Here is a 69,018-nt window from a genome sequence, read left to right on the forward strand (position 1 = left end):
AAGCTTTTTGAACGTGGTCAAGAAGGATAATGAATCAATTAGAAGCTACATTGCGTGTTTCAATGACGAGTGTCTACAGATACCCAACCTTGACCCAGCCGTACGCCTCACCACAGCTCAAAAAGGAGTGAAGCATGTTGAGTTCACACGGAACCTCTGAGTACACCCACTGAAGACGATCAAGAAATTCCTTTTCGACGCCGAAAAGTTCATGAAGACGGAAGAGGCCCTAGGCTCCAAGGCCCTAGGACACCCCCCCCCAGTAGAAAGGACCACCTACACCCCCCTCAACGCATAACGGGGTGAGATTTTGATGGCAATCAAGGATGCTACTACATCAAGTGACCACCCAGGATGCGGGGAGATCCAACAACCAAAAACCTGGATGTCTATTTCCACTTTCATCGTGACATTGGGCACAACACTGAGAATTGTTGAAACCTTCACGATGAGATCGAAGAACTAATTTGTCATGGGTATCTGAAGAAATTCGTCCAGCATAAGGATAGGGAGACGATGGACCAGTAAGCCAACTAGAGAAGAGAAGCCCCAAAGTCAAGTAGAAGAAACGATCAACCACCTAGGCAACATCCACCACCGAAAGACAGGCCAATCCACGGGGTGATCAATATGATCACTGGCGGATCCATCATTACGGGGTGCAACACAGTAGCAGGGAAGACCTCGATCCGAGAATTGGAACACGAAGCAGAGAATATGCCCAAGTGACCTCGAGTAGAAGAGCCTATCTACTTTACCGAGGACGATGCGTGTGGAGTATAGTATCCGCACAATGATGCCCTTGTCATCAAGCTCGTAATCAACGACTTCGAGGTAAAGTGGGTACTGGTGGATTCTGGGAGTTCGGCATATATCTTGTTCCTGGAAGCATTTGACAAACTGCAGTTAAGTCGGAAGGACTTGAAGCCAGTATACACACCCTTAGTCGAGTTCAATGGCGAAGTGGTAAGGCCCCTCGATAGAATCACAGTTCTAGTTTCAATAGGAGCTTGGCCCAATTTGGTCACCTCGAGCACACGTTCCTGGTGGTCGCAACCCCATCCCCCTACAATGCGATTTTAGGACGGTCCATCCTGCACGCCCTCCACGAGGTGGTGTCGGCTTATTATCTATCCATGAAGTTTTCTATGGACTACAGAGTAGGGATAGTACGAGGTGACTAGCTCGAATCACGTAAGTGCTACATGGCCGCGTTGAAAGGCAAGGCAAAGTTGGTAGAGGATGTTGAGCTAGAGCTCCCTCTCAAACATACAGAAGAGCGAGCTGCACCAATGAAGGAAATTGTACAGGTTCCAATCTCCAACGCTGAACGAAGAAGATGCTCCAGATCGGCACATTGCTAAGCGAACCACTTCGGTCACAACTAGTAAGTTTCTTACTCAATAACTTAGATGTGTTTTCCTGGTCTGCGGCAGAAATGCCCGATATTAGACTCCAATATCATAACTCGCAAACTTAATGTGGACCGAACTATCTGGCTAGTTAGACAAAGAAAACAAAACCTCACCCCAAAAACAGTGGAGGGTAGTAGATGAAAAGGTCCGGAAGCTCCTCGCAGCAGACTTCGTTAAGGAGGTACAATACCCGAGCTGCGTGGCCAACCCCATCCTGGTGAAGAAAGGCAACGGAAAGTGCTGCATGTGCATTGACTACACAGACCTCAATAGAGCATGCCCGTATGATAGACGTAACGGGCAAAGACAAAACCACTTTTGTAACTGAACTAGGGCTATACTGTTATAAAGTAATGCCCTTCGGAAAAAAAATGCTAGAGCGACCTTCCAGCGCCTTGTAAATAAAGTCTTCAAACCATTAATTGGCAACAAAGTTGAGTCTTCCAACCTAGACAAAATAAAGGCCATACTAGATATGAAACCGCCTCAGAAAGTAAAGGAAGTTCAAAAACTAACTAGCCGGGTAGCCGCCTTGAAACGATTCATGTCTAAATCGGCAGGTCGATGCTTACCCTTTTTTAAAGCCATAAAAAAGAATAAAAACTTTGAATGGACCAAAGAATGTCAGCTCGCATTCAATGAGATAAAAAGGTACCTAAGCACCCCACCGATTCTAACCCGACCCAAAGGAGACAAATTGAGGCTATACCTCTCAGCAAGTGATGAGGTGGTAAGCTTGGTACTAATCAGAGAGGTAGATCGGCTCTAACGACCCATCTACTATGTAAGCAAAGTGTTGCAAGCAGCTGAGGCTAGATATCCTGATATTGAAAAGTTGGCATACGCATTAGTAATAGTAGCTTAGAAATTGTGCTCATACTATCAAGCTCACACGATCGTCGTCCTCACCAATAAACCCTTAAGGCATGTTCTACTAAAGCCCGAGGTATCAGGAAGGTTAACGAAGTGGGCTATCGAGTTGAGCGAATATGACATCCAGTTCGAGCAGCGTCCAACGATCAGAGCTCAAGCCTTGGCGGATTTCAATGTGGAATGCACATTCAACACATTGGCCCCTGAGGTGGCTGAAACTGTGGGCACGTCGGTAGCATCAACCAATGTGGCACCAATCCCGATTGATGAACGATTATCTTCTCCATGGGACCCTACCAATAGACCGTAATGCAGCTCAGAGGGTAGATCGACAGTCAGCTTAATACGTCATTATCAACGGTTGACTGTATGAAAGATCCTTTACGCTCCCCTACCTACGTTGCTTGCAGCCTTCAGAAAAAGACTAGGTACTCCACGAGATCCACGAAGGCCTTTGTGGAGGACACCTGGGGGCGGGGCGCTCGCTCAAAAGGCGCTAAGGCAAGGATATCATTGGCCTACCATGAAAACGGATGCACTTGAGCTCATTAAGAAATGTGACAAATGCTAGAAACATGCTAACATCCTTCATCAACCTGCTACCAACCTAAAATACTTGACTAGCCCATGGCCCTTTGCTCAATGGGGGATAGACATCCTTCGACCATTCCCACCGACAACTAGGTAGAGGAGATTTTTAGTCATGACAGTTGACTACTTCACGAAGTGGGTGCAAGCTGAGCCACTAGTAACAATCACAACCAGGAACATGTTGAACTCCTTCTGGAAGAGCATAGTTTGTAGTTCAGACTACCCATAGTGCTGATATTGGACAAAGGAAAACTGTTTAAAGATATTAAGTTCCAGAACTGGTGTGCCAGGATCCAACAAAATTTCACTTTGATTGCACACCCTTAAGCGAATGGACAAGCTGAGGCGACGAACAGGGCAATCCTCCATGGATTAAAAGCTCATTTGGTATGAGCTAAGGGGTTGTGGGTGGACAAGCTGCCCAACGTCCTTTGGGCCTACCGAACAACTATCAAGACCGTGACCAAAAAATTCCATTCAATTTGACATATGGAACAGAGGTCGTGATTCTAGTTGAGATCGAAGTACCCACCCTGCAGCTCTAAGTGTACAACGAAGACGCCAACAATGACGAACTATGAACCAACCTTGACTTAATCGAGGAGGTATGCGACCTGGCCTTTATTCGAACTACGGCCTACCAGGAGCGAGTAGCTCGGTACTACAATGCCTGGGTCAAGAAACGCCAATTTTGAGTTGGCGACCTAGTGCTCCGGAAGGTGATGGTACCTGAGCCCGGTGTCGGTAAGCTTGGTCCAAACTAGGAAGGTCCGTATAGGGTAAAGCGATGAAGGGGAAGCAAGTACCCCATGCTTGGAATGCTGACAACTTAAGAAGATACTATGTATGAGCATATAGATCGGACATACTCAGGAGAGCGGACTACGAGTCACTCCAAAAGCCTAAGGGCAAAGTCAAGAAGAACACCAAGCTTGTCAGTTCGTATGCAGGAGAGTAGACTATGAGTCGCTCCCACAGCCGAAGGGCTAATAGGCCGAGCTGGGAAAAGACCTCGGCCCTATAAGACCTGGTCGCCTCGTTGGCATAGGCAAAACAAAAATAGTTTGCGATCAACCTCATTGGTGCACAAGAAGGTCGAGCATACGCCTTACAGTACCCACACATCGTGACTTATATTGACTTTGGATCTATTCATACTTAGAAAATTCTTTGCACAACAGAGAAAAAATTGGAGAACAAAATGCACTTCATTACTTCAAAAGGGGGATGGTCCCAGTACATTCAAAAAAAAGGGAGAGAGAATCTGATAAGCCAAGCTCGGAGGCTCAACATAAGAATATATACATGAAGGTCCAAGAAAAGAGGCAATGGATCAATCAACTCGAGGCTCCTCGCCCCCGCCTTCGACATGCTCACCGAATCTAGGTGGTTCGATCTCCATGGCTTCTTCGACAACAGTAACCTCATCAGTCCCAATGACCTCGTCGACTACTGTCATCCCCTCTCCCTTATCAAGCTCGTCATCACTCGCCTCATCCGAGTCTAGGTCCTGCTCGGCTTCTGTATTCACAGCCTTAGTGACTCACTTGGTAATGATGGCATGAAGGCCAAGCTTGGGGAACTCGTGCCTAGTCAGCCACCAATACAACTTGAAGCCTTTCCTATAAGCAATGGTACTGATCTCTATTTTCAGCTAGCGGAATTCCTCTGAACTCTAATAATTCGCAATAGTGGCCTTCCTGGCCTTCTCAATTTCCTCACCAAAGGTGGCCTCACTCTCTTCCATAGTCTTCTTCAGCTCCTTGACTTCCTTCATCATGTGCTCGAGCCTTCTGAGCCCGTGCATCATTCTCAAGCTTATAGATTTGGCCATGGGTATTCAACAATTCGACCTGGGCGGAGACAGCCCTTTCATCTGCTTCCTCATCCTTTGCCTTAGTGGCTCAGGCTTCCTGTTGACGCAACTAGAATTGTTGGGTGAGGGAGTGTAGTATGGAATTCACCTACGAGACGAGAAAAATTGGGCCAAGAGTTGGAAACCAAAGCAGTTAAAGGAATCTAGGCCGGAGATGTACCACCATGCAGGTACTCGCACCCCAGGACAGCAATTGCTTGGCAGACAACCCGACAAACTTCTGGATCTCAGAGGGGAAGACTACATCCCTTCTCTTTAGAAGGTTGGTTTTGATGTTTAGGATGCTCGGGACCACCTCGGGGCCCTGCTGGAGGAGTCAACCCTAGGGGTGGTAACCTGGCGTGATGGAGATCGAACTGCTTTGGGTGGAGGAGGTGGAATCTGTTCACGGTCTTCCTTGACTAGATTGATGACCAGAGGTACCCGAGCACTAATAGTTGCGAGCTCGGTGGTGTGAGTGTCGGCGGCCTGAAGAGGGGTGTTTTGACAACGTTCTCTTCTTCCTCTTCTTCATATTTCCAAAAAGCTTAGCATCGGGAATGTCAGCCATAGTTCCTGCAGAAATCACAGTGGATTAGCCTAATAATCAGAAAGACAAGCAAGAGAGAGAGCTTATATGCCGAGGTGTCGACCTACCCAGAGGACTCGATTTGGCCTCCACAAGCATCTTTTCAGACAAATATTCCTCTACAAACAAGTGGAAATCGATGAAGAAATATATCTCCTCTCGCTACTCTGAGCTCAGCTTGTCCGCAGGGTCCTTAATACATGTCCTCCAATGAGTAGGAAAAAGCCACCCCTCTTCGGAAGAGATAGTAAAATACCTCATTTTCTAGGTCGAGACCTTGTTTGGGTATTCGTGGAGGATTTTGTACCCAGGATGGAAGGAGATATAATAACTCCACTTGTCCTCTTGGACGAGGCCAACAGAATTCTTCTTGACCCCGTGAAGCGAACTGAAGACATCTAAGTCTAAAGGCATGTCGAAGTCGTGGAAGACCGAGATGGTTCCTATGATGGCCCGAATCGAGTTCGGGTGCAACTGATTTATGGTGATGTTAAAGTACTTAATGACCTTGACGAAGAAATGATGAAGTGGGAGAAGAAGCCCAGCCACAAGCTGCTCCTCAAAGATAGTGATCTCATCGTAGTTGAGCTGTCGAGGATATTGCCCCAAGGTAATAAAGTAACTGAGGTTCTCGGGAAGCTTCGAGGACCAAGGCCTAAAGTCTTTCGAGAGATAAAGTTAAAGGGCCGAACTTGTCTGGACCCCGGGATTTCTTGGTACTTTTCACCGGCCTAGACGATTTTTTGGGCGGCCTGGAAGAAGACACCTTCCCACTGGATGATTTGCATTCTCGAAGGGTCACCTCGGCCGGACTCGGATCAGTAGGACACACTGAGGAAGTCACCTCGGTGGTGCCGACCACATGTTCCTAGGTCGAGGTGGTCACCTCGGTCGGACCAGACTCATTCTCACTAGTCGAGGAGGTTTCCTTGGTTTATGTAGACTCACAATCACTAAGGGAGAAACTAAAACACTTGTGCTGAAACAAAGGAGCGGACTAAAGCAAGGAGAACTTACGCAGAGAGAAAGCAACCCCGAGGAGAAAAGAAAGTGACTTCGGACACAAGAGCGGACACCACCAAACTAGACACCAATGAGCAAACTCCAGACATGACAACTCCGAGTACAAGCGACAAAATGGGACCCCCAAGGCCCCTATTTATAACTGGAATAACCGATCTTGGACGGTCTAGATCTAAAGCATCCAACGGTTCTTGTTCAAAATTGGTTACGCGCACCTCGAGATAAAACAGCTGAAAACAATCTTGACACATGATCTGGGCTTATAGTCGAACCAGGTGGGTTGCTGACAATGGACCACCAAGCCGAGTGATAACCCAAAAGAAGACGAGCCAAACCGACCTAGCCTCATCGTGACCTCCATGCACCAGGTCAGGACCCCTGGCACGGGGATTGGGGGCAACTGATGAGGGGTGATTTGGCCTGACCTAGTAAGCAGCGGAAACATGGATTTGTTCAGGTGATTGGGCACATGACTCAACATCCTCAGTTATCTGGCAAACTAACTTAACATACCTGATCACCTAGACAGGTCAGGTCATACCCTGACCACCTCGGCCAATCGCTTCACCTCGGGCACGTTGGCCACCTCGGTTGGTACCAAAGCACATGTATCCCAGAAGACCGAGCTTATCAGGGTGACACATGGCGGATATCTAGAAGGCTAACGGTTGTCTTCGAGCCTCTCGAGGGCACATCGTGTAACAGTAGGCATTAATTGTATCTCGTCCGAATCGGAAGGAAGTAGTAGCTCCCTTTAGTTAGCGGAATCCCCGCCTTTCAGAAATGGATCCCAACGGCTCAAAGTGAAGAACCCGACAACATTTTGCGAGACATACAATCATCCACGTATATATGGGCCTCAACCACCCGAAATCAAGGTACGCACGTCTATCTGCTCTCTAGCTCTCTAGCTCGCACATCCTAATACTACTTAAGCATCATAGCGCCCTCCCCGGGCTACCCATCCTAGGTTCTCTGATCTGTTCGTCTTGCTGATTGATCGTCCTACTAAGTAAGGGACATCAACAGTACTCTCCAACTAGGAGCATCCAGGTCATGCACTATCATAAGAATTTAAATAACAATATTATTTCAATAACTAAATAATATTGTAAATAACTAATTTCACTTATATAATTTTATAATTATAGAAAATAACTATCAACAAAATTATATTTATTAGTAATAATTTTACAATAATAGTGTATATTAATTATATATTTATGTGTACTATAATTAATATTTAATTTGTTTTTTAGTAATTATTTATTTTTTTTGTAAATATGATTTTAATAATTATTTATAAATCTATTTTTATTTTTTTATTTAATATAAAATTATCAATAATTATTGGAGATTAAATAACTATAATTTAACTTTTGAAATTAATTTATTATATTTTTGTTTAAATTTTATTTTTAGTAATTATATATTTTTTATAATTTATATAATAATACTTATTAGAGATTAAACTATTATTTGAGATTACACTATTTATTGACTAATTTAGTATATTTTCAGTATTTATTTTATTTTTGTAATTATTGTATTTTTATTAAATATTATATTTTCATTATAAACTTATTTTCAAGGATTGTGTACGTTTGCTATAAATTTTTAATAATTATTGGGGATTAAACTATTGCTACTTATTAGAGATTAGACTATAAATTTAGTTGAAATTAGGAGTGTTCAATGATTGGTTCAGTTCATTTGTAGGTTGTTTCACCAACCAAATCGATCTGGTCTAGTCCATAATTTGTCACTTGAAACCGCTTGACCATTAGTGAAAACCTTCCAACTCGGGTTGTATCGATTTGGGTCTATTTTCGGTTTTGTTTGTTTGTTCAAAAGATATAAACTTTAAAATTAACTTTAAATTTCATAAATTACAATGATATTATTAAAAAATAATTACAAAAATTAAATCTATGATATAAAATATTTTAGACTAACAAACATGGGAATTTTCCTAACTTCCCGTATTAACAAAAATAAATTTAAAATATAAAATATTAATATATTTACTAAACCAAAGCCGATATGAAAAACTAGAAAACTGACCAACTCGGGTTGAGTTTGATCGGATTGTTTATTAAAAAGTTAGAGTATAAAAAAATTATATACTTATGTATTTCTATTGTTTAACTTTCGCTTAACAAAGCATGTGCATCGCACGAATCCCCATCACCATTCCTCTCCTTGCTCCATTATCCCCACCCTGCATTCTCTTTGACTTTCTCTCCTCTCCCCTTCCCACCACTCCCATTATAAGCCATGTCACCAACAACCTAAAAATATTCATATAATCTCTCCCTAAGGTACTTCATTTAAACCAATAGGAAAGTATCATGTTGTCCCACTCCCTAATCAATTCCTATAATGCATCCCCTCAATCTATATCTACTCTCCCTCATTTAAAATATTAATATTAATTAATAAATAGTTAATTATGGTTAAAATTTAATCCCACCCATGTTCAATGAGTATTAAATAGTGTTATTACCAAAATTAAATAGTGTTATTACCAAAATTATATTTAACAATTACCAAAAAGTATAAAACTTTAGTTATTGTTATTATTATAATTAATAACCAAATACAAATGGAGGAACAAAATATTATAATGTTAAAAATGAAATTATTAATTAATTTATTTTGAAAATAAAAGATAAATTAGTGTAATCTTGTTAGTAAACTACCAAATAAAAATATATATTTAATAACACATTAAAAAAATATAAATAAATCCCCATAGTTACACAAATGTAATAAATTTTTCAAAAATTTTCATAAAACTACATTTTTGTAAAATAACATTTTTTAAATTAAAAGATATAAAAGTATTTGAAAGTTTATTTAAAATGCATTAAATAATTATTGAAAAATATTAGAATATTTTTGGAAATTTTAGGAAACTTTTTTACATTTGATAGATTTTGGAAAATCATTGGAAAATTATGTAATTTTTATTGCAAACTTTGAAAATTATTAAAGATAAATGACCATGGGAAATAGAAAACTATCATTTGAACAAATAATTACACAAATTATTAAGATAAATTAGTATAATATTGGAAAAAGGAAATTATTGACTAGTTTATACTATAAATTATAAGATAAATTAGTAAAATTTTGTAAGTAAACCATTTAAAAAGAAAATAAATTATTTAGTAAAAATTTAAATAAATTTTAATAAATTTTAATTAAATTGAATAAAATTTCAAAATTACACAAGTACAATAAATTTTCCAAATTTTTCATAAAATTACATTTTTGAATATTAAAGACAATTTAGTGTACTTTTACAAATTGAATATTGGGTTGACGGGGACAATGTTTTCAAAACCGAATCAAACCAGATGGTTAGATCGGAAAAATTGGGAACTGGACATCACTTCACCTTGAAACCGCTTTTTGTCCAAAAATCATTTATTTGGTTAGCGAACCGCTGACTTGGGCGGCTGAACCGTCAACCCAGACAACAGTTTTTGGCATTTTTTTGTTTTTCTAATTTTTTATTTTTTTGTTAGAACGGGTCATCTGTTCGGACCAAACAATCGAACCGTTCGACCCCAAAACAGTTCCCTATCTGGTCTAATTTTAAAAACCTTAGATGGGGAGTGGGTGCCTTGCCTTGAGCTTGGCTTGGTGTGCGGCATGGCCCAAGGCCCGACCCATGAACCAGCCCACCCACGGCATGGCACGGGCTTGTGCGGGCTTAGGCTGTGGGCTGTGCCAAACCAACCCCTCCAAATTATCCTAGAGGAGGAAGGCACTGCTCAGGATGCCTCATGGGCTAGCACGACATGACTTGCACTTTTTGCAGGCACATGCGGGCTGTGTCGTGCTAACCCAGCACGACCCAATTTATACCTCTACTTGAACCCGCCCAATACTAGGGATGAGGAAGGGAAGTTCAAGGATTCTCTATCCCTCATGAGGAGTGAGGTGCCTTGCCCCTAAACTCACCCGACATCGAGGAGTGGTTACATTGCCTTAAACCCGCATGACATTGGCAACGGAGCGGGGATGGGGTAGAGTGTCTTAACTATGGGGCAGGGAAAGGGATGGGGTGCCCTGCCCTGAACCCACCCCATTGTCATTCCTATATAAATTTTAATTATTAGTGGAATTAATAAAAATGTTAGCTTTTATAATTATTTTTATTTATTTAAAGTCTATCAAAAGTTCATTTAAAAATAATAAAATAGAACAAAAATTATTAAAGTTACTACAAATTATAAATAAAACTAAATTTATTAAAAAATATTTATTCATATTCAATTAACAAAAAATACTTTTTATAAATCAACATTAAATGAAAAATAAAATTATTAATCTTTCAGATTTTCCCATGCATTGCACGGCCCCTGGTAGTATACAATAAAGTAGAAACATGCCACATCATGGCCTTAGCTTTCTCCCTTATCCCAACCGAGAACTCTTAGACCCTCTTCATTTTAGCCTTCTTTGCTCCCTCATGAAGTCACCTCATCACTCCCTTCTCCCTCTCTCATTCTGACATCTCAGCATGCCTAGCCCATTCCTCTTTCCTCTATGTTTATCCCTTTGGATATTCCTTCCTAAAACTATTCCTAAAATCTCTCTCACTCCTAAATTATCTCTAATTCCTAATTATCCTATCCCCGACTTTTGATCTATATCTATCAAAAGGAAGTTTGAATTACAAAAATTAAGAATTATTTAAATATTATAATAAAATTATGTAATAACTTTAAAATATTTATTAAAAACATAAAAAAATTACCATATATTTAATGATATTCATATTATTAATAATTTTATACTTTTACGAAACTCATAATGAAATTATGTATTAACAATATAAATTATAATTTTATGAATTATTTGATTTAAATATTACTCAAATAATAAGAATTTAAAATTAAAAAATATTATTATAAATTTTCAATAATTAAATATTACAAATAAAAAAAAATATTAAAAATAGAATATATATATATATATTATAAGAAAATATTTAATATTATTTAATAACTTTTAAAACAAATAAAATTTAAATAATGAAAATTTTTAAATATTTTACATTTTACTTAAATAACTAAATTTTAAATAGTTAAAATAACAAAATTATATAATAAACTTAAAGATTTTATTAAAAGTACAAAATCGTTATAATATATTTCATAATATTTGAATTAATAATAATTTTATATTTTACAAAATTAATAATGAAATTATGTAATAATTTTATGCATTATGAAATTCAATAAATAAGTAAAATTGAAATAACTAAATAATGATATTATTTAAATTGATAAATAATATTCTAAATAACTATTTTTGAATATTTTAAATATTGAAAAATTCATAACTAAATCATATTTTAAATATTATTTAAAACAAATAAAATAGATTAAATAAAGAAAGTATGTAATAACATTAAAAATTTTATCAAAAACACAAGATAATTATAATAGATTTAATAATATTTGATAATAATAATATAAAATATAAATACTTTAAAAAATAACTAAGTAATATTATAAATAAATAATTTTTAATTGTTTTAAAATAAAAAATTTAATACTGAATCATATATTAAACATTATTTTAAAATAAAAAATAGATTAAATAATGAAATTATGTACTAGCTTTAAAAATTATCAAAGACAAAATTAATTATAATAGATTTAATAATTTTCGATAATAAGAATATAAATTATAAATCATTGAAAAAATATTAAATATTATTGAAATAGTGAAAGTAGATTGAATAATTTAGAGGTATTGAAACTTCACTAATTATTTATTGTATTTTCACTATTTTCAATAATTATTGGAGATTAAACTATTGCTATTTGTTTGAGATTAGACTATCAATTTAGCTAAAATTAGGAGTGTTCACTAGGCGGTTTAATTTAGTTGCAGACTACTTGGCCAGTTAAACTGATATAGTCAAGTTAGGGAGTTGGTCACTTGAAACTAACCAACCATTAGTGAAAACTGATTCAGCCATCTTGGTTGAACAAGTTAGACCATTCAGCGTCTTCACTATATATATTTAAATAAATATATATTTATAATCATATATAAATGTGCATATGTGTGTGTGTGTGCAAATACATATTTTATCAATAAATAGTGTATTTATGTTTTACATATAATATATGTATTATTTTATATTATATATATTTTTTAATTCAATTTTTGTTTATAAAAAATATTAAAAATTTGCGATTTTAGGACAAAAAAATGGTTTTTTCGCAAAAATAGCAGGGTAAGGCACCCATGACACCTTAGGACGCCTAGATCTTGAAAACTTACCCAAAATAAAAAAAGGGATCACCTTAAGTGAACATCAAAGTGCAAAAGTTATAGCTTTTGAAAGTTTGCACATGCATTAAGTATGCAACTTGTAACCCAGTAACTAGGTCGAATGGGTCAATAGTTGAACCCTCTAAGTGGTTTTTTACCAAGTCAATGGTTTTTTACTGAAGAGCGGGTTTTAATTGAACTATACCCAAAATCAAGGTTGGGTGACGGTTTAAACGGTTTAACCAATCAGGTTAATGGCGGGTTGAAAATAATGGTATCAATTTGGGCCAGTTTTCAGTTTAGTTGGTCGGTTCAAAAGATTTAAACTTAAAAAATTAAATTACATTTAAAAAATACAATGACATTATTAAAAGTACAAATTTAAAAATTTAAGTTTACAATATAAAATATTTTAGAATAAGAAATATGGGAATTTACCCACTTTCATGTATTAAAAAATATATTTGAAATATAAAATATTAATATAAATTTATAATCGGGTCGGTTTACAAATGGCCAAACCGAAACTAGCCTGATTTCGTTAGGTTGGGAAATTGCTGAATTGAAACCGACTAGAAATACTAGAAAGTGACCAACTCAGGGCAAGTTGGGTGATCAGTTTGGTCAGTGTCATCAGTTTGATAAACATCCTTAGATGAAATTAATTATTGTTATTTTTGTATTGCAAAAAATTATTAACAATAGTATATAAAATATAAATAAATATTAATTATTTAAAAATTAAATTATAAAACAATTGCATACTCTTATATATTTCTATTATTTAACTTTCGCTTAACAAAATTCCGTACATTGGGCGGGTCTCTGCTAGTAAAATATAAATTTATAAAGTTGTCAAGTCAAATTAAGTATCTGATTTACACCCTTGTGCCCTACCAGACACAGACAGGGCAACAAGTCATTCTGATTAGCCACTTCGGCTGTGATCAAACAACTCCTATCAAACAGCTCCTAGGGCTCAGTTTGAAAAGAGCACAAATGCAAAAATGTACATTGTAAATACATATATCTATCTATCTATCTATATATCTATATATACATTGGTCCTGCCATGTAAGCAACCCTCTCCTTGCTTCAAACACCCTTCCTAATTTTCTGTTTTTTTTTTGAATTTTTTATTGTTTTAATTCCACATAATTACCCATTAAACCAATAAGGAAATCACATATGCTTAACTATTTCTAACAACAATAAAGAAAGAGGGATTTGCTATTCTAATGTTTAGCCAAGTGGCACCACTTTCCCCCACTTCCTCCTAAATTGTCTCTAATTCCTATTTATCTCCTAAATTTTCTCTAACTCCTATTTATCTCTTAAATTATATCAAATTTAGTAGAGATAATCTCTCCTAAACTATTTATAATTCCTATTTATCCTCTCCCCCACTTTTTATCCATATCTATCTAAACAAAGTTTCAATTAAAAAAATTCAGAACTATTTAAATGTTATAACGAAATTATATACTAAATTTAAAATATTTATTCAAAACATAAAAAAATTAATAGATTTAATAATATTCATATTATTAATAATTCAATAATTTTACAAAATTCATCATGAAATTATGTAGTAATTAAAACTATAAATTATAATTTTATGAATTATACAATTTAAATGCTATTCAAATAATAAAAATAAAACATTATTTAAATATTTCAATAACAAGAAATTTTAAATAAAAAACATTAAAAATGGCTAAATAATATAACAAAATATTTAATATTACGTAATAACATTAAAATAAATAAAATTCAAATAATGAAAATTTTAAATATTTTACATATTATTTAAGTATTTAAATAACAAAATATTTAACATGAAAAATTTTTAAATAGTTAAAACAACGAAATTAGGTAATAAATTTAAAAAAAATTCTTAAAAGTAGAAAAATAATTATAATAGAATTCATAATATTCATATTAATAATACTTTAATATTTTACAAAATTAATAACGAATTATGTGATAATTGTACAATTATAATTTTCTGGATTATTAAATTCAATAAATAATAAATATTTTAAGAATTTAAATAAAAATAATATTTCAATAACTAAATAATATTGTAAATAAATAATTTCATTTATATAAATTACTAATTATAGAAAATAACTATCAACAACATTATATTTATTAGTAATAATTTTACAATAATAGTGTATATTCATTATATATTTATATATACTGTAATTAATATTTATTTTATTTCCAGTAATTATTTATTGTTTTTTATAAATATGCTTTCAATAATTATTTATAAATGTATTTTTTTGTTATTTAATAGAAAATTATCACTGTTGGAGATTAAACAACTATTGTTTGACTTTTGAAATTTATTTTATTGTATTTATTATGTTTTTGTTTAAATCATTTTTAGTAATTATATATTTTTTATAATTTATAGATTAATACTTATTAGAGATTAAACTATTATTTAAGATTACACTATTTATTGACTAGTTTAGTATATTTTCAGTATTTATTATATTTTTGTAATTATCATATTTTTATTATAAACTTATTTACAATGATTGTGTACGTTTTCTATAAATTTTCAATAATTATTGGAGATTAAAATATTGTTATTTATTAGAGATTAGACTATAAATTTAGTTAAAATTAGGAGTGTTCAATGATTGGTTCGGTTCAGTTGCAGGTTGTTTCACCAACAAAATCGATCTGGTCAAGTCCATAGTTTGTCTCTTGAAACCGATTGACCACTAGCGAAAACCCATCAACTCGGGTTGTATCGATTTGGGTCTATTTTCGGTTTAGTTTGTTTGTTCAAAAGATTTAAACTTAAAAATTAACTTTAAATTTCAAAAATTATAATGATACTATTAAAAAAAATTACAAAAATTAAATCTATGATATAAAATATTTTAGACTAACAAATATGGAAATTTTCCTACTTTCTCGTATTAAAAAATTAAATTTAAAATATAAAATATTAAACATATTAATACATATTTATTAAACCAAAGCCAATCTGAAATACTATAAAACCGACCAACTCAGGTTGAGTTTGATCGATTGTTTATTAAAAAATTAAAATGTAAAACAATTATATACTCTTATGTATTTCTATTGTTTTACTTTTGCTTAACAAAGCATGGGTCCCCGTCACCATGCCTCTCTCCTTGTTCCATTATCCCCACCCTGCAATCTCTTTGACTTTCTCTCCTCTCCCCTTCTCACCACTCCCATTAAGCCATGTCACCCAACTACTTAAAAATATTCTTATAATCTCTCTCCTAAGGTATTTCATTTAAACCAATAGGAAAGTATCATATTTGCCCCACTCCCTAATCAATTCCTAAAATGCATCCCCCCAATCTATATCCACTCTCCTTCATTTAAAATATTCATGTTAATTAATCAATAGTTAAATATGATGAATATTTAATCCCACTCATATTCAATGAGTATTAAATAGTGTTATTACCAAAAGTTAATAAATACGGTTAGTAAATTACCAAAAGTTAATAAATATTGTTATTAATTAACCCATTAACAACATTTTATAGAAATTGAAAATTCTTTAACTAATTTCTATAAAATTGAGAATTATATTTAACAATTATAAAAAAGTATAAAAGTTTAGTTATTGTTATCATTATAAATAATAACGAAATACAAATGGGGGAACAAAATATTATAATGTTAAAAAATAAAATTATTAATTAACTTATTTTGAAAAATAAAAGATAAATTAGTGTAATTTTGTTAGTAAACTCCCAAATAAAAAAATATATTTAGTTACAATTTAAAAAAAATCAATAAATCCCCATAGTTACACAAATGCAATAAATTTTTCAAAAATTTACATAAAACTACATTTTTGTAAAATAACATTTTTGAAATTAAAAGATATAAATTATTTGATAGATTATTTAAAATGCATTAAATATTTATTGAAAATTATTAGAATATTTTGGAAATTTTAGGAAAATTTATTACATTTGTTAGATTTTGAAAAACAATTGAAAATTTATGTAATATTCATTGCAAATTATTAAAGATAAAGACTATGGGAAATGGAAAACTATAATTTGAACAAATAATTGCACAAATTATTAAGATAAATTAGTATAATATTGCGAAAAGGAAATTATTGGTTAGTTTATATTAGACATTATAAGATAAATTAGTATAATTATATAATTTTTGAATATTAAAGACAATTTAGTGTACTTTTAGAAATTTACCATGTGGTTGATACTCAATATATCCTTTTGATCATTTCTATCATCAAGTTGAATATTGGATTGACGGTGATATCGTTTTTAGAATTGGATCAAACTAGATGGTTAGATTGAAAAAATTGGGAACCGGACATTGTTTCACGTCAAAATGCTTTTTGTCCAAAAACCATTTATTTGGTTAGCTAACCGCTGACCTAGGCGGTCAAACTGTCAACCCAAACAACAGTTTTTGGCCTTTTTTTATTTTTCTAATTTTTTATTTTTTTGTCAAAGCGGGTCATCCGTTAGGACCGAACAGTTTGACAGTTTGACCCTAGAATGGTTCCCTATCCGGTCCAATTTTAAAAACCTTGGACAAGGAGTGGGTGCCTTGCCTTGAGCTTGGCTTGGTGTGTGACATGGCTTGCCCAAGGCCCGGTCTATGGACTAGCCCAACCCACAGCACAGCACGGGCCCGTGCGGGCTTGAGCCATGGGCCGTGCTGAACCGACCCTTCAAATTATCCTAGAGGAGGGCGGCACAGCCTGGGATGCCTCATGGCCTCATGGGCCGGTACGGCACAACTTGCACTTTGTGCATGCCACATGAGGGTTGTGTCGTACCAACCCAACACGACCCAATTTACACACCTCTACTTGAACCCACCCAATACTGGGGACGAGGGAGGGAAATTCAAGGATTTTCCATCCTTGATGAAGAGTGGGGTGCCTTGCCCCTGCACTCGCCTGACATTGAAGAGTGGTTACGTTGCCCTGGACCCACGTGACACTAGGGTTGGGGCGGGGATGGGGTAGACTGTCTTGACTATGGGACAGGGAAAGAGATGGGGTGCCCTGCCCTGAATCCACCCAGTTGTCATTCCTATATAATTATTAATTATTAATGGAAATAATAAAAATGTTAGCTTTTATAATCATTTTTGTTTATTTAATATTAATCAAAATTTTATTTAAAAATAATAAAAATAATAAAAATTATTAAAACTGCTACAAATTATTAGTAAAACTAAATTTATTAAAAAATATTTGTTCATATGCAATTAACAATAATTATTTTTTATAAATTAATATTAAATAAAAATAAAATTATTAAATCTTTCATATTTTTCCATGCATCACACAGGTCCCTACTAATATAAAATAATAAAAAAATATAAGGTTTTGTTATTTGCACTCTAAATATTTGCATTTATATTCCTTCCAAACTCAGCCTAAACGAATGAATTCTTGCATGATAATAATGCGTATTGAAATTTGTTGTCCATCTTTTGTTATTTAAAGGAATCTCCAATATAATCAAACGCTGCTACTCTGGTCTCATTATCAAAAAGTTAACGAAAAAGAACAAAACTCTACAACGGTGGTAACAGGCAGCCCGACACAAACTTCAGCTATTTTGGACTAGCTTGGCAATAAGCCTCATCGAAGAGATATGTGGTAGTATGGTATACCTTTCGAAGTTCCATATGTCCCAACTCTGGAATTCCGGATAAGCTTCTATACTTCACCCATTGGGTCTTTTTAGTTCGTAGTTGAAATCTGAATCAGAATGGTTTATTCACATAGTCTGTTTGGTTCAGACAGAAATGAGAATGAGAATTGGAATAAGCAAAAATGAGATTTTATTCCCAAGAGGGGTAGGAAATGGCCATTCTCTCAAATATGGGAATGCCATTTCAGCAAAAATGGGAATGAGATTCTAATTCAGCCCAACCAAACAGTTGGAATTGGAATAGCCTATTCTGATTCTGATTCCAGACCCCTATTCCTGTGAACCAAATGGGGCCTAAGTGTCCATTTGGGAGAGCTTTTGGGATCTGGCTTTGGGGTTCTGAGTTGGGCCTTACATGTAGGTTGTCAATGTGTCAGGTCTTGAGGATTTGGAATTGAATTGAATCTGTTCTTGGGACAATTGGGTCTGATTGGATGGACTCGATTATAATATATATATATATATATATATATATATATATATATATATATATATATATATATATATTACATATTATATATTATACATTGTATATTATATATACTTTATTTAATATATTATACATTATACACTGCTCGGGTCTGATCTATATCGGTGTGGGACAGTGTGAAATTGGTATGAACTGATAATAATCAGGATAGTATGTTAGGACCCAGAACTGACTTGTCGGTTCCAGTTCCTGGAACCAGACCCTACTCACATGAGAATGTTAAAAGTTATGTTTGGTAAATACCTGAGAAACATGTTATTGCATTCTGGATGATGACAATAGTGTAATATAAAGCTATACCTAGAGTAGTTTCTCTCATTGTTTTCAAAATCGGACCAGATTGGATGATTGAACTGGTCACATGACTGGTTTCGTTTTACCTCAAAATCGCTTTTTGGTCAAAAAACTGTTGATTTAGTCAGTGAACCATTGACTTAGGTCTCAACCATCAATCCGAATGGGCCTATAAGGAAGTTTTTTTTATTATTTTTGTCAGAACGGGCCTTTCATTTGGATAGAACTATTGGACCATTACACCTGGGAACCAGACCCATAACGATTCCCTATCCGGTCTAGTTTTAAAAACTTTGGTTTCTCTTTCTATTGAAGACAAATGCTGTACCAAACTGGCTCTATATGTGGTACACTTTTGGTTCCTTTGGCCATGGTTTGTTTGGTTCGCACGACAAATCAAATCATGGTTCCCAAACTATTAACGACGACTGAAATTGCTAAACTTAACAACTTATTTTTTTATCTTTTATCGGATATAATAATAATAATAATAATAATAATAATAATTAGATTTGTAATGAAACGTGCCATATGAATTTAGGTCCAGTCCAGTCCTAATCAATTCAAGATCCAGGCACAGCCCTGGAGGACAGGCTTATTCCATTGCACATTGTCTTCCACCAACCTTTGGCAGTTGTTAGTTGATGGGATGAGGCCGATGGCTATGAAAACCTACTTCCCTTAACATGAAGATGGAGTCATAAACTTACTTCCCTTAACCATAGTCAAAACTATGGTTTGACCAATCAGCACCCGCCATGTCATTTAAGTTCCTCTTTATTTACGACGAAGACAACTAACAGTCACACATGTGCCCATGTACAACAGAACCAGCTGAATATGAGGAGGAAATTTGTAGACACATCGACCTCCAATATCCACAAGTTGGGAGTAGGATTAAAACATTCCCCAAGGAATCAAACTTTACCGACTGCGTCGGTTGATATCTTTTTGCCCAGAATCCATATCGGGTCCATTATAGTGTAATTAGAAGTAGCCTAAACCAAACCCAACCTTTTTCCTATCCAGATATCGGGTGTGAACGGATCAAATCCGAATTGAATCAGGCAGTATCCGAATTTAAAATCGATTAGGAAATTTCATATTTGAATTTGATTTGATATTTAACGGATATTAAAAATGAATGTTTGAATTCGAATTTTACTGATTAATTATTTTAGATAATTATAGATATATAAAGTATATAAATATATAAATTATTTATATAATTTAAATATTCTATATATAAATTATATATGATATTTAAATATTTTATATCTATATATATAGTAAGACAGTCCACGTCAGCATGCCTCTTCTTATTTTATTACCCCCACTCTGCATTCTCTTTGACTCTCTATCCTCCCTCATTTCCACCACGTCATGTCATAATTCCCAACCAACTACCTAAAAATATTCCTAGAATTTCCCTACTAAGGTATCTCTTCTAAGCCTTACCTAGAGGTGTAAAGTGGGCCGTGCCGGATCGGCACGGTATGACCCGCGGGCGGCCCACACAAAGTGTGGGCTTAGTGTTGGCCTACAGGCCGTTATAGGTCGTGCCGCCCTCCCAGGTGAAAAATTTGGAGGTCAGCCTGGCACGGCCCAGGCTCGTGCGGGCCTGTGCCATGCTGTGTCGTGTTGCGGACCAAGCCTTGGGCCAGGTTGGGCTGTGCATCGGGCCAAAGCTATTTATTTAAAAAATTGACAAAAAACTTAAAATTTTAATTTTATATGATTTTTTGTGTATACAATTGCTTATATATACAACAATTAAATAATTAGTATAATAAAATTATAAATTATTTATTTTATTATATAATTATAATTTATATAATATTATATATATAAATAATATATATGGGTCGTGTTGCGGGCTAAGTCGTACCGGCCCATGGGTAGCAGGCAGCACGGCTAGCTCAGTCGTGCTATGTTGTGCCGGCCCATGGACCTAAAACCCTAGGTCCAACACGGCCCGCATGATCGTGCCGGGCCGATCCAAGTTCATGCCGGGCCGCGAGCGACACGACCCAATTTACACCTCTAGTACCTCACTCCCCAATCAATTCCTAAAATCTCTCCCCGCAATCTATACCGACTCTCTCTTTCATTTAAAATATAATATTAATTAACAAATAGTTAAATATGGTTAATATTTAATCCAACTCATATTCAATTAGTATTAATTAGTGTTATTACCAAAAGTTAATAAGTATAGTCAGTAAATTACCAAAAATTAATAAAAATATTGTTATTAATTAACTCATCATAACTTTTTAAAGTATTTTGGGTAAATATTGTTATATTCATGTTAATTAGCAACATTTTATAGAAATTGAAAATTCTTTAACTAATTTCTATAAAATTGAGAATTATATTTAACAATTATAAAAAAAGTATAGAATTTTAGTTAGTGCTACTATTATAGTTAATAACCGAATAAAAATCATGGAATAAAATATTATAATGTTGGAAAATGAAATTATTCATTAATTTATATTGAAAAATAAAAGATAAATTAGTGTAATTTTGTTAGTAAACTACCTAGTAAAAATAAATATTTAAAATAATTTTCAATAAATCTCCATAATTACACAAATGTAATAAACTTTTAAAAAATTTCATAAAACTACATTTTTGTAAAATAACATTTTGGAAATTAAAAGATATAAATTTTTGAAAGTATATTTAAAATGTATTAAATAATTATTGAAAATTATTAAAATATTTTGGAAATTTTAGGAAATTTTATTAGATTTGATAGATTTTGGAAAACTATTGAAAAATTATGTTATTTTCATTATAAATTATTGAAGATAAATGAGTATGGGAAAGGAAAAACTATAATTTGAACCAATAATTATACAAATCATTAAGATAAATTAATATAATATTAGAAAAATGAAATTATTAATTAGTTTATATTAGAAAATATAAGATATATTAGTGTAATGTTGTAAGTAAACCAATTAAAAATAAAATAAATTATTTAATAACAATTTAAAAAATAAAGTTCAATAAATTTTCAAAGTTACACAAATATAATAAATTTTTCAAAATTTTCATAGAATTACATTTTTGAAAATTGAAGACAATTAAGTATCCTTTTAGAAATTTGCCATGTGGTGCGGCTAATACTCAATATTTTTTTGATCATTTTTGTCATCAAATTGAATATTGGATTGACGGGGAGTGGGTGCCTTTCCTTGAACCCGCTCGACACTAGGGACAGGGTGGGGAAAATTTGAGGATTCCCCATCCTTGATGAAGAGTGGGTGCTTTTCCTTGAACTCACTTGACAATGAGGACGAGGTGGCAAAATTTGAGGATTCTTTGTCCCTATCGGGGAGTGGGTGTCTTGCCTTGAACCTACTTGACACTAAGGATGAGGTGGGGAAATTTGAGGATTCTTCGTCCCTAACGGGGAGTGGGTGCCTTGCCTTGAATTCGCCTAAGGTGAGGTGGGAATGGGGTAGAGTGTGTTCACTATGGGGCGGGGACAGGGATGGGTGCCCCGCCCCATTGCCATTCCTATATAATTATTAATTATTAGTGAAATTAATAAAAGTGTTAGCTTTTGTAATTATTTTCATTTATTTAGGGTCAACCAAAATTTTATTTAAAAATAATAACAGTTATTAAAATTGTTACAAATGATTAATAAAATTAAATTTATTAAAAAATATTTGTTCATATTAGATTAACAATAATTATTTTATATAAACCAACATTAAATGAAAATACAATTATTAAAAATGTAAATATTAACAATAACTTTGAATACTTTTAGTTAATTAACATCAAATTTTGATTATTAATTTATCAATAAATTAATAGTAAATAAAATTATTCAATCTTTTAAATTTTCTCGCACGGGTCCACGCTAATGTTATATATAGAAATTAAATAATTAATTGAATTCGAATATTCATCGAATCAAATCAGATAATATCCTAATTTGAATCGATTACTTAAAATGGTATAAATAGAATATCCAATTATCTAAATCCAATTCGATTATTTTAAATCTCGAATTCGTTGACACCCTACTGTAAATGCATTTATATTGGTTAGATCCAAAGATAAAGTTCCTGTCCATATACGCCCCACGGGCCACGGCCCCAGTCAAGCAGCGACCCATCTATCACTTGGTGGGCTTTTAATCGGACCCAAAAAAAGCCCATATTTTTGGGACCCAATTTTCTACCCACGTGTGCGCGTGCGTTATCTGTTGCAACCGATGTGTATTAAAAATTTAAAAAATGGCTGCCTCTCTGTCTCTTTTTAAGTTTTATCGCTCCTTCTGTACTCCCCCTCCAAATTCTACCACAAAACTCTTTTCATCCAACTCCAAAGATTTATCTTCTTTTTTTTTTTTTTTGTTCTTTTTCTCTCCAGTTTTTATTTTCTCTCTCCTTGGATTTTTTTTTTTCTCTCTTCCCTTTTTTATGGTGGTTTGCTTCATCTCTGTGGAGATTCTATCAATGAAGTATGTAGTTGGAAGATTCTTCAGACCGCGGCGAATTTTAGCAGATGGAAAGCAGGGATGAAACCCCAAAGGTATACCAATCTTCCTCGAATTCTGCAATTCTTTTCTTTTTCCCATGAGCTCATCTCAACCAATTCGAGTGAAAGCTATGTATGTTCTACTTCTAGGGTTTTATCTTTCAGTTTCATGAAGAACGTGTAGCTTTTTGCTATTTCTATTACCGAGAAAGAAGCCAAAGTCGTTTGACATTCTCTTTATTGATTTCAACTATTTTCCTAGTTTCTCAGGTATCCCTTTTCTGCTACGCTAGAATGTTTGGAATATAGGAAACTGATATTTCGGGATTGTTAATGCCACTTTAAACTTTAAATCCAGGCTTTCATATGGGTTTTGCACCATTAGTCCTTATGGCTTGATGTTTGGTTTGGTGTTTCCGTAGCTTAATGTTATGTTTGACCCGGAAAAGTTGAGTAAATTGTAAGATTCAAAAATTGGATGATAAGATTTAAACAATAATTAAGAGAACATTTAAAGGACTGGATGGTAAGATTGATTCTCTTAGGGTTCGTGAATCATAAGGTTTTGATAACATTGGTTCCTATTTCATACGTCATGTAAAGGACAATTGTGTATGCCTTGGGTGTTGGCATTTTATAATACAGTACTTACATGGTCATTGTTCAGATATATGCTAGTGCCAAGCCAAGATCCATCTTCCTTAGATTAGGTTTAGCCTACTTAGAAAGCAATGGACTTCATTCATGCTTTTGCAGGTGGCTTTCTAATTCTACTTTCTTCCCTACCACTGACACTGACACCCTGGAAACCATCTATTGTGTCTCATTTCTGGGTTCATTGTAAGATTACTGGTTTTTATTGCCTGTCTAAACATAAGAAGACACCCTGTTTTTCCATGCAGATGATTACTTCCTTTGGGGGGCCGAACTTGAGAAGAACTGGGGCAGAACTAGAAGCATTGTTGAAGACTCTTGGCATTTGGGAAGTTCAATTTTAAAATCCTTTCCTGTCCTTGGTCTAAACCAGTCTATCCTTATTCAGCCAAAGTTCATTAGCCTAGAACTAGGCCCATTACCGTCCATTTCTGGAAACCAGCAATAGAACTGGAATAAATTCTTCATTTTTACCCTATTTTAATAATAAAAGAACTAAAAAAGGAATTACAACAAAGAAGTGATGAGAAATCATAAGCAGCTGCACACACTCAAAATTAGCCAAAACAAATAAACACCACACCATAACACCTTCCCTTAAAACTGATCCTTCCAAACAAAATCCTCTTCTACCCAAAACAATATTGTAATTCCTTGCTAATCAACTACCCCTATCTGATTAGTCTATTAACTTAAAAACCCCTATAGGCTACTACACCATCTCTAGACATACATCATCATCATCATCATCATCCGAGCCTTCTCCCAACTATATGGGGTCAACTACATGAATCCTGTTTCACCATGCCCCTAACAGAAGATAAATTCTTTATTTCCCTGTTGATTCTGATCAAATTTGGATCATTGGATAAGAGACTTATAGGGCTTCAAAACATGACCATTGACCAATTTCCAAAAGAAGGTAGTTGAATAATCATTGAGGCACATCTACAATGGCTTGCAAACAGAAGGTTTTTCTCATAAAATTATTGATTATCAAATGGAGTTTCCACCACCACGGCATTACCACCAAATGTCTCTACAAATGCTTCAAAATGGTTGTTCTGCTGTAATTTCAATAATTTTCAGAAAAATGAAAAGGACATTCCTATTTTGGTTTTATATTGAGATTTCTGCATAATGGCGATTTAATATAGAGCATTGATTTCTAGATTGATCAAGAGATTGTTAAAGTATTTCTCAAGATTAGGAGTTCTAAAGGGACAAGTGGAGCCCTGGGGGATTGGAATACTTTTAATGGATTTTTTGTGGTTGGTATACACTCACATTTAACGGATTATTCTAGAAAAGGTTTGAACTCTTACTTTAAGGCAAAAGTAATGGCTGAGGTGGTCTGACGATGGTGATATGCATGTTTATGCTCTTTTACTTTACATGATTGATTGGAAACCATGATGTCATCACTTGTTGTCTGCCAAATAATCAATCAAGAAGCCTTTTGATTGAAATCAATCAGCGCTCCCAATCAGTGGGCAAACAATTTATCAATCCCTGCACCCTAGATAGAAGGCTTAGGAGGCTCATCAGCAAAAAGTTGTATGGTTTTGGCAGATCTGCCCTTTTGAGGGGTGGGTGACCTGTGGCCTAAGGAACAACCTGTGAACCCTCTTGAGTTATCCCTATCCGTTGTGTGTGTGTGTTTTTTTTTTTTTAATTTTTTTTTGTGTAAATAATTGTGTTTTATTTGTATTAAACCCTTGTAGAAGTAAATTTAACCCCTTGATGATGACATAAGATACTTGGGAGATCTTCCGAGCCAAGTAACTGACACGAGTTTGAATGACTAAAACCTTCCTATCTGGAGAGCTTCAGGACTTTTCCTCATAATCTTTTTTTAGCTCCTTGAAAGAATGTAATAGAGTGGATGGTTGCAGTTACCTGACAAAGTCAAACTTACCATACAGTATCTTCTAGGCAGGGTTAGTTTAATGATGTATCTACTGTGTTTTATACGGTTCAATTCCATTCTAAATGACTCGACTTTATATCTCCACTAACATTGAAATTTCCTTAATGTAAACATTATCTACCTCAAGGATTATTACAAAGTTTTGGAGGTTGACTACGATGCAACAGATGAGAATATCAGATTAAGTTATCGAAGACTTGCTCTGGTTAGTAATATTTATTTTCTGATTTGCTCTTCAAATCATGGTTTTCTATTGCTTGACCTCAAATATCTGTTCTTTAAATGCTTTGGGTGACTTTCAAGGGAAATTTACATGGTATCTTGTCTTTCTCCAGAAGTGGCATCCTGACAAACACAAGGGTGATAATGCTGTTACCGCAAAGTTCCAAGAGATAAATGAAGCATACACAGGTGGTTCTCTTAAATCCTAGTGGAATTAGATAATGGCTAATTGTTTATGAGATGATTGATGGCCTTTCTGGCATGTAGCTACAAGTTAAGCTAGGCTACTTATGCTTGTGTTCTTGAATTGTGCCCCCCTCCACCCCCACCCCTACCCCCACCACCATGCCATGCTTTACTTGGAGCCGACCTAGGCATCAATTCAAACTACTTAGTGGGTGAGCTGTGGGTGTGAGTGAGCCTCGAAAGGAACATGGGTACACACAGTTGCTTGGCTTTTTTAATTATCTTTAATTATTATTATTATTATTATGATTATTTTTAGTATTACATACTACACTTTACAGGGGAATTGGGGTGGGGCAAATCAGTGTGCACATGAGGCCCATTGGCCATACCACTGAGAGCCTGCAGTTAACCCGCATCTACAAATTGGAGGGGGTGCCAAGTGACAAACTTGACTACATGATCATTAGCCAGAGTGACAGAAATAATGATAAAAGCTATGATGACCAAATAATAATTGATAATTTGTTCCCCTGGAAGGTAAAGCAGGAGGAACTAATTCATCATATGTATCATGTACTTTCAAGTTTGGCATCAATTTGGAAGTAATTAGATTCTTATAGTAACATAAATATTCTGTAATTCTGATTCCTCATTTGTGCAGTAAAGAAGAAAACCCATTAACTTGTTGGATGTTCACTTTTTTCAGTATTGAGTGATCCAGCCAAACGACTTGACTATGATCTGACTGGAAACTATGAGATTGATAAATTCACGTTGCGGGTAAGAGGTCTTGCATATTATAATCATTACTTTTTTTCTTCTTCTTCTTCTTCTTCTTGGGGCTACATAACAGGGGTAGTGATAGGAATCAATCAGCACTCTTGAAGACTTACTCTAGAAAGAAGAAGGCCTTACAACAGGTCCTGATATGGCATAGTGATGGTACTTGGGATTTGGACTGAATTGAACACCAAGGGTATTTTTGTCATTTTATATTTTTTTCTGTAGGGTCCAATGATAGGGTTTAATTTGTCTAGTTATAGTTTGTTTATGTTTAAAATTTCAGAGTCATTGCATAAGTAGGATTATAGTTATTGAGTTTTTGAATTGAAATTGGATATGACAGCTTAGTTTGAGTCCTACTAGGATTATTGAGTCTTATAGTTTGACTCCTAAGACTATTATGACTCTAACAGTTTGACTCCTAGGATTATTATGAGTTTAGAGTCTATAAATATGTATGGACGTTTTATATTGATTTTTCTTCATCTTATGCTAGCTATGGTGAGTGATTCCCGTGCCCTAGAGTGATTCTAGGCACCCTGTGAGTGATTCCAGGCATTTTTTCTCTTCTTTCTCTCCTTAGCTTATTCATTCAAGATGCCATTACAGCCATCAACAACCATAAAACTCTGATCAAGAAGATCATTCAACATTCTCTAAGGATTAGAACTGAGCTGGTCCTACATCAGTTGGTATCAGAGCCAAGGTTATAAGCTGTTATCATAATGGCTACACGTAGTGGCAAGCAGTACAGGGGTCGACTGGTTGATACATAAAGAAATTCATTGATTTCTACCCTTTACAAGAGGGTTGAAATCCTTGAAGCACAAGTAAAAGAACTTCAAGAAGATAAAGAAGAAGAAATCTAGCAAGCAGCACCTCTAATCAATGAAAGGGATGGAGGACGAAACAATGGATCGGTCCATGAAGATGATAATGGTGAAGATGAAGGATCTGTTAATCTAAGAGGATGACAAAGAGCTGCGAACTGCACAAGGGTACCACCTGCACAAGCTAATCGAACCCGAAATACCCATCAAGGAATTGATCAAGAAGCATCACTCACAAATTTATTTGATGAGATGATGGAACAAGCTGAGCATGGTGGTTATTGCAGATGATATAACCAAGAAGGTAAAAGTGGATGTTTCTGATTCCAATGGAGATTTAGACCCTCAATCTTTTTCGGGTTAGCTGGCTGCACTAGAGGAATATTTTGACTGGAATGACATGACTGATGATCAGAGGATCAGATTTGCACGTATGAAGCTCGGTGGTTATGCTGAAGTATGGTGGAGAAGCATGGAGTGACGATCGGAGAATAGAGGTGATGGTCCTATTTCTACATGGTCAGAAATGAAGAAACATTTGAGAGACAAGTACCTCCCAATGGACTTCCAAGATGAGTTATATGAGGAATTGACTAACCTCAAGCAAGGTACGCTATCTATAGTTGAATACATGCGTAAAGTTGGTGAAATATCTATTGGATATTCTTGATAGTATGGCCGACCAGAAATAAGAGGATGAGAAGAGAAGAGAAGAGGAGAAGAAGAGAAGAGAAGAGAGGAGGGAAGAAAGAAGGGTTTTGCAATGTAATAGTGCTGGTGGTGCCAACCTTTATTTTAATATATATAGGGCGGAAGAAGTAACAAGGGAAAAGACCCTTGTGCCCCTGAGTACAATAACAAACATAACAGAAAGAAAAAAATGAAATAAAAAACACTTTAATCAACCAAATAGGCCCTAACATCAGTAACTAAATTATTTTAACATTATTTAACACTCCCCCTCAAGTTGGAGCATAGATGTCAATCATGCCCAACTTGTCACACAAATCTTTGTGCCACACATGATTGAGACCTTTGGTGAAGATATCTGCAAGTTGTTCTTCTAAGTTGACATATGGTGTACACATTTCTCCACTTTCAAGTTTCTCTCTAATAAAATGCTTGTCTACTTCAATGTGTTTCGTCCTATCATGCAGAACTGGATTAGCAGCAATATTGATGGCAACTTTATTGTTGCAGTAGAGTGACATAGGGTTGCTTATTGCGAAACCCAGTTCACCTAACAGATTTCTTATCCACATGATTTCCGCAACCCCATGAGCCATCGCTTTATACTCCGCTTCAGCACTGGATCTAACCACCACACTTTGTTTTTTGCTTCTCCATGTGACAAGGTTTCCTCCCATAAAGGCACAATACCCACTGGTAGACTTTCGGTCATTGACTGCTCCTGCCCAATCTGCATCAGTATATACTTCCACTTTTAAGTGACTGTGTTTCTGGAACAACAAACCAGCTCCAGGGAACTTCTTGAGATATCTCAAGATCATCTTTGCATCCTCAAAGTGAGTTGTCCTAGGGTTGTGCATGAGTTGACTAAGGACACCCACTGCATAGGCAATATCAGGCTTGATCATAGACAAATACAAAAGTCTCCCCACGAGTCTCTAGAACATATTTACATCTTTCAAAAACTCTCCCTGACTGTATCCCAGATGGTGATTAGGTTCAATAGGTGAATCAAATGGTTTTACCCCCAACTTGCCTATATCTTCTAGTAAATGTAGTACATACTTCCGTTGGAAAATAAAGATGCCATTGTGAGAGCGGGCAACTTCAATACTAAGGAAGTACCGTGAGGAGCCTAGATCCTTCACCTCAAATTTAGTGGTTAAGAATTTTTTCAGTCTCCGGATTTTAGCCTCCCAATCTCCTGTGATCATTATGTCATCCACATACACAATAAGGGTTGCAATTTTACCTTCACCTCTTTTCACAAATAGAGTATGATCTGACTGGCATTGTTTGAACCCCATCTGTTGAACTGCTAAATGAAACTTACTAAACCAAGCCCGAGGTGATTGTTTCAACCCATATAAATATTTTTTTAACCTACACACCTTTTGTTCACTGCCTTTGGCACAAAACCCTGGGGGTTGGGTCATGTACACTTCCTCTTCCAAGTCACCATTCAAGAAAACATTTGCTGCCAAGGAAAGAAGAATCCTGATAGAGTTCATCTTGGCTACTGGAGCAAAAGTATCTGCATAGTCCACTCCATATACCTATGTGAAGCCTCTTGCTACCAGTATAGCTTTGTACCTTTCAACAATTCCATCAGCCTTGTGTTTCACAGTGAACACCCACTTGCACCCCACTGGTTCGTTCCCTTCAGGAGGTCTACCAATTCCCAAGTGCCATTTTTGTGTAAAGCATCAATTTCTTTCTGCATTGCATCTGTCCATTCAGGTTTTGACAAAGTTTCTGCCATAGTCTTAGGAATGGGGACACTATCCATAGATGAGAGAAAGGCACGATATGAAGGCGAAACATGCTCATAGGACACAAAATTAGAGATAGGATGATTAGTGGTACAAGACCTAACACCCTTCCTCTTAGCAATAGGAATATTAAGATCATTGGTGACAAGTGAATCAATATTTAAAGGGGCAAATATATTAATGGGAGCAAGAGTACCTGGCTGATGAGACGGATCTGCCTCGAGTGAATTCGATGATGTTGGTTGCATAGTGTTAGGCTCCACGGCTCTTCAACTCTGCTGGCTCTTATGGTGACGATGAAAAACCCGGAATGGAGGAGGATCGGGTAAAGGAGGTAGTTGAATTTGAATCGTCCCCTGTTTCTCCTCAATCCTACTCTCCCCCTGAGGAGAAACCAAGAAAAAAAGGTTGATTCTCAAAGAATTAGACATCAATGGAAACATAGTACTTGCGAGCAATGGGATCATAGCAACGATACCCCTTTTGAGATAAAGGGTAACCAAGAAAAACACAAGGAATAGCCCGAGGATCAAGCTTACCACGAGTAGGGGACAGGTTATGGACAAAACAACGACACCCAAAAACACGCATTGAAATAGTGGACAGCGGGGCTATAGGGAACAAGAACTGATGTGGGGCCTTATACTCTAGTAGCCGAGAGGGCATGCGATTGATGATATATGTCGCACACAAGACTGCATCCATCCAAAACTGTTTTGGTACACACATGAATCAACAAGCCACGAGCGACTTTGAGAAGGTGATGATTCTTCCGTTCAACCACACCATTTTGTTGGGGTGTCCTGGCATAAGAGCTTCGTTGAAGTGACCCACTCAAAGCAAAAAACATCGTGAGATCACTATGGAAATATTCCTTTGCATTGTTCGACTGGAAGATATGGATTTTTGTTTGGAACTGAGTGAAAACCATGCGTTGAAAATCTTTCACAATTTGTGGCACTTCATCTCGAGATCGCATAGGGTAAACCCAAGTGTATCTAGAATAATCATCAATCAAGGTAATGAAGTACTTATAGCCAGCTGCAGTAGGTAGAGTAACAGGGCCCCAAACATCAGAATAAACAATATGAAATGGAAATTCAGATATTTTATTTCATAAAGGTAAATAACTTCTACAATGCTTACTCAACTGACAAGTTTGACACTGTAATTGACTCACTGGCAAGGACTCAAACAACTTTGGAAACATAACTTTTAACGACTCAAAAGAAAAATGACCTAAACGACTATGCCATAAATAGGCTTGACTCTCACTTGACCTACTCGTGGACTCTGTCGCCACTAGACCAACATTATTCTCCAACACGTAGAGACCATCCACCATGCTTCCTCTACAATCGTCTTCCCCGAGGTCAAATCCTAAAACACACATGAAGACAGAAAAAAAGTGACTGAGCAGTTCAAGGAGTGAGTCAGACTACTAATAGACATCAAATTAATAGGTAATTTCAGAACATGCAGTACATTAGGAAGAGTAAGGCCAAGTGGGAGAGGGATGGTGCCTCGGCCAGCTATGGTAGAAAAAGAACCATTTGCCTGTCTTACCTAATCTCTCCCAGAGAGATGGTTATATGTCTGCAACAAATTGGACTTGCCGATCATGTGATTTGAGGCTCTGGAGTCAATAATCCAAGGAGAATCAGTAGTATGAGATGACACATGGAAGGCTGTGGCATTACTTGATGTAGACGTAAACGAGGTAGAGGGAGTAGGCCCGGAATCCATCTGGCGGAGAGTCCTACCATACAATTCCAAATGTTCACAGAAGGAGTTGATAATATCTTCCTTAGGGTCAGAACTGGGATGTCTCTCTTGAGTTACCGAAGGACTAGTCTCTGTCGATGCCACATTAGCTGAGTTATACCTTTTTTGATTCTACTGGCCTGGTTTCTTGCCCTGATCAGGTGCTGATTTCTCACCCAAATCCTGTGCCCATTTAGGCTTTCCATGGAGATCTCAACATGTATCTTTCGTGTGTCGTGTCTTCTGGCAGTGAGTACACCAAAGCTTGCTCTTATCATCTGATTTTTTTTTAGTGTCACCCTTTTTAAAACCACCTCCGACATTTGTATCTGAATTTCCCCGGACAGCTAGGGCAACTGACTCCCCTTTTACACCATTCATCACACTTCTTCTGCTTTCTTCTGACTGCACCAAGGCATACACCTCCTCAACTGATGGCAAGTCTTTACTACTCAAGATCTGCACCCTGATGGACTCATACGACGGATTCAGCCCTAGGAGGAAGGCAAACACTCGTTGCTGAGATACAAGTGACTAGGCCTTTGCATCTTCATCACACTTCCAATTCACATTCTGATAGTGATCAAGTTCTTTCCATATTGATGTCAAATCAGAATAGTACATTGAGAGACTCATCTCCCCCTGCTTGCAAGTAGAGAATTCAGATTGTAGTTGATATATCTTGGCATAGTGTCTCTGCTTTGAATAGGTGGACTTTGCTTGTTCCCATATCTCACAAGCAGTTTCAGCCCACATAAAAGTCTTCCTTACTTGTGGCAACATTGAAACCAAGAGCCAAGACATCACCATACTGTTCTCTTGGTTCCACCTATCATGTTCAACACTTCCATACTTTGGTTCCTTCACTCTCCCATTGATGTATCCTATTTTCCCCCTAGCAGTGATGTAGAGTTTTATTCCCCTAGACCACTCAAGGTAATTCAGATCATCAAAGGGAATAACAACTATGGGAAAGCTCATATCCATTCCCCCACTCACTCCATTGTGGCTCCCTGAAATCTCTGAAGTAGCAGAATTCTCGGTCGACATGGTCAAGCAGTTAATCAGTCCCAAACACCGGACTTAGGACCCCTCCTTACTCCACAAAACAATCCTCCACTTAGTTCACACTCACACACTTGGGTTTAACAACCAGGCTGAGCACAAACAGTACCAAATTCCGGACAAAACAGAGGTAATATTCGGCAGATTTCAGACCGGTATAGTTTTAATAGTCCTAACCTACCAGAATTCCAGAATGTCTAACAACCACTAATCAGCAGGAGAGATCCTTCGTACTTATAGTCAAATCAAACCATTGAGAAGACAGGTCATCCTTGACCTACAATTGTCTTAACACATGAACATGATCACACGATCCAAAAAAACAGGGGGTACACAGGTTCGACAGCATTCAACCGCCCAGTTGTAGTTGTTTTTTCAGTCCAGAATCAGATTTTTGTTCCGCCCAGGTTTTGCTTGTTTGTTCGATTTGTCCTCTCAGTAGGGTTGTTCGATTTGCTCTCTTTAATTAGTATTCCCGCTTTGATACCATCTTGATAGTATGGCTGGCCAGAAATAAGAGGATGAGAAGATAAGAGAGGAGGAGAAGAAGAGAAGAGAAGAGAGGAGGGAAGAAAGAAGGGTTTTGCAATGTAACAGTGCTGGCGGCGCCAACCTTTATTTTAATATATATAGGGCGGTAGAAATAACAAGGGAAAAGACCCTTGTGCCCCTGAGTACAATAACAAACATAACATAAAGAAAAAACGAAATAAAAAACACTTTAATAAGCCAAACAGGCCCTAACATCAGCAACTAAATTATTTTAACAAATATGATACTATTGAAAATGAGAGGCAAAAGTTGGCTCGATTCAAGAATGGACTAAGGGCTGATATCAAGAAAGAGATTATAGCTGCTCGAGTCTTTGACTTGGAGGATGCCTACCAAGTTGTTGTCAAAATTGAGAAGAGTTTAGATCAAACAAATACAAGGCAATTTGTATCACAAGCCGGGGAGTATGCAGCTCATAAGCAAGCTGATGGGGGAAAGACTTTTAGGCCAGCATATTCTAATGCCATCTCTAATAAGCTTAGTGGGTCTAGACCTTATCAAGGGGCTGACTATAAGAGTAAATTAATTGCTAGAGGTGTTACTCACAAAAAGCAGCTTGATACTAGTTGCTTTAGATGTAGAGGAAAAGGGCCATATGGCTTACCAATGTCTTGCTAAAAGCCTTAATATCATTTATAAAGAAAGCATTGAAGTGGTAGGTGACCCAGGTGATGACTTAGCTGAAGAAGAGGATTATTCCTTTACTGATGATGATGCTTTAGATGAAGACAACAACTATGTTGGTGTAGTTTGGCATATTCTTGCATCCCCAAAGGAAGAACTTGAAGGGATGAGAGATCCATCATATGGATGGCCTAACCCTATAGGAAGGTTGGGCGAAATTTCAAAAATTTCTCTTTCCCATGTGGGAATCACATTCCTTATTTTAGAAAACTACAAATTCAAGGATCAATCTTGAAACAAACCAGACTAGATCTGAAACAAAAAGGGTAGGAGAGGGATATGCCTGATACAGAGTAACAATAACTCCCAATGAAGGTGTTCACGCCCAAGGAGAAAACCAAAGACTGCTTCCGCCGAACACGGTGTGAGGTGAAGCAGAATCAGTAGGACGGTTTTTCAGCAATAACATATGATGGAGGGCTGGTGAGCACGACTACAGATTGCCTCTTCTAGCTAAAGGCAATATAAAAAACCGTTCTTGATCACTCATACTAGTGGAGATCGAACTGGGTAGGGCGGCTAGAGTAGGAAAGAACAATAGCAAAAGACAGATGTAGTCGAACTGTATAGTCTTCTCTCTCAATTTAGCAGACTATGAGATGTCATTGGAGGTTCGCCTTGCTCTCCTATTTATAGCCTTAAAAAGAGGTTCGCCTAATCCCATTAGGAGTTTCCTAATCCAAATCATATATTTGGATCTAGACTCTCTTTAAGAGATAAGGATTATGCCTTATCTTACCTGCAGATAAAGATCAGCCATCCTAATCCAATTAGGAGTTTCCTGATCCAAATCCCAAAACTGCTCTTTATTTAATTAATCTTATTAAGCCAGTTTGAATGGGCTTTAGGCCCATTAAGTCTATGTGCTCACTTAACCTCTTAACCTACTGCCTAGTTGGCTGTCCTTGTATGGCATGGGACCCAAACATTGATCTACATATCAACCACATGGGTTCAACCCAGTCTTTGTTACAAGGCTTGGCCGAATTCACTGTAGGAGACAGTGAACCCCTAAGTCCATCACCATGGGCTTTTAACGGGCCCGACATTTACACTAAATGGTCATTGGGTCCAGCTACCTTATGAAAACCCAAGGACTATGGGTAGATGCAAGATTAGCCCATCAGGTATTACCCTCAATGGTCTTACACTTAACCTCTCAGCCCATAATGATGAAACACTGCTCGACAAGAGAGGACCTCTCCCTCGGTTGCAAGGAACAATGCTGCACTCTCTACACACATGGATCTCGGGAATTAAAACATTTTGCAAACATTTTGAAACCATAATATATATCTCTATATATATATGTATATCTTTATATAAATATATTTTGCAAAAACAAATTTCAGTGGTTGAAATTAACTGTCGACAGTTTAGGTTTCCATCAGAGAGTGCATCCCCGATCATTCACTTTGTCCGACAAAGGGGCTGATTCTGTCACTATGATAACCCACTCAGATAAATTCTCATACTATCCCAACATACCCAGGTTTTGACCCCCTCTAAGGATTTCACTGATTGGCACATCAAAGACAGCCCAATCCGACACCTAGTGTAGTACCATAATCGAGTCTAGGGGTTAGGTGTAACATTCTAGTTTTGCTCATCTATCTCCAAGGTCCAAGGCAATTCTGGAATTTTGGTCCGGTTCAGGGTTTCAAGAAAACCCACACTGCATGTACCTTAGGTCTCACCCTGGCAGCTGAGACAAGCCACCCCAAGCAACTTGGTGGCACATCAGTGTCAGCCTTGGTAGGATAAATCTCCCTAGATCTATCCAACGACTGTGAAGATTCTAAATTAACACGAGTCTCATTAAGTGTCCAGTTTAAGGGTATTACATAGAAACACACCACAATGACATGAATCAATTATGTACTTTATTCATTTACAATAAATGTCAAAAAAGGTACATCAATCTGATTGGAGATAAAGGGCATAACTGTCTAACAACTCCCACTTCCACTTAGGTCTAATTGAGTACAAGCCGGAGTCCCATACTTTCCACGTGTTTCTCAAACACTTTCTGTGTCAATGGCTTAGTGGGTCTGCTACATTTTCTGTTGATGCTACCTTCTGAATCAGGACATCCCCTCTTCCACCTATCTCCCGCAGTACATGCTACTTACTCTTGATGTGCTTCGACTTCGAGTGAGCTTGTGGCTCCTTAGCCTGAGCAATGGCTCCGGTGTTGTCACACAACAATGGAATGGGCGATGTGCTAGATGGAACTACTACTAATTCCTGAATGAACTTCTTCATCCAAACGACTTCTTTGGCAGCTTCACTTGCGGCAATGTATTCGGCTTCGGTTGTAGAATCTGCGGTGGACCCCTGTTTGCTGGACACACGATCCTATCATGAAGATATAACTAGATGTAGACTTTTTATCATCTAGATCTGATTGGAAATCGGCATCAATATACCCTTAGATCTGTAGTGAACTACCATTGAATACCAGACAAAACTCTTTTGTCCTTGAAAGGTATTTTAGTATGTTTTTCACAGCGGTCCAATGCTCCTGCCCTGGGTTAGATTGGTATCTGCTTACCACACTACTGCCTGAGAAATGTCAGGACGAGTGCACAACATGGCATTCATGATGCTCCCTACGACTGAGGCATAGGGAACCTCTTTCATGCCCTTAATCTCTTCGGGAGTCTTGGGAGACATACCCTTGGAGAGAGTGACTTCATGCTTGAAAGGAACATTTCCTTTCTTGGAGTTCTCCATGCTGTATCTCTTGACTATTTTGTCAATGTAAACAGATTGGGATAGTCCTATTATCCTCTTCGATCTATCTTCATAGAGTCGAAGACCCAGTATGTAAGAGGCTTTTCCAAGATCTTTCATGGAGAATTGTTGTGAAAGCCACACTTTCACCGTAGTTAACATTCCTACATCATTCCCAATGAGTAGAATGTCATCTACATACAGAACCAAGAACTAACCTTATCACTACTGGTTTTCCTGTAGACACAGGGTTCATCCGGAATTTGCTCAAAGTCAAACTGTTTGACGGTAGAGTCAAACCGGATGCTCCAACTCCTAGAAGCTTGCTTAAGTCCATATATGAATCAGTTGAGTTTACATACCATGTGTTATTGACCTGTAGCTATGAAACCTTGTGGTTGTTGCATATAGATATCTTTAGTAAGATCTCCATCTAGGAACGCAGTTTTGACATCCATTTGCCAAATCTCATAGTTATGGTATGCTGCTACAGCTAATAGGATCCTAATGGATTTAAGCATGGCCACGGGCGAGAATGTTTCCTCATAATCGATTCCTTCTTTCTGAGTGTACCCTTTCGCCACAAGACGAGCCTTGTAGGTCTCAACTTTACCATCGGAGCCCTTCCTCTTCTTATAGATCCATTTGCAACCAATTGCCTTTACCCAGGGGGCGGATCTACTAGAGTCCAGACTCCATTGGTATCCATTGAGTCCATCTCAGCTCTCATGGCATCTACCCACTTCAAGGAATCTATGTCCAACATAGCTTCCGTATAAGTCACGGGATCCTCCTCACTGGTCGTGGCTTCCACCAAGTAACTTTCTTGGTCATAGCCAAAACGAACTGGAGGCCTGGAAACCCGGGTAGATATCCTAGGTTGGTTATTTTCTAGAGCTGGTGGGACATCTCCCACTACCCCTGGGCTCTCTTCATCAAGAACAACTTCCTGATGATGATTATCCAGGATGTAATATTCTTCTAAGAAGTGGGCATTTCGAATACAAAACACCTTTTGCTCTTTTGGATCATAGAATAAGTAACCCACAGAACCTTTGGGGTAGCCTATAAATAGGCAATGATTGGTCTTGGATACCAATTTGTCAGCACTAGTTCTTTTAACATGTGCCGGACAACCCCAAATTTTCAAGTGTCTCACACTTGGTTTCTTGTCGGTCAAAAGATCATAGAGTCTTCGGAATGGATTTGGTTGGAACTCGGTTCAACACGTATATCGCTGTCTCAAATGCATAACCCCAAAAAGGATGTGGATAGCTCTGAGTGTACGAGAAGTGATCGGACCATATCCAATAAAGTCCGGTTCCTCCTGTCTGACACACCGTTTAACTGTGGTGTAGAAGGAGGAGCTAGTTGTGATACTATCCCATTGTCCTTTAAGTAGTCATTGAATTCGCCAGAGAGATACTTGCCACCTCGATCTGATCGAAGGGTCTTAATTTCTCTCCCTAACTGTTTCTTGACCTCTTGTTTGAATTCTTTGAACTTTTCAAAAGATTCAGACTTATGTCTCATTAGGTACACGTAACCATACCGTGAGTAATCATCGGTAAAAGTTATGAAATAAACATGCTGGTTACGTGTCCCAACATTCGGCTTCGAGTGGGCTCGTGGCTCCTTAGCCTAAGCAATGGCTCCAGTGTTGTCACACAATAGTGAAATGGGTGATGTGCTGGATGGAACTACTCCCAATTCGTTAATGAACTTCTTCATCCATACGGTTTCTCTGGCAATTTCATTTGCGGCAATGTATTCGGCTTTGGTTGTGAAATCCGCCGTGGACCCCAATTTGCTACTTTTCTAGCAAACAACACACGATACTATCATGAAAATGTAACTAGATGTAGACTTTCTATCATCTGGATCTAACTGGAAGTCGGCATTAGTATACTCTTGGATTTGTAGTGAACTACAATTGAATACTAGAAAAAACAACCCACACTGCATGTACTTCAGGTCTCACCCTGGCAATTGAGACAAGCCACCCCAACCAACTAGGCGGCACATTAGTGTCAGCCTTGGCAGGATAAATCTCCCCAGATCTATCCAACGGCTATGAAGATTCTAAACTAACACGAGTCTCATTAAGTGTCCAGTTTAAGGGTATTACACAGAAACACACCACAATGACATGAATCAATTATGTACTTTATTCATTTACAATAAATGTCAAAAAGGTACATCAATCTGATTGAAGCTAAAGGGCATAACTGTCCAACAGAACTCAAGGAAGATTGGCTTCGTACAACAATATTTTAAACTATAGTAAGGAGTGGAGACAAGTATTGTAAGCTTATCATAGATGGTGGCAGTAGTATGAATGGGATTTCTGAAGTCATTATGGATCGGCTAAAGTTGACACCACAACCACATCCACAGCCATACAAGATTGCTTGGGTTGATAAGGCAATTGTTGTAAGGCTTATTTAATTGTTACTTTATAGCTGCCGTTAGTAGGCTGACTTCTTAGGATACTGTTAGTTAGTTACTTGTCTTTTTTTCTTATTATTTTTGGTTCTAGGGTGTGCCGCCAGGGGCATACTTGTAATTTCTATTCCTTTATTAAGTTAATATAAATAGAAGACTGGCGGCGATCAGTATGATATTTTTCCTCTCAATCGTAACTCTCCTTTTCTTCTCTTTCTCTCTCTCCCACTCTCCATGAATCATTACATGGTATCAGAGCAGGTTTTCTGGACTGTAAAAGACCTACGATCCCTCTTGTTTTGAGCAAGGTTTCCTTCTTTAAAAGTTTTGGACGTGGAAGACAGGGAAACCCTAGTAGGTTATTGGCGGAAACCCTAGCAGTTTTTTGGCGGCAATTTCTGTGTTTTTTCCTTGGTTGTAATACCAAGAAAACTCTAGTCGGAGAAGGGCGATGTTGGCACAGACTCCCTTCCTCTGTTCGATTCTGTGAAGTCGAGTTCAAGTTAGCACCTTCGTACAAGTGCTGAATAGGTGCATTTTTTGTTTCAATCTTCTTTGGCCGATGATGTGTAGGGCTCATTCCTTGGTTATATAGATATTTGTTTGGATGTTGGATTGTTAGACTGTATGAACTACAGTCAGACTAATAGTAATGTCTGCATTGGTTGTGTTGAACTGATTACCGGGCTGGTTTAATGACTGGTTGTGTTGACTGAACCTTCTTAGAGTTGTTTTTCAACAGTGCTTTTTGTTCTTTTGCTCACATCCTAGAAGTAAATTCCTTGAGGGTTGGTATTCTGTTTGTGGCTGCTGTGCAGTTGGGTGGTGTTTGGACTGTTTTTCAGTAGTATCCGATGGCAAATTATGAATCAACTTCAGGGGTTACACCAACCTGCAACACAACTGGTATGGGAGGTGAAAACATGGTTTTTCCCATGCCAATTACCCCTTTAAACGGTCTGAACTACTTGGAGTGGGCTAAGAGCGTAAAACTCTATGTAACGACAAGGGGTAAAGCTGGTTACATTAATGGAAGGGTGAAAGAACCCAAGGGTGAGACAGCTGAACATGATAGGTGGGACCAAGAAAACAGTATGGTGATGTCTTGGCTCTTCGCAGCCATGGAACCTGATGTGAAGAAGAACTTTATGTGGGCAGACATCACTAGTGAGATCTGGGAACAGGCCAAAACTACCTATTCTGAGCAAAGGCATTATGCCAAGGCTTACCAGTTACAAGCTGAATCTTCAACATGTAAATAGGGAAACCGTAGTTTGTCTTCATATTATTCAGCCCTTACCTCCATATGGAAAGAATTGGATCATTATCAGGTTATAGAGTGGAAACATGATGATGATGCTAAGGCCTACAGGAAGCTAGTCTCTCAGCAACGTGTGTTTGCCTTCTTGTTGGGATTGAACCCTGCATATGAACTGTTGAGGGTACAGATCCTAGGAAGCAAAGAGTTGCCTACGGTTCACGAGGTATACTCCCTTGTTCAATAGGAAGAAAGCAGGCAGAATGTAATGGTTACAACTGAGGGGGAGCAACAAGTTGCTTTGGCTGTAATGAATAATAACTCCACGGGGAAGAAAAGTAATAATAACTTCAGCGTAAGAGTCTATGTGTCAACGTGTCAGTTGAGCAAACAATGTAGAACAACTTTTCACTCAAGTAATAAAAGATCAAATGTTCATTTTCACGTTGTGTATTTTGATGTATGGGGGCCTACCAATGTAATCTCTGAAGGCAGATATAAGTACTTTATCACATTGATCGATGATTACTCTCGCTATACACGGATAATTCCTATGCGTAGTAGAGACGGAGTTCCAAAGATAGTGAAAGACTTCCAGAGGATGGTATTTACGCTGTTCCATGTTGAAATACAGATCTTCCAATCCGATAATGCAAAATAATATTTCCATGGGGAGCTCAATGAGTTCATTGCCTCCCACGGATCTATTCATAGGAGCTCATCCGCTAGAACACCACAACAAAATGGTGTTGCAGAAAGGAAAAACAGACACCTTGAGGTAGCTCGCGGGATGATGTTACACATGAATGTTCCAAAAAGGTTTTGGGTGGATGCTATACTTGCAACTGCTTGTGTCATCAATCGCATGAGAGTCTTTGGTTGTCGTGCATTTGTCCATGATTTGTCTCCATCTCGAGGTAAGTTAGACTCTCGGTCCATTCCTTGTGTCTTTCTGGGGTATCCCTCCTCTCAAAAAGGGTATCAGTGCTTTGATCCAGTTAGTCGTAAGTTTTTTGTGTCTATGGACGTGTCCTTTGAGTTTGAGCCATTCTTTCCTTCTCCTTAGGGGGAGAGTGGTAGTGTGGAAGAGGAAAAGCAGGTTCAAGTATCTCTTCCTTCTATTTCGGACCTTGCTCCCTTCCGTGTCTTCCAACGTACACGTCGTAGAGATTAGCAGTGTGATAGAGATATGGAGCAGCCAAACACTGAGCAACCGATACCATTAGACTGCCAGGAGGTAAGTCCACCCCCTAACCGTACTCCTACTGTGGATGACCTTGACATTCCTATTGCCCAATGAAAGGGAGTCAGGTCATGCACTACCAAACACCCCATTACCCATTTTGCCTCTTATGATCACGTTTCCCCCTCATGCCGTGCCTTCCTATCGGCAGTTGATTGCGTCCCTGTTCCCAACAATGTTGTAGAATGTAGAGAAGATGGGCTGAATGGCCCATAGGCTGTTTATTCTTTTCTTATTATTTATGTTTTTTTGTAATGGGCCTTATTCTGGGCCCATCCTGTCTATATTATGTTCTTTGTAATTTCTTGCCCAACTAAGGGCCTCCTTGTAATTATTCAAATCTATCTTAATAAAATAGTGTTAGGGTGCTGAGAGAGTGTATGGTTCGAAACTCTCACTCTCAAACCCTCATTGTTGAACTCTCAAGGTCTACTCTCTTCAGTTTTCTTCATGATTGACATCTATGCTCAGCTTGAGGGGGAGTGTAGAGAAGATGGGCCGAATGGCCCATAGGTTGTTTATTCTTATTATTTATTTTTTTTCTGTAATGGGCCTTATTCTGGGCCCATCCTGTCTATATTATGTTCTTTGTAATTTCTTGCCCAACTAAGGGCCTCCTTGTAATTATTCAAATCTATCTTAATAAAATAGTGTTAGGGTGCTGAGAGAGTGTATGGTTCGAAACTCTCAGTCTCAAACCCTCATTGCCGAACTCTCAAGGTTTACTCTCTTCAGTTTTCTTCATGGTATCAGAGTAGGCCTGAACTTCAATATCCTAGGGCTGGAAGCTTAGCTCGTGTTGCCTGATTCTTGGAGGTCATTGGAAGTGCCTAAGACTCGAATCTCTTGGAGAAGTGGTTCGTTGGCCAGGAAGAATCAGAGGAAAAAAAGGGGAAGGGGAACAACTCGGTTCTGATTTGAAGCTCAAAATTGTAAGTTGTGCTCAGATTTCTGGGTTATTTTTTGGTGTGTTTGGACTGTTGTAGTGTCCGAAATTTCTGGGTTGTTTTTGTACAACTTTCGGCTGCCCTTTAATCTGGTTTAACCCAGAAATTTCTAGGCTGTTTTCACTCTTTCTTGGACTGTCAAAACTGCCGAAACATCCTTGTATCAAGAGCTGTGGATTGTTGCTTCTATTTGGCTGTTTTTGGGGACTATATGGACTGCTCTTGAGGCCTATTTTTTCTTTTTGACAGTGGGGTCGTCTCTATTGCCCTCATTGTGTTTGTAAAAAGGCCTTTTCAGCAATACTGATTGGTATTCACTCTTCTTGGCTATTTCTTTGGTGATTACCTTGAAGTCCCTGATTTGAAAAGGAACTTCGGTTGAGTGCACAATGCCTAGAAGTTTCTGATTACTTCTTGAAGGCCGAACCAAACTGGTTTTTGGGTGACTCGTGTAGAAGTTTCTCTTCAGTCTTGGTTCTCACAACTTTCGGGTGTAGTTTGGCCTTATGTATTGCCTTCTTGAGGACAGTTGAACTCAGTCCTTGCTCGTCCTCATTCAGTATACTTGTAGAAGTCATTTGAAATCATATTTGAAGTGTTTACATGATGTACTCCTCAGAGTTTGAAAACAAGAATGGTACTGAATATGACTGGTTTAGGGGACTTCAAGTGATTCTTTATTGACTGTGACCACAATCAAACTAGATGGAACTAATTATCTGGCATGGTCACAATCAGTAAAGATATATGTATGTAGTAGAGGAAGGTGGGGGTTCATTTCCGGGAGCAAGAAGGCTCCCCCAGAAGATGATCCATCCTACGAGAAGTGGATGCAAGAAAATTACACTATCATTGGGTGGCTTATGAACTCAATGCAGCCACAAATTAGTCAACACTACCTATGGATGAATTCAGCAAAGGAAATTTGGGACAGTGTTGCAGAAACCTATTCCCAAAAACTCAATGTGGCCAAAGTATAGAAATTGAGAAGTGATGTAAAGAATGTAAGGCAAGGGGAGAAACCTCTAGCTGTATATTTCTCAACCCTGAAGTCTCTATGGCAAGAGATTGACCTAATAGAAACTGTAACTTGGGACACCACCAATAATGCAGAGACCTACAGAAAATTGGTTGAAAGGAACAGGGTGTTTGAGTTCTTAATTGGACTAAACCCAGAATATGATATCACAAAACAAAATATTCTTTCCAAGGAGTGTGTCTCATTGTCACAAGCTTATGCATTGGTGAGTAGTGAAGAGAGCAGAAGGGATGTCTAGGTTCAAGGGGCTGATATTAGTGATCACTTTGCGAATATGGGGGTTAAACCTAAAGGGAGTGTTGGAACTTCTGGTGGCACAGGAAAGAAAGAAATTATATGCGAGTACTGCAAGAAGCCGAAGCACACCAAAGACAAGTGCTGGAAATTACATCATAATCTTGTTCCCATTCGGTTTCAGAAAAAACATGATAGTAAAAGATCAAGAAGTGCAAATGTAGCTGCCGTGCCAGATACTGAAGAGATGTCTGCTTGTGCACAGTTGGCAGCCATGAGAGCAGAATATGAAAAGTTTGGGAAGATGATCAGTCAGTTGGGTGATATGACTTCTTCCAACCCTTCAGGAAATTCAACTTCTGCATTTGCTCACTTAAGTATAAGGGTTTCTGCCAATCATGCAACCACTTCAGGTAATCTCAAGATCCCTTGGATTATTGACTCGGGTGCTTCTAACCATATGACCGAACTTTCTACCTTGTTTGTTTCATATGACTTGCTTCCTGGACATGATAAAATCACTTTAGCTGATGGTTCACTTGTCTCTATCTCTGGTAAGGGAACCATCAAGGCTACCGATTCCTTGTTCCTACCTTCTGCCCTTCATGTACCTTAACTAAATACAAATTTGTTGTCTGTAAGTAGTTTAATCAAGTCACTAAACTGTTGTGTAACATTTTTTCTTTCCTACTGTGTTTTTTAGGATCTGGAGTCTCAGAAGGTGATTGGGAGTGGCCATGAGGCGAATGGAATATACCTGCTTGATACTCCGGGACAATGCACTGATCATCATGGGAATGTTGCTCTCGGATTTATTTCTTCAGAGTCTATTAGTCGGATTATGTTGTGTCATCGTCGTTTTGGTCATCTGCCTTGAGTCATCTATTCCCTGAACTGTTTAAGGGAATTAGTTTGTCCAGTCTTCATTGTGAGTCTTGTGAGTTATCAAAGCATTGTAGAAACAATTATCCTTTGAGCAATAAAAGATCTTATTTTCCTTTTAACATTGTGCACTCTGACGTGTGGGGGCCTTACCACTTACCCTCCATGGGTGACTACAAATATTTTATCCTGTTTATTGATGATTTTTCTTGGTTCACTTGGATATTCCTGCTGAAATCCCGTGATGAAGTTCCAAGGCTTGTAAGACAATTCCATGAGTTTGTTCTAACTTAATTTAATACCAGGATTAAATTTTTCAGATGTGACAATGCAAAAGCATATTTTGAGAAGAACCTATCCTGCTATCTCTCTGACATGGGGGTTATTCATCAAAGCTCTTGTGTTAGGACCCCAGAATAGAATGGAGTTGTTGAAAGGAAAAATAGGCATATTGTTGAAGTTGCAAGAAATATCTTATTTGCCTCACATGTTCCTACAAGGTTTTAGGGTGATGTTGTTCTTACTGCTATTTACCTTATAAACCGTATGCCATCTAGGGTTTTGGGGTTTAAGTCTCCCTTCAATCTCCTTCATCCGGACAAGGACCTTTTTCCTGTTCCTCTTCGTGTCTTTGGCTGCACCTGTTATGTACATGTTCTAAGTGTCCAAAGGCATAAATTTGAACCCAAAGCTCAAAAGTGTATCTTCCTTGGTTATTCCCCCACACAAAAGGGTTATTGTTGTTTTGATCCAAAGACCGACACCCGATATGTCTCAATGGATGTCACCTTTGATGAGCTTTCCCCCTTTTATGGTTCCTCTCCAGAAGGACATTGTCAACAGGGGGAGGATTTGTCACAGGTGTTTGCTCTTCCTCTTCTTGTCCCAGTTGAGTCTTTTGATGTGTCTGCTTCTCCTTCAAATGTATCAAGGGTGGATTAGTCGTTCCATTCTCCCTATCCCAGTACTCTTCAACCACTACCTCCCATCCTATCCTCAATCCCAAGGTGTATCAAAGGCAAAGATCCAGAAATGTGTAGGTTGTTTCTCCTACAATACATGGGCCTTATACACTTTCAGTCATAGATGAGACAACAGGTACAGTTTCAGCACCTTTGGGGTCATCCTTCCCTGACCTTGATATTCCCATTGCTGTTAGGAAAGGAAAACGGAAGTGCACTGCACACTGCATTTCCAAACACTTTTCTTACAAATTGCTTTCACCTTCATACTTCGCCTATTTGTCTTCTGTTGCTTCTAACCCTATTCCCAGGTCTGTGTCAGAAGCTCTTAAGATTCCAGAATGGAGGGATGCTATGAAATTTGAAATCGATGCCTTACACAAGAATGACACATGGGAAGTGGTGGATTTGCATGAAGGGAAGGATCCGGTTGGTTGCAAGTGGGTCTTTACTATCAAATACCGAGCTGATGGCACCATTGAAAGGTACAAGGCCAGGCTGGTTGCAAAAGGCTATACACAGACATATGGGATTGATTATCTGGAGACCTTTGCACCTGTTGCCAAGATGACATTTGTGAGGGTTCTTCTATCTTTAGCTGCTCACTTTGACTGACCCTTTTATCAATTAGATGTAAAAAATGCATTTCTGAATGGTGAATTACATGAGGAGGTTTATATGTCTCTTCCTCTAGGGATGTATGGAACTGATATGAAAGGAAATGTATGCAGGCTGAAGAAATCCCTTTATGGACTAAAACAGTCCCCTAGGGCATGGTTTGAGAGATTTAGAACCGATCATACTTCTTTTGTGAAGAGGAGTGGACCTCTGGCAGTATACTTGATTGTGTATATAGATGATATTGTAGTGACTGGTAATGATGTTTCAGGAATTCATGATCTAAATTTTTTTTCTCCATACAGAGTTTGAGATTAAAGATTTGGGGGAATTGAGATACTTCCTTGGCATAGAAGTGGCTCGATCCAAGGATGTGATTCTTATCTCCCAAAGGAAGTATGTTCTTGACTTGCTCTCTGAAACTGAAAAGATGGGTGCTAGACCAGTTGCTACTCCTATTGATATGAGTCATAAACCCTCTGCCTCAGATGGGACATTGTTAGAAGACAGGAATCTTTCAGAGACTTCTTGAGAAACTTTTGTACCTATGCATGACTTGGCCAGATATTGCATATGCAGTCAGTTGCATTAGCCAATTCATGCATGCTCCCCAAGACACTCATATGATAGCAGCAGAGCGAATCTTATGTTATTTGAAGGGCTCCCCAGGAAAGGGAGTTCTATTTGCCAAGCATGATCATATGAAACTTGAAGCCTACACCAATGCTGACTGGGTCAGAAACATTGATGACAGAAGATCTACTTCTGGGTATTGTAGCTTGGTGGCTGTTAATATTGTTTCTTGGAGAAGCAAGAAACAATCGGTTGTTGCTCGGTCTTCCGTTGAAGCAGAATACAGGGCCATGTCACATGGAGTTTCTGAATTATTATGGCTAAAATCATTGATGGAGGAACTTGGGGTTGAACATGACAAGCCAATGATGTTGTACTGTGATAATCAGGCTGCCATCAACATTGCTCACAACCTAGTGCAACATGATAGAATTAAGCATATTAAGGTTGATCGGCATTTCATTAGGGAAAAGGTCTCTTCGGGTGAAGTATGTCTTCCTTTCATCACATTTGAAGGACAGTTGGCAGATTTTCTCACCAAAGACATTCCCAAGCCAAAACTTAAACATGATACTAGCAAGCTTGGCATGATTGACATCTATGCTCAGCTTGAGGGGGAGTGTAGAGAAGATGGGCCGAATGGCCCATAGGCTGTTTATTCTTTTCTTATTATTTATGTTTTTCTGTAATGGGCCTTATTCTGGGCCCATCCTATCTATATTATGTTCTTTGTAATTTCTTGCCCAACTAAGGGCCTCCTTGTAATTATTCAAATCTATTTTAATAAAATAGTGTTAGGGTGCTGAGAGAGTGTATGGTTCGAAACTCTCACTCTCAAACCCTCATTGCCGAACTCTCAAGGTCTACTCTCTTCAGTTTTCTTCATAGAAGCCTTAAAATGCCCTGACTGGATAGATGCCATGAAGGAGGAGATTAATGCTCTTCACAAAAATCAGACTTGGGAATTGGTGGATCTTCCAAAGGGGAAAGACCCCGTGGGGTGTAAATGGGTGTTCACGGTTAAGCACAAAGCAGATGGAACAGTTGAAAGGTACAAAGCAAGATTAGTAGCCAAAGGGTACACACAAGTACACGGGGTTGACTATGATGAGACTTTTGCCCCAGTGGCTAGATGAACTCAATTAGGGTTCTCCCGTCCTTAGATGCTAATCTTGACTGGGAATTGCATCAACTGGACATAAAGAATGCTTTTCTGAATGGTGACTTAGAGGATGAAGTATACATGGTTCAACCCTCTGAATTCTGTGCCAAGGGGAGTGAAAATAAGGTGTGCAAGCTGCGAAAGTCTCTTTATGGCTTAAAACAGTCTCCCAGAGCCTGGTTCAGTAAGTTTCACATGGCAGTTCAACAAATGGGCTTCAAATAATGTCAGTCTGATCATACACTCTTTGTGAAAAGATATCAGGAACATGTTGCTGTATTGATAATGTATGTGGATGATATCATCATTACAGGAAGTTGGAGCTCAGAGATACAAAACTTGAAACAATTCCTTGCATCTAAATTTGAAGTGAAAGATCTAGGCCCCCTGAAGTATTTCTTTGTCTCAAAGGAAATACACCCTTGATCTATTATAGGATGCAGGCAAATTAGGTGCAAGGCCGACAGGTACTCCTATGGATGCAGACCAAAAGCTAGGTGACTGTGTTGGTGAACCTTTGGAAGATGTGAAACAGTTCCAAAGGTTAGTGGGAAAGCTGATTTATTTGTCCATGACCCATCTAGACATTGCCTATTCAGTTGGGGTTCTAAGCCAATTCATGCACTCTCCTAAGAAACCACACATGGAGGCAGGAGAGAGAGTTCTTAGATACTTGAAAAAGTATCTCGGAACAGGTCTACTATTCATTAAACATAATCACCTAAAGGTGGAAGTCTTTACAGATGCTGATTGGGCAGGTGCTGTGGATGACAGAAAGTCCACGAGTGGGTATTGCACATTTGTGGGAGGAAACCTAGTGACCTGGAAAAGCAAGAAACAAAGTATGGTAGCAAGGTCAAGTGCTGAAGCTGAATATAGAGCTATGGCACATGGGGTGGCTGAAGTCCTTTGGCTAAAGAATCTTCTAGGGGAGCTTGGAGTTGTTGTTCATAGTCCTATGTCCCTTTATTGTGACAACAAGGCTGTAATAAACATTGCCAGCAACCCTGTCCTACATGAGAGGACCAAGCACATTGATGTGGACAAACACTTCATAAGGGAAAAATTGGAAAAAAGGGAAAATTGCATTCCTTATGTCAACTCCAAGGAACAACTTGCTAATGTCCTCACAAAGGGGCTTCCATGCTCGCGGCACAATGAGTTATGTGACAAGCTGGGCATGATAGACATATTCAGCCTAACTTGAGGGGGAGTGTTGTAAGGCTTATTTAATTGTTACTTTATAGCTGCTGGTAGTAGGCTGACTTCTTAGGATACTATCAGTTAGTTACTTGTCTTTTTTTCTTATTATTTTTGGTTCTAGGGTGTGCTGACAGGGGCATACTTATAATTTCTATTCTTTTTTTTAAGTTAATATAAATAGAAGACTGGCGGCGGCCAATAGGATCTTTTTCCTCTCAATCGTAACTCTCTTTTTCTTCTCTCTCTCTCTCTCTCTCTCTCTCTCTCTCCCCCACTCTCCATGAATCATTACAGCAACAATTCCGATAACTAAACGAGCCCTTATTACTATTTCTTATGGTAGTTATTTTGATTCTATTTGGTGTGACATTGTTCCTATGAATGTGTTACACACATGTTGCTTGGAAAGACTTGGTTGTATGATGGGATATCTTCCATTGTGGAAGGGAGAACACCTATCACTTCCTGTTTAATGGGAAGCGAGTTATCATGAATCCAATGTCACTGGAAGTTATTAAAAGGCATGCTAGGCCACCTCAAAAGGAGACTACAGCCCAAGGGCCTGTTGCTGAATCTAAGAAAAAACCATTGCATTTGCTCTCCAAAAAGAGTTTGAAGTAGAAAGGAAGGAGACATGAGTTGTATATGTTGTAATATCCAAGGAGGTAAAGCAACCAGATGATGTTCCACCTATTGAAATGCCTAAAGAAGTGGTCCAAGCGTTGGATGAGTTTTCAGATTTCATACCAAAAGAGCTACCTAATGAGTTACCTCCCATGAGAGACATTTAACATGCTATTGACTTGTAGCCAAGGTCACAATTGCTCAACTTACCAGTTTATCGTATGAATCCTATAGAGCAAGCTGAACTTAAACGACAAGTTGATGACCTCCTAAAGAAAGGTTTTATTAGAGAAAGCCTTAGTCCATGTGCTGTTCAAGCTCATATCACTCCAAAGAAAGATGGTTCTTGGCATATGTGCATTAATAGTAAAGCAATCAACAAGATTACTATCAAGTATAGGTTCCTAATTCCTAGGCTTGGTGACATGCTTGATTTGAGGACTGGAGCGACCATTTTTTCTAAGGTCAATCTAAGGAGTGGCTATCATCAAATACGGATTAGGCTTGGTGACGAGTGGAAGACAACATTTAAGACAAAAGATGGCTTATACAAGTGGTCAGTTATGCCATTTGGACTAACCAATGCCCCTAGCACTTTCATGAGGATGATGATACTTTGATCCTTCATTGCTTGTTTCCTAGTTGTTTATTTTGATTCTATTCTTATATATAGCCATAGTCTAGAAGAGCATATTGATCATCAATGTCAAGTGATGAGAGTTTTACGCTAAGAGAAACTCTACATCAACTTAAAGAAATGCTCTTTCATGTCACCCGAGGTTATATTTTTGGGGTTTGTTGTTTCTGTTGATGGCATAAGTGTTGATCCTGAGAAAGTAAAGTCTATCTTAGAATGGCCCTTACCTACCAATCTTCAAGAGGTTAGAAGCTTCCATGGCCTAACGACTTTTTATAGAAGATTTATTAAGGGGTTCAACACTATCATGGCTCCAATTACAGATGCAATGAAAAGAGGTTTTAATTGGACCAAGGCAGCAAGAAAGGCATTTGAGACTATCAAGAAGAAAATGACAGAGACACCTATTTTACAACTTCCAGACTTTTCTAAATTCTTTGAAGTGGCATGTGATGCATCCGGTGTAAGAATTGGAGGGGTTCTCATGCAAGAAGGCCATCCCATTGCATTTCATAGTGAGAAACTAAATGAAGCCAAGCAGAAATATTCAACCTACGACAAATAGTTATATGAGTAGTGCAAGTTCTATGACATTGGCGACACTACTTAATATCCAAGGGGTTTGTGCTCTATTCAGATCAAGAAGCTTTAAAGTACTTGAATTCCTAAAAGAAACTAAACTATAGGCATGGGAAGTGGGTTTAATTCCTACAAGAATACACCTTTGTTCTTAAGCACCAAGCTGGAAATTGTCCTTGGGTTGCCCAAAGACTACTAGGGTTCACGATACAATATATGTTGTGGTGGATCGTTTCTCCAAGATAGCTCATTTCTTACCTTGCAACAAAACACATGATGCTTCACATATTGCTACTTTATTTTTCAAATAAGAGGTTCGACTTCATGGAGTACCTTCTATTATTGTATCAGGTCAGGACACCAAGTTTATGAGTTATTTTTGGAAGACACTTGGGAAATTACTTGATACTCAGCTGAAATTCTCTACATCATTTCACCCCTAAATAGATGGTCAGACTGAAGGTAGTAAATAGAAGCTTGGGAGATCTTTTACGGTGTCTAGTTGGTGATCATACTTCTAGATGGGATCTAGTGCTTCTAATAGCTGAGTTTGCTTATAACAGCTCAGTAAATAGATCCATAGGAAGAAGACCATTTGAAGTGGTGACTGGTATTCAGCCTAAGCAGCCAATTGACTTAGTTACCTTACCACCAGATACACATACTAGAACTGAAGCAGAATCATTTGATAGGCACATAAGAGAAATACATGATGATGTTAAGAGAAAAATTACATTGAGCAACGATTTATACAAGGCTAGAGTTGATATTCATCGACGGTTGGCAAATTATCAAGAGGGAGACATGGTTATGGTATGTATACGACCAGAACGTCTTCCTAAAGGTTTGTACAAGAAGCTCCACTCAAAGAGTGCCGGTCCTTATAAAATCATCAAGAAGATAAGTTCTAATGCCTATGTTCTAGAGTTGTCAGATGACATGGGAATTAGTCCTATCTTCAATGTTGAGGATTTAACCCCTTACCATGGACATGTGGATTCTTTTAAGACTCCTATACCTAAATTGCCAACTATTGCAGCTCCAAATGACATTCTAGAGGATGTTTTAGATGAGGAAATATTATCTACTGCTACAGGAGGGTATAAAAAATTCCTTGTCAAGTGGAAGGCAAGCCTATGTCTGAGAGTTCTTGGATCACTGCTTAAGACTTTCATCGTATCAACCCAGATCTTTATGAAAGGTACCATGCTTTTAACTCGCCGGGGTCGAGTTCTTTCATGCCAGGGAGAGATGATAGGAATCGATCAGCACCCATGAAGAGTTATTCTAGAAAGAAGGCGGCCTTACAACAGGTCCTGATATGGCATAGTGATGGTACTTGGGATTTGGACTGAATTGAACACCAATGATAGTTTGTTTATGTTTAAAATTTCAGAGTCATTGCGTAAGTAGGATTAGAGTTATTGAGTCTTCTTTGAATTGAAATAGGATATGACAACTTAGTTTGAGTCCTACTAGGATTATTGAGTCTAACAGTTTGACTCCTATGATTATTATAAATCTAACAGTTTGACTCCTAGGATTATTATGAGTTTAGAGTCTATAAATATGTATGGACGTTTTACAGAAAGGCGATGAAGTATATTGAGTTTTCTTCATCTTATGCTAGCTATGGTGAGTGATTCCCATGCCCTAGAGTGGTTCTAGGCACCCTGTGAGTGATTCCAGGTATTTTCTCTCTTATTCCTTAAGAAGCCATTACATCCATCAACAACCCTAAATCTCTAATCAAGAAGACTGTTCAACATTCTCTAAGGATTAGAACTGAGCTGGTCCTACATCAGGTAGCCTGTTGCCCTACCCATAGCCCCCCTCCCCCAACCCTGGTGACAGTGGGATTTGATCCCAAGTCTCTGCTATAACCAGACAGAGATCCTAGTAACTAAGCCAGTTGGCACTGTCATTATAATCATTACTAGAAATATCTATTTATGTTACCTTTTAGGACATGGTACCCATTAAGATTAAGTTGCTTTAAGCTATGGCATTATTACAATGTCACTGACGATTTGAATTGTTTACCCTTTGAATACAGGAATATCTTACTAGATTTAAAGGAATGATACTTACTTGCAATGGGCTCGGTATCAATCATACTTCAATGTGGTAATTTGTTACCATCTACATAACAAGGCTTTCCATGTTTAATAATATTCTGTATTGAGCACAGGAATGTTGAGGGGCCATGAATGGATAATGTGCAGAACACCAATAAATGTACCTTTTATCTAGTTTTCTTGTGTATTGTTATGTATTATTTTTTAATAAAATTTTCTAGAACTTTTATTCATTTTTAATTTTTATGTTTTTAATTGATAGTTTGATATATAGGCATTGTTCACTACTTCTTAGTCATTTACCATTTAAATGAGTTTTATGATACTCAGTTATAAGTGTAACAGGTCAATCTGGATAGTAGGTGGAGCATTGTTTTTACCAATGTTCAGAGAACCAGACCGGGCATAGAACCAGAGAAGGGAGAGGTTCATGGGTCAGAGGTTCAACTGGGGTTGAACCAGAGGTCAAATCGTGATGATGTGGCATATATGTACCGTGGGTCATATAAATACTATATATAATATATTTTACAACTTTTAATGTACTTAAATATGGTGGATGGATGGTAAGCTTCTTAATTTTTAAAACTAATGACTAGGGTTCAAGCCTTTTAATTTGCATTTTCTTTAAATCACGTGCATAATAATGAAATATGTACAATGAAGAGTCATTTATTAACATAAGAGGTGGATTAGTGGTAATTAAGTAATATGTGAAAATAAGAGGTCTTGGGTCAAGTCTTGTTAATTACATTTTAAAATTTCACTTATGTATGGACCCGGGCAGTTTCATGAAATCAGGACCAGTTCACCAGTTTTCTGGTTAAACTGGTCGGTCAGCCAGTTTTCACTGGGTCTTGAGCAAGTCCGGTTATTGGGGTGTGACCGAACCGGCTAGAGTCCTGGGTCATGGTCCAACCAGTTCGACCAGATGGTCCGGTCCAGTTTTCTAAACACTGGTTTTTACCACTCCATCATTGAGACAACAATTTGATGGACCATCCCCTCAGCAGTCAGCATTAAACATCTAACTGCATTTGACATCAGCCACTTGTTTTGACTGTTCCAATTATTTGCAAGTGAACTGACTCCTGGAATCTTGTGATCATCCTGACCTTCATGGTGCAAACCTCATTCTTCCCCTCCCTCCTTGGCTTCTCCAGAGAAAAATTAATAAACAAAAAATAGAGAAAATAAAATAGCGAACATTCCAAGATTTTTTCTCCCATAGCATCAGTTGAAATGTTGTAGCAGATGTTCTTTTTTTTTTTTTTGTAGCAGATATTCCTTATTCATAAGATACACAAAATTTAATCACATATCAAGTGAATTTGCAAACTGGTTATCTTACTGATCTATGCATTTTTTGCAGGACACAACTGATGGAAAGCAACGAGTGTCTGGAGAAATGAAGTTCATAATTTTCCATCCATTTAGCGTACAGGTTCAGTGGAAGGTATGTAATCATTTTGGCTCAAAAATATTGCAGAGAAGGTGGCTGATCAAGTATTTTTGAATAATTTGGTCTAGTGTGGACAAACGTTAGACACATGAAAAAGTTGAAGATAAATGAAGAAAAGTCAAAGGAAAATCATCTTTTCAATACTATGTTGGAGTTACTAATGATGAGCTGATAGGCAAATTAAAGTACATGACAAAACCATATCCATGTCCAGCTTAATGGATTGAAATTAGGTAGCATGGAATTGATTCACTATTATTTGGTTAAGGCTGCATTTGGCATTCCTTATTTTAAGTACTTACCTCTAGGGCTGTTCACAGGTCGGGTTGGGTCGGTTTACTGATGTTTTTTCAACCGACCCGACCTGATCGGGTCACTTGAAATTGAAACCGAAACCGACCCTGTGTTAAGCAAAACCGACCTGATTGGTTTGAGTCGATTTCGACTCTACTTAGTGGTGACTTAGTTGCTGTTCAAGTGTTCATATTTGGCTCTACATTCCCAAAGGAAACCAGCATTTTCTTAATGTTTTGTGACCCATCCATGGATCCAGTTGTGGAGGGAGTAGAGTTTGAGAGACAACTTAGTTAAATAGGTTGTAACTATGATAGAGACAACTTAGTTAAGTAGGAACTAAGTAAGTTGTAACTACTAAGTCGGTTTGGTTCGGGTCGGTTTCGGTTTTCACACCAAACCGAATCATCGGTTTATGATTTTTTATAACCCGAAACTGACCGGTGCTGAAGAAAACCCGGCCGACTCGGGTTGGGTCGGTCCGGGTTGGTTGGTTTGGTCGGGTTGGGTCTTCTTATGAACAGACCTTATTTGTGCAGTTAAAAACTCGGTGTTCATAGGAGCATTTCAACAGCAAAAAAGGAGATAATTCCTTACAAGGAATGCCAAATGCCAGCCTAAATAGAATTTTAGTCACCAATCGTGAGCCGACGAGGGAAAATCTGTGGTAAAAGCATGAGCACTGTATTGGTTGATGGATTGGAGCTACTCATGATAATTGGTGGTTGTCTTGTTGAGGAAAGACCTATGTAGAGGGCCTTTAGGGGGGGCGGGGATATAAGAAAAATATAAATACCAAAAAGATCGATGTGAGAAAAATATGTATGTTAGAGTTATATTACCCAATGTTCTCGGCTATCGGGGGTCTTGGGAGAATGGGAGGGGTAGGTAAGACTGCATATGGATTTAACCTTTTTGGGATTTTTTTTTTTTTTTTCACAAAGTGGCCACTCAAAAACTCTAACACCTTCCCTGTGTTAACCTAAAAAATGAACATGATATTCAATTCCTAGTAAAGTCTACAGTGATGGTTTACAATAATCAAACAAAAGACATCAATCTTCTTGTATGATTTCCTTTTGTGTTTGGTTTAAATAAAGGTAGGGAAATTTGTAGAAAGCTCCACTGTAGTTTGTTTTTCTTATCTTTTCAAGTTTAAATTAGAAAGATCCAACAGCAACTGATCTTAGGAAGCTCTACCTGATCATAAACGCCTATAAAACAAGTCGGCTTTCCATCATTATATGCAATATAAAAGGAATGAAAAGCGTCATCAAGGCAAAGGAGTGAAGGCCATGGTCTTTCAAGGCAAGTGGGACCGTGGGAACGTGATGGAGTTCTCAAAATAAGAGGGTTGAATATGACAGTAAAGGTTGCCTTGACTTTTTCTTATGCGTGTGGATCTGGGGAGGTTTTGAGTTTATTTTTTTCGTTTTCTTCGAAGTCTGTCTTAGTTTTGGTTCTGGCTTGCTTTAAGAAATGGTCTCAAGTCTGCTGGCCCTCGGATGCTGCTTATAATTTTGACCATGAATTAACTATAAATATAAATGTTATCAACGCCTAGTAGACCTGACATCAAAAGCATACCAACCCTTTGTTATTTGTTTAGAATGGGGGGACCGGTTCAACCTTCAACGATTCTTTAAATTGTTTTTGGGCGGTATTTATATACGTAGGTGAAATGTTCCAGCATCAACATGAATTCTTGGTACGTTCAAAACTTCAAATGGAACGAAAATTTAGGTTGAAGGCTTAAACTTAAAGCAATGTTAAGTCGTTTTACAAACAATTTGAGTAATTGGGGTGAACTCTGAAGCAACGATAGCGTTGGATTAGGCCGCTGGGAAAGTTGTGCTTAAATTATACAATTACATGTAACATGTTAGGACGAAGCCAGCCATGGTTTTCGAACTGGCATCGACGTGGATGGTTGGATCGTTCAGCTTGGGAATCCTTCAGGCAAGTAGTTTTTTTTTTTTTCTTCCCAAACCCCCCGTCTCTAGCAAAAAACTGTTGAAAATGTCAATGGCCTGTTGACCTGTTCAGTGGTTTGGCTGTTTTTTATTTTTAATTTTTTTGTCATAATGGGCTATTTGTTCAAATTGGATGATCGGACTGTTGACTTGAAAACTGGCTGGTGGTCAAAATAGTTCTGTTTCCGAGTCATTTTTTAAAACCATGAAGCCAGTCTAAGCCCAGATAAAGGAGGGTTGCGTCAGGTTAGCAGTTGGTACTCAAAATTTTGCCCAATTCTTATGATAGCCAACCCTATATAGGTGGGATAAAGTTTTATGATGGGCCATATTCAAATGGAAATAGCAAGAAAGTACTTTTTTTAGTCTTGATTTATTTTTTTGTAATGGGGGAGGGGTGCAAATTTCATTCTCCCAAATGATCAAATTAGGCAATTGGAAATGAATCACTCATAAGCATGTGTTTTTTTTTTCTTTTTTGTCTCAATACATCGGGCTTGGTTTTCAATAAATAAATAAAAGGGTAAATTATAAATACCCACTTTTACTATGCGGTCTGTGACAAAGACCCCTCTACTTTGTTTTGCGATAAAGACTCCCTATACTATGATCATGAGACAAAGAACTCTTCCGTTAGCCTTTCGTCCAAAATCCGCTGTTACAATTTATTTGCAGACAATTTTAATCTCTTTTGAGTTAAATGAGAATACTGGCAAAAATGGCCAGAAAAAAAACTCCAGTTGTTATAACCCCCGCCACCGCGCCGGGTCTTCGCTTACAGAGCTGGTTATGGCAGGATGACTTGTTGAGGAAGGAGTTGCCGAATTTGATGCGTTAGCCGTTACAGAGGATGGGAACGAGGAGACAAGATGAAGCTCAGCCAAATGAAGAACTAAAACTCCACTGTTCCATGCTGTGAATCTCTGTACTCCCTTGAGTCGAACCAGAGAAACCCACGTACATGAAATCGTTGACGAACCGTTCCAGGTCGAGATTGAATGACAGAAGCGGATTGGTTGGCCGGAGAAACAGAGATATTAAACGATCGAGTCGGACCATCATAATCGATCCAAGCATTCGCGAGATCCCCGCTTTTTAGCTCCACATTAACTGCACCCAGATCACCCACTTGAGTAGAAAGCAAGCCGTTCAAATCCAAATCCACATGGTTCCCATTAATGTCCCTGAATTCTACGTCCATTAATGTATCGAGTTCAACCACAATGAATCCAGACATCGCATTTCTTCCAACCAGGCCAAGGAACCCACCATTTTTGCCCATCGTCTCGTCAATCTGACGAGTTTAGAAAAGCGAGTCCTCCACCGATGGAAGATGGGTTGAGATTAGTGATCGAGAAGGAGAGAAAAGCCGAGAAAGAAGCCGGAGGAGTCTCCGGCTAGCGGAACCTGATGGGCTTAGTATACAAGATCCTCCCAGTGCCGGAATTAGGGACGGACAAATCACGAGTGAGACGCAAGCTACCATTACTCAAATGAGCATCTCCGAGAAGCTTCGGATTGTTCAAAAGGCGAGGATCCAAAGGAATTCGACTAGATGGGGATGGGCATCGTGTCGTAGCTGAGCGACACATACTCATCTCTAACGGTTAGATATTGGGTGAAAAGGAATCCTCTCTCTGACTTGACTTCTGGTCTGGGAGAAGAGGCGGACGCAGATTGCAGGCTGCTGATAGAAGATGGAGGCAGATTAGCATAGTGCTACCCACACGGACCTACGGTGATGATAGTGCTTTGGCTATGGGTTGGACTCCACAGTGTTGCTTTGTCTACGGGCTACGGTGAGTGATGACAGTGACCGTATTGATTGCTCCCCTGCGACAGTGAAAAGAGGCCTTCTTCTCCGGCAAATAGATCTTCTTCTCCGACAACGACGAAAGTAGATTTTCTTCTTCGGCGGCGGCGGTGACAAGATCTTCTTTTTCGGCGACGATGATTCTTGCTTTTCTCTACATTCGGTGTGGCATTGGTGCGATATCCAATAGAGAACGAACACTGGGATGGATTACACGAGGGGTTTCGACTGGGTTTCAGGCAGTATTTTACATGCTTGTTTTCGGTGGGTGTCTATTTTCGCCATTTTGAAAATGTTAATTCGACGGTATTTTCGTCAAATAACATATTATGTTAGCCAAATTAAGAGGAAAGGGGAATTTTGTCTACGGGAGGAGGAGTCTTTGTCACAAAACAAAGTATAGGGGTCTTTGTCACAGTCCCCATAATACAGGGGAAATCTTTGTAATTTACCCTAAATAAAATGTCCACAAGTAAACCAATAGCGCAGGTCACAAGTTCGCCAAGTTTCTCTCTGAGAGCTGGTTTGTTAAGCCTCAATGTATCATTGTGTTGCTTATTATTGTTGAGAGTTTCTCTTTGTAATGACCTCCTCAGTGTGTGACGTTTCCTTATTTACCCCGTAGTGGAATGGAACGAGCCTGAGGGCTATTGTCGAACATATAAAATATCCACAAACATGTAATTCATATTCTTGTGGTTAAGAGTGAGGATCGTCTCTGTGGGCTTTAATGCCCGCACAGAAATTAGGGCTTCTTTCTCTGTCCACATCATTCTCAAATGTCCATTACGTCATGTATTTCTCATCTAGGAATATTCATATCGCTTGAAATTTTATTGAAATTTGATGAAAATTTCAAGCAGGCTTTATCTTATCGTTGTCACTGTACTGAAATTTGCTCCAAGAAACGAGTGATTCTCTGATTCAAGGGCTCGTGTTGATTTATCACCTCAATTCCCATCTCCAGGAATAGTTCAAGTCAAAATATCGTTGGTCGAAGGGCATTTTCAGAATTTTAAGGTAAAGTTGGATTGGGAAATGCTTGCTTGGCTCCTTGGTCACAATTGTTGGTCTTGGTTTGAACCCCTGGCCAACCCAATATATAATATCCAGTCTATGCCTATCCTTAAAATCATTAATGTGAGGTGAGATGCTTGGGTAATCACATGTGCTTTTTGTGTTATAGTGAAGCATTTAGGTATATTTGGTGAATAAGTATTTATTTTATAAGTACTTAAAAATAAGTACGTACTTATTAAAAAAAAGCAGTCACTGGAAATTACAAAAATTTCTGGAGACAGTCCCCCCTCCCACCCCCCGGTTTCAAAAATAAAAAATAAAAAATAAAATGCTTATTTCAATAGGCACTTAAAAAAAGACACCCATTCTTTGGTTATTTTCAAAACAAGTACTTATTCTAGGCTTTTTTGCCAAACTGGGATAAGCACTTATTATCCACTTATCATATATGTACTTGTTGTGCCTTTAAAGCTTCTTTATACAGTATAGAATTAGCTTTGAAGAATAAGAGATTTTTCATAGATTTGCGATTTTGTATATATATATATATATATAATTAAAACAAATGGTCTAACGCTGGCATCTTAGTTTTTTCCTCTTTTCTTTTTTTCAATTTTTGGTCTTTTTAATTCTACATAATTCCACGTTATATGCAGTAGTAGTGAATCACAAGTGAGGGATGTGAGCACCCTCCTCATACAATACAATTCTCTTATGTTTATGTCTGCCTCATTAAAGCACCAATAAGTGGCGAGAAACGAATCACCTTTCAAAATACCACCACAATGAAGATGTTTTGGAAACAAAAGGATGAATTGCATTAAAGAATCTTCAAAATATAGGATTATGGAGCTCAACAGTCATTTTGGAGCGAAACTTAAACCATAGGAAGGATTTGGAGGAAGAAAGTTGGAGATGTCAAGCACGCCTGGTCAGGGTCATACGATGCAAAGCTGTGGTTTTGGAAATAGGAAGAATTGGTGATCAAAGAATCAGAGTGGCTCCTCCACAGGAGTTCAGATCTGCACCCCACAACGTCCCACAGCACATTTTCGCCATGTATTGGAAACAGCTCCCTATGATTGTATCAGAATCGATGATGTCATCATCAGTAGATGTTCCCAATACACTATGGGGATGTTGTGAGGTACAGATGTGAACTCCCTCCACAATCAATGGAGATCCAAGTGAAGATCCTCTTCTTTTGGGAGGCCAAGGGACAGATTCCTATATTTTTTCCGATATTTAGGCGTGAGGTAGGAGGAATCATGGAGATAGTAGGCAAACGGGTGATGGATCTCAACCGAGGAGTCTATGCCCTCCACTAGGGAGTGCAAAGAGTAGCCCATTGCAATTATGTAACACATGTGACCTATCTACCAGTGATGGAATTTCAAGCTTCCCTATCAAGGAGAAGCCTATATTCCACGTCATTGTTGGAACCTCCACCTTCAATGAATATATATAGATTCATGTTGGCTGCCTTGCCAAGATCTCCTCTTGATGAAGTTTACGTCCTTTATGCTTATGTTGGAGAATGGAGATCCCATTTGTAAATTGTTAGTTTCCTCTTTTATATTTAATTGTTGCTTGGGTTTGTAAGGTCACGGTTCCGCCTTGAATGTTGCAAAATCCAAAGGGTTTCAACTATTTCTATTTCTGATTAGGGGCTCTAGGCCTTGTGAGTTTCTCATTTTCTAATTCTAATTCTACAATATAGTTTGCATTTTGTATTTATTGTTTGTGAAAGGAAAAAAATAATGTTATAACATATCATTTGAACATGGATAGTGATGGTGTGCAATTTGGCTACTCCTATCTGGAAGGTGATCCGAACTCCAATTAGGCGGTGAGCTGGACCGGTCTGGAAAACAGTGAATCAGAGAACTCGGGGTAGTTAATTCGGCAATGTCGCTTCGATGCTTAAGTCAACACTTATGCTATGAATGCGAGCTGAATGCTTGAGAGCTTGAGTGCTACTCAGTAGAATAATCACGCGCACCTCTCTTTTTTCTCCTCTTTGGGTCTTTGGGGTTAGTGCCTTTATATAGGCATTGTTCAGTGTGGGCCTCACGCACTGCATATGAGATTTCCGGGAGTTCATGCCTAACCGATCCAAAATCCTTGGAGGTAAACATCATGCACGTTGACCACCCTCTGGAACATTCGGTACGTGGGCCAACTTCCAAGAATCGTGGGAGTGTCGGGATATGCATGCCGAATTCATTAGCGAGCACATCTCGCAGGTCACCACCTGGACCTTAGTTAGGCCGACACGCCCTCGAGGGAGGTCACTCCTTGCGTTGAGGTCACTTCGGCTAGTGACGAGGTGCTGCAGGTCAGCCCTGAACGAGGTGCTTCTTGCCGACTTGAGTTGTGGTCGAGGTCGCCTGGTTGGTGGTGAAGGCAGGTCGCCAGGTCTAGGCGAAGAGAAACCACGATCTGGGACTCCAAGTCATTGCTTAGGTGGTGTCTATGTGTCAACTAGCTGTTCCAAGATGCCATGTGTCATGATGTCATTGGAGGGCCAAATCCGCCCTCATTAACTGCCCCCCACTCCCGAGTAGAGAGTGGCTCGGCGAAGGGAGGAGATTGCTCCTTTCGGCCTAAGATGACTGGTTCGATCAGTTCGTAGTCGCAAGCGTTGGTTTGGTTTACTTCTCAGATCGAAATAGTTTGAGTGTTTGCTGCCTTACGCAGGACCTCGCTGTCTTGATTCTTGGGGCACGAGAGCGAATTCATCCTCTCGAGGAGAGGTGAAGCAGGTACCCCGAGGACATCTACCTTATTAGGGATGTAACCGTCAAGGGGTTCTGCAATCTGACCATTACCTCGAGAACAAATCTTACCATACTGTCCTCAAAGGGTGGTTCTAACTGCGTGACTGCTTTATTAGGTCGCTCCACCTAGGTAGACTTCGATGTAGTGTCACTTGAACTGGTTCTCAAAAGAGTAGCCAATGAGTTCGACGCGGAACCTAAAACCGAGGTAGAGGTCTACTGTGAAGAGATCAACCAAGTTTGCATTTGTTATGGTGCCCAACTGGTATGCCGAATAGGTGCTGTATTTTGTCCTCCACTCCATTGCGTAAAAGTTTTCTAAGTGTGGATTACCCCAAGGTGCCAAACTGTATGCACACTCATCCTAGCTCCGCCTGAATTGGAGGTGGACAATAAGCCTCATCCACATACCGCCCTCCTCCAAAAACGGAACCAACCTTATCTCTATAACCCGGAGAACCCGAAGCTCTTTCGTGAAGTCCACGACTACTCCAGTATATAGAGACTCGAAATCTCAAGGCAAAGGTATGCGTGATTACTCTACTCACTAGCATTCAATCTCTCAAGCATTTAGCTCGCATTTATAGCATAATTATTGGCTTAAGCATCAGAGCGACCTCGCCGGGTTAGATACCCCGGGTTCTCTGATACACTATTTTGCAGATCGACTCAGCTCGTCGTTCATTTGGAGTTCGGATCGCCCTCAAACTAGGAGTAGCCAGATCGTGGACTATCAATTGGCGCCGTCTGTGGAAATTGATTGAAAGGTCATCCCTATCTCTTTGTAGCTTCAAGCTTAAGCTCAATCTCAATGGCATCCTCCAGCTACACCGGAAAAAGTGTCGAGATGAACACCACCGGGGGGCAAGCCCAGCAGCCAACCTTTCCTTAAGTTCTTGCGGTGTGCATCGGCAAGTTCACCATTCCGTTCACAACGTCTGGAGTCCCATCACTGACTGCACCACCGAGCACCACACAAGTGAGTGCCCCACTTCCCCTGGTGGTAGGTGCAACTTTCTTTGAGCCCTCCGTGGTTCCTCTCAGAATTGGGCATTCCCAGTTCCACGACCTCGTTCAGTGCATCCGGGCTATTCAGATCCAGATGCAGCAGGTCCAGCAATACCAGCAGTATTACTACCAATAGTATCAACACCAGTTCTCTCCACTACAGTCAAACTAGCAGTCGGTCCCACCTTAACACCTAGGGCCCATCATCGTTAGAATCCGAATCGCCTTGGGATTAACCAGAACATCAGCCGATCTCCCCATCGATGCAAAGAGACCTCACAAGTACTGATTCCTCTTAGGAGTCAGGTCTTGCCCTGTTGGAGGAGAGACGGTCAACACACTCCGCTAGCCTCGCAAGGAAATAGGTCTGGGGATAGTTTACCTAATCCGCCTCAGTACTCACAGTGAGAGAATGACGGCTTGCGAGCAAATAACCAGTTTGGGGCTCGAGGTGCGAATTCGAGAAAAGGGCCTCTTCGTCCCTCGTGATAGCCAGCCCTAGAATCCCACTAGAAACTAGGAGCTACCTTGCGATAGGGCCAAAATACCAGATCAAATTGAAGTCAGCAGCACCAACGCCGAGCTGGTGAAAAAGCAACAACGGAGACGTCACAAGACATGTCGTACCTTGGTCAAGAACAGCCTGCCAGCAAATCCAGGTCAGCGAGAAGAGCAAACCAAAGGGAAGTAAGAAGTGAACTTGGTGGCTACAAAGATCGCACTTCCACTACTTTGCAGAAGATTTCAAGATGCCCCCGTTAGACAAGTATGACAGGTTGTTCGATCCTAATGACCATGTGGACTCTTTCCAGTCTCAGATGCACCTAGTTGGGGCTGATGAGTCTTGCATGTGTATAGCCTTCTCTACTACATTTAAAGGGGTAGTTCGAACTTGGTACCAGAACCTTGTGCCGGGCTCAATCAAAAGTTGATCGCAGTTCGCTGACTTGTTCACTACACACCATTATCAGCAAAAGTGTCCGAAGTCGCATGAAAGCCTTTTCAATGTGGTTCAGAGGGAAGGCTAATCAATTAGAACCTATATCAAGCACTTCAATGACACTTTCCTACAGATATTAGACCTCGACCTGGTAGTAAGACTCGCTACAGCCAAGAAAGGAATCACCCACAAGGAGTTTAAATGGCATGTGATAGCTAACAAACCGAAAGACATCACCGAATTCCTCAAGTTAGCAGATCAATTCATTGGTACCGAGAAGGAGATCGATCAAAAGGTTGATAACCCACCACCGGAAAATAGGAAGAGAGGAAATGAAGGGACGAGAAGTGGCGGACAGAAGAGGAAGAAAAGCAAGTCCCCGAGTAAGGGAAGAAGCAACTCCAGAAGTCGGTCCCCCTCGCGATCTTGTAAATCAGGTCGGCTCTCCAGGACCCCACCTGTGGAGAGAATGAACTATATGCCCTTGAACACTAAAAGAGGAGAGATTCTAATGGGCATTAAGGACTCCTCCTTCGTCAAATGGCCTCCCAGGCTAAGGGGAGACCCAACAGCAAGGAGCCCGAACTTATTGCCATTTTCACTGAGGTCACGGGCACAATACAGAGAATTGCAGGAATCTTTGCGATGAGATCGATGAACTCATCCGACACGGATACCTGAAAAACTTCATCTTACGTGAAGAAAGGGGACAAACAGATCAGCAGGCAGACCGATAGGGGAACCAGAGGAGGAATGCCCCAGAAGCTAGCAGGTAGAACGAGCAACCGCCACGACAGTTGCTAGAAGAGAGACTGATCTACGGGGTAATTAACATGATTACCGGTGGATCCATCATCGTGGGGTGTACATCGACAGCCGGGAGGACCTCAATCAGCGAGGTAGAAAACAAAGAGAAAAACCTGCCAAAGCAACCTCGGTTTGAAGGACCGATATACTTCACTAAGAACGATGCACGCGAGATCCAGTATCCTCATGACGATGCTCTAATAGTAAAGTTGCGAATCAATGACTTCGAAGTAAAGCGGATATTGGTAGACTCAGGCAGCTCAGCCGATATACTCTTCAAAGAGACGTTCGATAAAATACAGTTACAGCAGAGCAACCTGAAACCGGTAGACACCCCTTTAGTAGGGTTCAGAGATGAGGAGGTCATGTTAGACAGTGTATGCCCTTAGCTCCAATCAGAATGATGTACATTATGACATTAAATGTAAATGAATAAAGTACATATTTGATTTATATTATTATGGTGTGTTTCTGTGTAATACCCTTAAACTGGACACATATGTGACTCGTGTTAGTTTAGAATCTTCACAGTCGTTGGATAAATCTGGGGAGATTTATCCTTCCAAGGCTGACACTGATGTGCCACCAAGTTGGTTGGGGTGGCTTGTCTCAGCTTCCAGGGTGAGACCTGAGGTACATACAGTGTGGGTTTTCTTGAAACCCTAAATCGGACCAGAATTCTAGTATTGCCCTGGACCTTAAAAATAGATGGGCAAAACTGGAATGTTACACCTGACCCTTAGACTCGATTATGATACTATAACAGGTGCCAGATTGGGCTATCTTTGATATGGCATTCAGTGAGATCCTTAGAGGGGGTCAAAACCTGGGTATGTTGGGACGGTCCGAGAATTTATCTGAGTGGGTGATCATAGTGACAAGATCAGCCCATTTGTCGGACAAAGTGAATGATCGAGGATGCACTCTCTCTGATGGAAACCAAAACTGCCAGCAGTCGATTTCAACCGTTGAAATTTATTTTGCAAAATATATTTATATAGAAATATACATATATAAATTATGGTTTCAAAATGTTTGCAAAATGTTTTAATTCCTGGGATCCATGTGAGAAGAGAGTGCAACACTATACTTTGCAGCCGAGGGAGAAGTCCTCTATTATCGGGCAATGCTTGATCATTATGGGCTGAGAGATTAAGTGTAAGACCATTAAGGGTAATACTTGATGGGCTAAACATGCATTTGCCCATAGTCCTTGGGTTTTTATAACGTGGCTTGACCTAAGGACCATTTAGTGTAAATGTTGGGCCCATTAAGAGCCCATGGTGATGGATTCAGGGATTCACTGTATCCTATAGTGAATTCGGCCAGGCCTTGTAACAGAGACAGTGCTGAACCCATATGGCTGAGCATATAGACTTAATGGGCCTAAAGCCCAATTTGAACTGGCTTAATGAGATTAATTAAAGAGTGGTGGTTTTGGGATTTAGATCAATAGATAGGATAAATGATTGTCCTTATCCACTCAGAGATTCCAGATCTAAATAAAGATTTGGATAAGGAAACTCGTAATTAGAGTAGAAGGGTTGATCTTTATCTACAGATAAGGGATTATCCTTATCTCTTTAAAGAGAGTCCAGATCCAAATACAAGATTTGGATTAGGAAACTCCTAATGGGATTAGGAGATGCTCTCTTTAAAGGCTATAAATAGAGGAACAGGGAGTACCTCCGAGATACAATTCAATTCAGAGGTTACAAAGAGAGAAGAACCTACAGTTCGATTGCTCCTGTTTTCTGCTCTCTCTCTTGCTCTTGCTGCCATACCAGTTCAATCTCCACTCTGGGAGCGATCAAGAAAAGGTTCCTGATATCACCTTTTGGCAGAAAAGGTGATCCGAAGTCATGCTCACTCGCCCTTCATTAGATTCTTGCTAAAGAATCAGGTTCTTGCTGAAGAGCCATCCTGCTGATTTTGCTTCATCCTGCACCGTGTCATATTCGGTGGAAGCTGTCTTTGGATTCATCCTTGGGCGTGAATACCTTCATTGGAGGTTACTATTACTTCGTATCAGGTATAACCCTCCACTCCCTTTTGGTTTCAGATCTGGTCTAGTTTAGGTTCAAGATTGATCATTGAAAATGTAGTTTTCTAAAATAGGGAATGTGATTCCCACCTTCTTGCAGGGTTTGGCCATCCATATGATGAATCTCTCATCCCTTCAGGTCAGACCTCTTAGGTGAGTCACAATACCTGTAGAAGTCGGCACGGTGCTGAACATTGTGCGGTTTGAGCACACCTTCCTGGTAGTCGCGACTCCCTCCCCCTATAATGCAATAGTTGGTCGGCCCATTACACATGTTCTACGTGCGATAGTATCCACTTACTATTTGGCGATGAAGTTCCCAACTGATTATGGGGTGGGAGTCATGCAAGGTGACTAGCTCGAATCACGCAAATGCTATGTAGCTGCTCTTAAAGGAAAAGCGAAGCTAGCAGAAGATGTTGAGCTCGAGCGACCTGCGGAGTACACCGACGAGCGAGCTGCCCCAACAGAGGAGACGGTCCACATACCGGTCTCTGTTGATGAACCGGCCAAGACTCTCTAGATCGGTGCCTCGACCAATGAGCCACTCCGCTCCTAGCTAGTAAGTTTCTTACTCGAAAACTTAGATATTTTTGCTTGGTCCGCGACAGAAATGCTCAGAATTGATTCAAGAATTATAACTCACAAATTGAACATCAACCCTTTAGTCTAGCCAATAAGGTAGAAGAAGCGCAACTTCGCACCGGAACGTTGGAGGGTAGTCGATGAAGAGGTTGGGAAGCTCCTAGCGGAAGACTTCATAAGGGAAGTCCATTACTTGAGCTGGGTGGCTAACTCGATTCTGCTGACGAAGAGAAGACCTCCTTCATAACTGAGCTTGGGTTATACTGTTACAAGGTCATGCT

The 69,018-nt window shown here is 38.7% G+C and overlaps 1 protein-coding gene across 2 annotated transcripts; it reads left to right on the forward strand.

Annotated features, from left to right (window-relative positions):
• Positions 1–23,426: 23,426 nt before the first annotated feature.
• On the forward strand, positions 23,427–60,141 carry LOC148880825 (Chaperone DnaJ-domain superfamily protein). Of its 2 annotated transcripts, XM_088962875.1 has the most exons (7): positions 23,427–23,710; positions 26,368–26,445; positions 26,576–26,651; positions 27,358–27,431; positions 53,990–54,060; positions 55,384–55,467; positions 58,537–60,141. In XM_088962875.1, exons 1-6 carry the CDS (start codon positions 23,684–23,686, stop codon positions 55,421–55,423), a joined length of 366 nt encoding a protein of 121 aa, XP_088819001.1. In that variant the 5' UTR covers positions 23,427–23,683; the 3' UTR covers positions 55,424–55,467; positions 58,537–60,141. The 2 variants fall into 2 exon arrangements, with proteins under 2 accessions (XP_088819001.1, XP_088819000.1); XM_088962874.1 differs by lacking the exon at positions 58,537–60,141 and having other exon boundaries at positions 55,384–55,614.
• Positions 60,142–69,018: the final 8,877 nt, after the last annotated feature.

This window comes from Nelumbo lutea, chromosome 1 (assembly GCF_056320005.1).
Source record: "Nelumbo lutea isolate HS-2025 chromosome 1, American lotus-T2T, whole genome shotgun sequence".
NCBI lineage: Eukaryota > Viridiplantae > Streptophyta > Magnoliopsida > Proteales > Nelumbonaceae > Nelumbo > Nelumbo lutea.

Bases quoted from the DNA above. Each gene is read 5' to 3' on its own strand.
- LOC148880825 (XM_088962875.1), top strand. From the start codon at position 23,684: ATGGAAAGCAGGGATGAAACCCCAAAG. The intron at 23,711-26,367 runs GTATACCAATCT...ATCTACCTCAAG, and splicing joins GCAGGGATGAAACCCCAAAG to GATTATTACAAAGTTTTGGA. The intron at 26,652-27,357 runs GTGGTTCTCTTA...CACTTTTTTCAG, and splicing joins GATAAATGAAGCATACACAG to TATTGAGTGATCCAGCCAAA.